This window comes from Heptranchias perlo, unplaced genomic scaffold (genome assembly GCF_035084215.1).
Source record: "Heptranchias perlo isolate sHepPer1 unplaced genomic scaffold, sHepPer1.hap1 HAP1_SCAFFOLD_56, whole genome shotgun sequence".
Classification (NCBI taxonomy): Eukaryota; Metazoa; Chordata; class Chondrichthyes; order Hexanchiformes; family Hexanchidae; genus Heptranchias; species Heptranchias perlo.
In genome coordinates this window covers 4,624,779-4,685,282 of record NW_027139581.1, presented here as the reverse complement: position 1 = coordinate 4,685,282, position 60,504 = coordinate 4,624,779, and the positions used below count along the sequence as shown (strand labels likewise).

Genomic DNA, 60,504 nt, shown 5'->3' with positions numbered 1-60,504 from the left:
CTGAAGTCCATCATCCCTGGTACCATTCTGAGTGGACAAACAAAGCTGATTTATTTGACATTTATCCAGAATATTAAACTCCAGCCCAGACCTCGGGGTTATTAACATCAGAAACAAACCCCAACTGTCAGAATGAACACGGTTCAGTCCTGGATGTGATTAACAGCAGCAATAACAGCAGAATCCAACCCCTGCAGTCAGAGGTGAACTCGCTGGTGTCTCAGAACATTTTAAACAGCCTCTCCAGTGTGAATACGTTGGTGTCTCTGCAGATTCCTTTTGCTTTTAAATCTCTTCTCACAGTCAGAACATTTAAAGGGTCCTTTATCAGTGTGAACAAGTCGGTGTACAGTGAGGTGGGATGAACGAGTGAATCCCTTCCCACGCACGGAGCAGGTGAACGGTCTCTCCCCAATGTGAATGGGCTGATGACTTTCCAGGTGAGACGGAGAATTGAATCCCGTCCCACAGTCCCCACATTTCCACGGTTTCTCCGTGGTCCGGGTGTCCTTGTGTCTCTCCAGGTTGGACGATCAGTTGAAGCCTCGTCCACACACAGAACACGTTGACGGTTTCTCCCCGCTGTGAATGGTGCGATGTTTTTTCAGGCTGTGGAACTGGTTGAAGCTCTTTCAACACTCAGTTCACAGGAACACTCTCACTCGGGTGTGTGTCTCGGTGATTTTCCAGTCACACGGATGTTTGAAATCTTTTCCGACAGACAGAACAGACAAACATTTCTCCTTCCACATTCAAAGGCCGATGATATTCAGGTCCTGATGAATCGAGTGACTGTCAAATTTGATTGGATGTTTGATTTGAGCTTCCCGTCTGCAAATCCTCCCCTTCCAATACCCTGTAAAAGGAGTTTACAAAAGTCATCACTGTAAATACAGGATAGAAATTCAGGACAGAAAATTCTCATTTCTACGGAACATTCTTCCAGCTCATTCCCCCAGACTGTAAATCCCCATCCCACACACTCTCCCTCCTCCCCGTGGTGAAATCCAAACCCATCGCACCATCTCCATCATATTTCCTTCTATCTGAGTTTTCTCTCCATCACCCTGAAGGTGCTGACTCCGATTGGGTAAATTCTACACTCACTGGTTCCCCTCTCTCTCCTCCCCTGAAGGTGCTGACTCTGTCTGGGTTCAGTTCTACACTCACTGGTTCCCCTCTCTCTCCTCCCCTGAATGTGCTGACTCTGACCGGGTTCAGTTCTACACTCACATCGGTTGGTCACGTAACGATTGCCAGTTCTGGGTTCATCGTCCATAAGACGGAGTCAGTAATTTAAGCTGAATCAACGTGAATAATGAGTGAATGTTGAGAATAATTCCAGTTACCGGAGTTGTTACTTTGAGTATCGGAGAATCTAAATATAGTTGATGGAATAAAGTAAGAATTTGCATTGATAAAGCGCCTCAGGACATCCCAACGGGCTTTAGAGACAATTAAAAATTTTGAATTTTGGTCCCTGCTTTCATGTGGGAAATGCGTCAGCCAATTTGCACACAGCAAGATCACAACGTGATAATCTGTTGAATCCCGTTGAAGTACAAGGTAATAATTGAATTACACCTTTAAAGGTTTCATTCCGACTGAATATAGTGCCCTTAAAGATCGGGAGATTTATCGTCCGGCTCAGACTCATTCTGGGCGAATCTGTGATGGTCGGAAAGGTCAAAGGTTATTCGTAGAGCCCAAAACCTTACCAATCTGACAATCACTGTGCTGATTACCTGGCCTGTTCCAACATCCATATTAACAGAGGGGGGAGTCCCTGGAATATCCTCAGCTCGGTATATTGCCCAGTAATATCTGTACATTCTTTTGTCTACGTGACACAGGGCTCGTAAACAATGATTTTCATTATAATATGAGATGAACAAACTGAAATTCAAGGGGAAGGTGTAGAGGGGACTGTATGTCCTGGTGAGAGATTGAGTTGTAGGGGGACTCTATGCCCTGGTGAGGGATGAAGGTGTCGAGGGACTGTATGTCCTTGTGAGAGATGGAAGAGTAGAGGGGCTGTATGTCCTGGTGAGGGATGGAGGTGTCGGGGGACTGTGCCCTGGTGAGAGATGGAGGTGTAGAGGGACTGTATGTCCTGGTGAGGGATGGAGGTGTGGAGGGACTGTATGTCCTGGTGAGAGATGGCGGTGTAGAGGGACTGTATGTCCTGGTGAGGGATGCAGGTGTAGAGGGACTGTATGTCCTGGTGAGAGATGGAGGTGTAGAGGGACTGTATGTCCTGGTGAGGGATGCAGGTGTGGGGGGACTGTATGTCCTGGTGAGGGATGGAGGTGTGGGAGTACTGTATGGCCTGGTGAGAGATGCAGCTTTCGGGGAACTGTATGACCTGGTGAGGGATGGAGGTGTAGGGGAACTGTATGTCCTGGTGAGGGATGGAGGTGTAGGGTGACTGTATGTCCTGGTGAGAGATGGAGATGTCGAGGGACTGTATGTCCTGGTGAGAGATGGAGGTGTAGAGGGACTGTATGTCCTGGTGAGAGATGGAGGTGTAGGGGGACTGTATGTCCTGGTGAGAGATGGAGGTGTAGAGGGACTGTATGTCCTGGTGAGAGATGGAGGTGTAGAGGGACTGTATGTCCTGGTGAGGGATGGAGGTGTAGAGGGACTGTATGTCCTGGAGAGGGAAGGAGGTGTAGAGGGACTGTATGTCCTGTTGAGAGATGGAGGTGTCGAGGGACTGTATGTCGTGGTGAGGGATGGAAGTTTCCAGGGACTGTATGTCCTGGTGAAGGATGGAAGCGTCGAAGGACTGTATGTCGTGGTGAGAGGTGGAGGTGTAGGGGTACTGTATGTCCTGATGAGAGATGGAGGTGGAGAGGGAATATATTTCCTGCGATATCTGCGTTCTTTACCGATGTTCCCTGACCAATCATCATTTCTTCTTCTTTTAAAGTTAATCCCTGGCCCATCAACATTTCTCCTTTATTACAGACGCTCCCTGACAATCATCAATTCTCCTTGAATTATTGATAATACCCTTACTCGTCACAATTTCTCCTTCAATTACAGACCCTCTCTGCCGATCGCCATTTCTCTTTCATTTACAGACACTCCCTGACTATCATCAGTTCTCCTTCATTTCCAGTCGCTCGCTGACCGTCACCATTTCTCCTTCATTTACAGACGCTCCCTGACAATCACCAATTCAATTTTAATTACAGACGCTCCCTGACCATGATCATTTCTCGTTCATTTACAGACGCTCCCTGACAATCACCATTTCACATTTATTTACAGACGCTCCATGGACATCACCGTTTCTCCTTCATTTACAGTCACTCCCCGTTGTCATCATTTCTCCTTTATTTACAGACACTCCCTGACCTGTCATCATGTCTCCTTCATTTACAGACACTCCGTGACCGTCATCTTTGCTCCTTCATTTATAGACGCTCCCTGACCGTCAGCATTTCACCTTCATTTACAGACACTCCCTGACCTGTCACCATTTATCCTTCAATTCCAAATGCTCCCTGACCATCGTCATTTCTCCTTCATTTACAGATGCTCCCTGACAATCTCCATTTTCTCCTTTATTGACAGACGCTCCCTGGACATCACCGTTTCTCCTTTATTTACAGACACTCCCTATTGTCATCATTTCTCCTTTATTTGCAGACACTCCCTGATCTGTCATCATTTCTCCTTTATTTACAGACACTCCCTGATCTGTCATCATGTCTCATTCATTCACAGACACTCCCTGACCGTCATCATTGCTCCTCCATTTACAGATGTTCCCTGACTGTCACCATTTCTCCTTTATTTGCAGATGCTCCCTGACCCAGCACGATTTCTCCATCATTGACAGATGCTTCCTGACCGTCACTGTTGCTCCTTCATTTACAGACGCTCCTTAACTCGCTGAGAATGCCCAGATAGGGAGACTGTGTACCCTGGTGAGAGATGGAGGTGAAGAGGGACTGTATGTCATGGTGCAGCTTGGAGGTGCAGGGGGACTGTATGCCCTGGTCTGAGACGGAGGTGTAGGGGGGCTTTACGTGCTGGTGAGAGATGGACGTGTCGGGGGACTCGATGTCATGGAACAGATGGAGATGTCGGGGGACTGTATGTCCTGCTGAGGGATGGAGGTGTCCGGGGCCTGTACGTCCTGCCATATCTTCGTTTTTTACCGATGGTCCCTGACCAATCACCATTTTTTCTTCTTTTAACGTTAGTCCCTGGCCCATCAACATTTCTCCTTCATTGCAGACGCTCCCTGACTGGTCGCAATTTCTGCTTGAATTATAAATGATCCCTTGCTCGTCACATTTTCTCCATCATTTACAGACACTCCCTGGCCCATCATAATCTGTCCTTCATTTACAGACGCTCCCTGACCGTCACTAATTCTGCTTCATTTACAGACACTCCCTGATCCGTCACATTTTTCCTTTGTTTCCAGACACTCACTGACCCTTACCATTTCTCCTTCATTTACAGACGCTCCCTGACCCGTCACAATTTCTCCTTCATTTATAGACACTCCCTGACAATCACCATTTCTCCTTCATTTGCAGACGCTCCCTGACCATCTCCATTCTTCCTTCATTTACAGACGCTCCCTGACTTGCTGATAATGCCCAGGTTGCACTGCGCGTGCGCCGGGGCCTTTTGTTGAATTTCCGTTCGCAACGAAACAGGAGAAACCGGGAACCGGCGGGGAGTGGAGGGGGGTTAATGGAGGGGGGGTAATGGAGCGGGGATAGTGGAGGGGGATAATGGAGGGGGATAGTGGAGGGGGGATAGTGGAGGGGGGATAATGGAGGGGGGATAGTGGAGGGGGGATAATGGTGGAGGGATAATGGAGGGGGGATAGTGGAGGGGGATAGTGGAGGGGGGATAGTGGAGGGCGGGTAGTGGAGGGGGGATAGTGGAGGGGGGATAGTGGAGGGGGGATAGTGGAGGGCGGGTAGTGGAGGGGGGATAGTGGAGGGCGGGTAGTGGAGGGGGGATAGTGGAGGGGGGATAGTGGAGGGGCGATAATGCCGCCTGTTTTCTCTCGGGTCCTGGGCCCGACACTCGGTGTTTCTGGGCCCTGCGATCCCCGCCCTTTATTAACCCGCTCTCTCCAGCTCTTTTCCTGCCGCCTCTCCCTCAGTCGCCGCCCGCCCGCCGCGCATGCTCAGCTCACATTGAGCGGGTGATTGACGGGAGCTGCGGGCCAATAGGAAGAGCGGGGGCGGGGCTGGAGGACCGAGTGGGCGGCGGGTCCTCCAACCAATGGGAGTGAGTGATGGGCGGGACTTGCGCCACCGAGTGGGCGGGGCTGAGCCCGGATCTCCCTCATTGGCTGAAACTCTGCACCATTTTGAAACCTGATTCATTTCAAACTCCAGGAGAAAACTGGCCCTTTCTGTTGTGGCTTCAAACAGATGGAACCCTGTGGGGCGGAGCAAAGATTTCAACATTAGTTAGTAAAATGGATCAATTCAGGACAGAGAGCTCGGAGTAATGGGGGAATAACACAGTGTGGGGAGAGAGGGAATGCAGTGGGTGTTGTGTAGATGGATTGTCCAAAGGTGTTTGAGAAGTTGCCGCACAGGAGGCTCTTTGATAAAATTAAGGCTCACGGAATTGAAGGGAGTGGGGCAGCGGGGACAGGAAGTTGGGGAAAGGGCAGAAAACAGAGAGTCGTGGATAATGGATATTGTTCAGACTGGAGGGATGGAAACAGTGGTGTCCCCCAGGGTCAGTGTTGGGACCATTGCTCTTCTCAATATAGGGAAATGATCTGGGCTCGGGTATATGGGGCAAAAGATGAAAATCTCCAAATGACGCCAAAGGGACCAGGGCTCAGTGTGAAGAGGACTGTCAGTGCTTTCAGTGTGACATATACAGGTTAGTAAATGGGGCAGGTAGATGTCAGATGAAATTTAACACAGAGAAATGTGAGGTGATAGATTTTGGGAGGAAGAATAAGGAGATGAAATGTACACTCAATGGCAAAACTTTAAAATGATTAAAGGAGCAGAGAGACTTCGGGGTTTAAGACTGTAGCGAACACCTTGTCTTATTAATTAGCAGGTTTGAGAGTTTAGCATCAGCAACTTTAATACTTTATTAAGAAATATGAGATGAACAGATTCTCTGTCCTTTACCCTATCGTATATCCATCCATCAATCAGAGTAAACATGCAAGACCCCCGTATCAACAGTAACTTACACGAGGTCAGCCCGCTGGATGGAACCTCAGGCGCCCTGAGCTCGATCTCCGGTGTCTCCAGTCCCGACTCTCCCCTTCCATCACTATCCCGTCACTTTTATACCCTGCAGTGACACATCTCTGTACTTCACTCTTTGTCATCTCGGCTTGGTTTCGGCGGGAATCGAGGAAAAGACAGCCGGAATTTCTCTAATCTCTGATTTCCAGGAAGACACATTCCTTGTTTCCCAGAAATTACTCTTCTCACTAATTTTCTCATTATCCCTATTATTATTTATTATATTTTCACAAATCTCGGTACAAACATCACACATTCCAACAGGTTAGATACGGAGCAAAGTTATGCTGTACCTGCCCTGGGATTGTTTGATGAGACTATGTGGAGGGAGCTTTACTCTGCATCGAACCAGCGCTGTACCTGCCCCGGGAGTGATTGATAGGACAGTGTAGAAGGTGCTTTGCTCTGTAACTAGCCCGTGCTATACCTGCCTTCGGAGTGTTACACGGGGCGGTGTAGAGGGAGCGTTAATCTTTCTGTAAGCTGCGCTGTCGCTGACATGGGAGTATTGGATGGGACGGTATAGAGAGAGCTTTGTCCTGTATCTAATCCGTGCTGCAGCTGCCCTGGGCGTGTTTGATGGGACAGTGTAGAGGGAGCTTTACTCTCGACCTAACCCATGCTGTACCTGCCCTGGGAGTGTTTGATGGGACCGTGTAGAGGGAGCTTTGCTCTGTATCTAACCCGTGTTGTACCTGCCCTGGGAGTGTTCGATGGGTCAGTGTAAAGAGAGCTTTACTCTGTTTCTAACCAGTGCTGTCGCTGTCCTGGGAGTGTTTGATGGGAGAGTGTAAAGAGAGATTTACTCACATATCCTCTCCATCACCAAGACCGCCGACTTCCACCTCTGTAACATTGTGCATCTCCAGCCCACCTCAGCTCATCTGTTGCTGAAACCCTCATCAATGCATTTGTTACCTCTTGACTTGACTATCCCAATGATCTCCTGGCCGGCCTCTCATCTTCCACCCTCCATAAACTTGAGCTCATCCAAAACTCTGCTGCCCGTATTCTAACTCGCAACAAGTCCTGTTCATCCAACACCCTTGTGCTTGCTTTTGGTCGGTCTGGGAACACCTCGATTTTAAAATTCTCATCCTTGTTTCTAAATTCCTCCATGGCCTCGCCCCTCCCTATTTCTGTAACCTCCCAGATTTCTGCCCTTCTCCTTAATCGCTTCACCTTTGGCGGCCGTGCCTTCAGCTGCCTGGGCACGAAGCTCTGGAATTCCTTCCTGAAACCTCTCCACCTCTCTCTCCCCCTTTAAGACGCTCATTAAATCTTACCTCTTTGACCAAGCTTTTGGTCACCTGTCCTAATATCTCCTTATGTGGCTCAGTGTCAAATTTTGTTTGATAATCGCCCCTATGAAACGCCTTGGGACCTTTTATTATGTTAAAGGCGCTACATAAATGCAAGTTATTTTGTTGCATATGAACTGCTCTGTGCCTGACCTGGGTGTCCCGGATACTGACAAGAGGTGCTCTGACTGATTAAATGTCCCATTTCCAGGCTCTGACATCCATCACCTCGATGAGCACAAAAATCCATCAGATACTGAGGGACAGGGACTGTCCGGGACAGTGACAAGTCTTACTCAATAAGCTATAAATTGATCCTGAACCTCTTAGAATCATAGTATCATAGAAAATTTACGGCACAGAAGGAGGCCATTCGGCCCATCGTGTCCGCGCCGGCTGAGAAACGAGCCACCCAGCCTAATCCCACTTTCCCGCGTTTGGTCCGGAGCCCTGCAGGTCACGGCTCTTCAGGTGCACATCCAGGTATTTTTTTATATGAGTTAAGGGTTTCGGCCTCTACCACCCTCTCAGGCAGCGAGTTCCAGACCCCCACCGCCCTCTGGGTGAAATTATTTTCCTAATTTTTGCTCTAATCCTTCCACCAATCACTTTAAATCTATGCCCCCTGGTTATTGATCCCTCCGCTCAGGGAAATAGGTCCTTCTGATCCACTCTACCAAGGCCCTACATAATTTTGTACACCTCCATCAAATTACCCCTCAGCCTCCTCTGTTCCAAGGAAAACAACCTCAGTCTATCCAATCTGTCATCATAGCTAAAATTCTCCAGTCCTGGCAACATCCTCGTGAATCTCCTCTGCACCCTCTCTGGTTCAATGACATCCTTCCTGAAATGTGGTAACCAGCACTGTGCGCAGCACTCAAACTGTGGCCTAACTCGTGTTTTATACAGTTCCAACATAACATCCCTGCTTTTATATTCTATGCCTTAGCGAATAAAGGAAAGCATTCCATCTGCCTTCTGAAACCACCTTATCCACCTGTGCTGCTACCATGCCGAATGAAGCTAGTTGAATTTTTTGAGAAGCTAATTAATGTGGAAGATAAGGAAGGTCTATGGATGTTATTTATATGAAGTTCCAGAAGGCATTCGACAAGGTTCCATAAAAGTGTCCGTTAACAAAATCGAGAGTGCATGGAATTGGAGACAACCCATTGGCCTGGACAGGGAATTGGTTATGAGGTAGGAGACAGAGAGTGGGGATAAAGGGTATGGAGTCAAATCAGCAGGATGTGACGAGTGTTATCCCCAGAGATCTGTACTGGGGATTCAGCTTTTCACCATGTTGAGAAATGACTTGGATGAAGGAATAGAGAGCCGTGTATCCAAGCTCGCTGACGACAGTAAGTTAGGAAGCACAATAAATATTGTAGCTGGGAGCAGGTAGTTGCAAAGGGACGTTGATAGATTAAATGAATGGGCAAAACTGTGGCAGATGGAGTTCAATGTGGGAAAGTGTGAGGTCATTCTCTTTCGACCGAAGAAAGATAGATCAGATTATCAAAATGGTGAGTTGCTGTGAAATGTGGAAGAGCAGAGATATTGTGGGGTCCAAGTCCAGAAATCACTAAAAGCTGAAGGATAGGTGCAAAAAATAATTGAAAAGACGAATGGAACTTTGAGCCTGATCAAAAAGGGCTGGAACACAAAGGGTGGAAGTTATGTTAAAGCTGTGCTGAGCTCTGGTTGGACCCCAACTGGAGACTGAATTCAGTTCTGGGCAGCGCACCTCAGGAAGGATATATGGGCCTTGGAGGGGGTACAGCACAGATTCACCAGAATGATACGGGGGCTAAAAAGTTTAAATTATGAGGACAGACTGCACAAACCAGGCTTGTATTCCCTTCAGTATAGAAGATTAAGGGCTGATCTAATGCTCGTATTTAAGATGATTAAAGGATTTGATGGGGAAGATAGAGAGAAACTATTTCCTCTGGTGGGGCTTTGCAGAACAAGGGGGCATAACCTTAAAATTAAAGTTAGTCCGTTCAAGGGTGATGTCAGAAAGCATTTCTTCACACAAAGGGCAGTGGAAATCTGGAACCCTCTCCTCCAAAAAGCTGTTGAGGCTGGGGATCAATTGACAATTTCAAAACTGAGATTGATCGATTTTTGTGAGGCGCGGGTATTAAGTGTTCAAATCCAAGGCGGGTAAATGGAGTTAATTTACAGATCGAAATTGATCTAAAAGCATGGGGGAACACGCTCGAGGGTTTAAAAGGCCGACTCCTGTTCCTCTGTTCCGAAGGTGAAGTAAAATGATTCTTAAAATATGATTCTCTGGTCCTCACACCACGGGCTGCATGTGTGCCCCGCCCGCCCGCTTTGTGTAAACACATGAAACAAGAGCCTGGCGGACCGGAGCTACATCCACCCGCCCCAGGCCGCACCAGAGGACATAACGGGGCTAAAAACCAGCAGGAATCAAGCGGGACTGACCTCCGCGGACTTCCCCACCTCCACCGTTCCTGTTAGTCACTAAATCAGGGCGGTGAAAGATGAAAACCGGCCTCACTGTGTTTGTATCACAGAGATGAGGGGATTGGGCAGAACACCAGACCAACACCTTGTGATGATGGAAAGTCTTCTCATTATTTAATGAATTTAACAATTCCAGTAAAGGGATATTTCACCACATTCTTCAACTCCTCTCTGAATTTAGTCTGGGTCACGGCATAAATACACGTGTTGGTGCAGCAACTCAGGAGCTGGAGCATAAATCCCAGTTCTTGTACAAATTTAGGGAGAGAAACAGGAATAAAGTCTAACAGATACAATCGGTTCCACACAGAATACAACAGAAACACCGCCCATAACAGGATAAAATTCGCCGATATAACAAACAGTAAAATGATGGATTTCCTTCTCTTCTCCATCTCTGGGTCACTGGGACTCTCCCCACTGCTGTGGGCCCGGAGTCTCCTGCGGACTCTGCTCGACAATAAAATGTGTCTGACGGTTAAAACATTGAGCAGCAGAATCAGAACAAATGGAACAAATGGGGTTACAATATAATGAAGGAATTCAATTACTGTCCACACCTGAGAGTAAATAACATAAACTGATACATCACAAAACCAGGGATTATTACTAACCCAATATTGATCTCCATACATGAAGTACCAGAAAGTGTTCTTCACACAGAACAGCACACTCACTGTTCCCAGAACCACAGCCGCCGTTTTCTCGGTGCAACATTTTGTTTTCAGCTTCTGGAAACAAATGGCCACAAATCGATCAAAGGTGAAAGTGACTGTGAACCAGACAGAACAGTCTGTGGCTGCGTAAAGCAGGACGGCGTGGATATTACACACTTTAAAGGCCCACATGAACTGAAACTGAGCCGAATAAAGAATGGGAATCTGTCTGAATATCAGATCAATTATAACGACGAGTAGATCCGCCGCTGCCATGGACACCAGGTAACGGGTGACACATTTGGAGAGACCGCACCTTCCTCGAGAGACAATCACAATCGTCACTAAGTTCACTGTAAGGAAGAGAAAAACAGGGAATTCTACTTCACACTGAGAGTAAAAGCAGCAGCCTGGTGGAATTCAGGGTGAAATGTTCAGCGTTATTATTGAATCCAGGGACAGAATCTAATTACTCGTGAAGTTGAGTTCGAAGATCAGCCATGATCTTATTGAATGGCGGAGCAGGCTCGAGGGGCCGGATGGTCTACTCCTGCCCCTATTTCTTATGTTCGTATGTACTTTCCTTGTGACAGAACTTTCTGCTGCGGAGAGGGTTTGTTGTAAATGACCGCCCCGGTGTAGCAGTAAACCAAAACCACCAGCAGGCCCCAGCTCCAATCCAGAGCCTGTCATGGGTCGGCAGTTGGAAGTTACAATGGCCTCAGTGACCTTGGGTTAGGAGATGAAGTAGAACGCCTACTGGTCCGATTTAACCTAAGATCCTGGCCAGGGAGGGGGATGGATTCAGTAACGAGGAACGAAATTTGTGATCGGGGCCGAAGACAATGGCTTCAGTCTTCGCAATGTTTAAATGGACGAAATTTGTGCAGTTCCAGGACTCGACGCCGGACAAGCAGTCTGACAAATCAGAGGCAGTGAAGGGGCCGGGAGAGGCGGTGCTGAGGTACTGCTGAGTGTGAGTGTACACCTGGAATCTGACAGTGTGCTTTCGGAGGATGTCGCCGAGGGGAAGCTTGCATATGTGAAATAGGAGGATTGTTCCTTGGGGGACACCAGCGATAACGGTGCGGGGGTGGGAAGATATGCCGATCCAGGAGATTATCTGAAGAAACCTGGATGGATCGGAATGGAACCAGGCGAGGGCAGTCCCACCCTGTTGGACAACGGACGAGAGGCGTTTGAGGTGGATGGTGTGGTCACCCGTGTCAAAGGATGAAGAGGGATAGTTTACCACGGTCAGTCACATCGGATGTGATCTGTGACTTTGATTCGGCCCGATTGCGCGCTGTTGCAGGGGCGGGAACCTGATTGGAGAGGTTACTGGTGCAGTTTCAGGCAAGAAAGGCATGTGTTCGGGAGGTGACAACAAGTTTCAGGAGAGGAAAGGGAGGTTGGAGACGGGGGCCGGAATTTGCAAGGACAGAGAGGTCATGGATGGTTTTTTTGAGGATGGGGTGATGACGGCAGATTTGAAAGGAAGGTGACAGAATCAGACAAGAGAGAACCGGGAAAAAAAGGGTTAACTTTGCCCCTTTAGATATTACATTTGGACATTGCATGTTTAAATTGCAAAGGCAGCAATGTGCAGAAACTTCGAGAAGCTTCGAACAGGCTTTTGGTTCGCAAAACAACTGATAGGAATCTCAACAAATCGCAACTTGGAAAAACAGTGCTGAGAGAGTTTGAAATCTTTGGGAGAGACAATTCAAGTTACTTACACCTGGTTTCACACGGGGAAAAAGCTGTTGGAGATTTCACACGGTGATTTCACTCGGTGATTTCACACGGTGGTTTCACTCGGTGATTTCACAAGGTGGTTTCACTCGGTGATTTCACACGGTGATTTCACTCGGTGATTTCACACGGTGATTTCACTCGGTGATTTCACACGGTGATTTCACACGGTGATTTCACACGGTGGTTTCACACGGTGATTTCACACGGTGGTTTCACTCGGTGGGTTCACACGGTGATTTCACACGGTGGTTTCACTCGGTGATTTCACACGGTGATTTCACTCGATGATTTCACACGGAGATTTCACTCGGTGATTTCACACGGTGATTTCACACGGTGGTTTCACACGGTGAATTCACACGGTGGTTTCACTCGGTGATTTCACACGGTGTTTTCGCACGGTGGTTTGACTCGGTGATTTCACACGGTGGGTTTCACACGGTGGAAAGGCCGCACCTGGGGTCACATGGTTTTGATTGGCCCAGCCAACAGTCCATTATCAATGCAATAGTGTGTGAGTGGCCAAAATGGGAATTCTCTTCATTATTACTAACACCCCAACTGGCAAAATCATATCAAGATGGGACATCGTGGCAGACTCTTTAATGTCGTTGGAGGAACCTTCAGAAGCTTCACCTGGAGGAAGGACGTCCAACAACAAAAGAAGAAAACTTCAAGAGAGAGAGAGAGAGCTGATCGCTCTTCTGCCTTGGTGCTGAAATCCTTGGTTTTAAGCTTGAATATATTGTTTGATTTGTTACATGCTTGTGAGAATTATGTAAATCATTAAATAATCTCTTTGATTAACGAACCGACAATATACATCTTTGACTGACTATTGTCCAGGCCCTATAATCGTTTATAATATCAGCTAGCATGGGGATCAGGAAGGGAAGTTGGGTGGTCAGCAGTTCAGTGGGAAAAGGGCCGAGGGAGCAGCAGATTGGTTTCATGGTCAAGATGAGCTCGGAGAGGGCATGAGGGGAGATAGAAGAGAAACAAGAGAAAGATGTGGATTCAGGGTTAGGGCTGGGGGGCAGGGAACTTCGGGAAGATTGGCTCGGTGGACTGGAGGAAGGTAGAGAAGCGGCAGAGGCAGCTGAATGAATGGTCTCAATCTTAGTGACAAAGAAGTCCATGAGCTCCTAGCACTTGTTGGAAGTGAGGGTGGAGGGGACAGGGGAGAGGGGTTTAAGAAGACTGTTTGTAGTGAAGAGAAGCCGGGGTCATCTTTGCATTCCAGGGTGATCCTTGAATAGTGAGGAGTTTTCACAGAGGAGAGCAGGTCCCGATAGTGCTTGATGAGGTCCAGCGAGATCTGGCGATTAATGGCTTATCCAGATGTGCGTCATAAGTGTTCAAATCTGCGTCCCTTGCAACTTAAGGAGCAACGATGGGAATCGTACCAAGGAGAACGAACAGGGTGAGCGAGAGTAAGGGGTTTACTGGGGTCAATGATATCAAAGGTGCAGGTGAGGGTGAGATTGAGCGTGTCAGTAGCTGCAGAAGTATCGTGACCAATGGAGGGTCAAAGGTGAAACAGTTGGGAATTTCAAAGTGATTTGAAGGAATGGGATTAAATCAAAACCAAAGGAAATAAACCAATTCAAACATAACTGAATAAACAACAACAATTTGCATTTATATAGCGCCTTTAACATAGTAAAACATCCCAGTGCGCATCAACAGTAGATGTTAGATAGTCCATGTGGACCTCACTGAGATTTCCTGTAATGTGGCCCACGGGAACGGGACTAAATCAAAACAGTAGAAATAAATCAATTCAAACATAACTGAACAAACAATTTGGTGGAACATACATTATAGTTTAAAGCCTGTCCTGACCATCTAACACCAGTGACCATAAGGCAGAGCGGGAGACGTTTGAAAGTAAGACAGCTGCCTGGAGCTGAATCATTATTGGATATTGTCCAATATTTCAGAGTGTATTGGTGATCTGACTGTCAGCGCTGGTTTCCACAGATCAGTGTCATTAACTATAACCAGCAGACCTTAAAACTCTTGTTGCCAATGAACACATATTTCTGATCCGTTGCTCGGGTTCAATGCAGAGAGCAGAGGGCAAACTGTTCAGTAAAGAGAATCCTCCACCAACCTTCCTTGTTTACAGCCAACAGTCAAATTAGCAGTTGATTCCTATAAAAATGACTATCAGTTGAAGAAAGTAATGAAAAGGACATAGTTTCCATTGGACTGGTAGCAGTGAATCGGCAACTGTTCACATGTTACATGAAGGATACAAGGTGCGTTACCAGACACTGAACAAGAGGATTATACTGAAAACAATTAATAACCGGGTCTAAAGGACAAGGGCAGTAAATACAATTAAATATGCTTTACAGAATTATTTGCTGAAATAATGACTTACCAGGAACACCAACAGCAGCGAGGAGCGGATAGTAAATTCTTTGTACATCATAAATTGCCCACAGAATCCGAAGCTCAGTTGGAACATACCAGAACATTCTTTCATTATCTGTGAGATCCAATGATCACTGTTTGCACTGGAGGCAAAGCTGCATCAAACATTCTGATGTGACGCCTTGAAAACAGTCCCTATTTATATCTTGGGGGAACTCTCCAGTGAGACAATTAAACGACACACTGACTGACATTAATTACAGTCACTGAACAAACAGGTTAGATTAATCCCTTAAAACCATCACTCTATATTGTCAATTATAGGTAAACAAGTATTTTACTGACATGAAGTGATGGTACCGATAATTCTAAATATTACTTCAAAAAAAATCGTGAAAGAAGAAAATATGAATCCCGCAGTCTTGCAGTACTGATGTGAAGAGAGAGCAGCTTCACTGACATGGTTCAGATTATTTCTGCAATAAGAATTCAGTCTGCAATATCAGAATTTTTCAAATCAGTTTCTGGGTTGGACTTAACAAAAGTGCGAAAGACAAAAAGGAAGGATAGAAGCAGATCAAGTCATGGTCAGTATGGATAAATGGGGGCTGATAATACCATGGTCAGTAATGATACATTGGGCCTGTTAATACAATGGCCAGTAAGTATAAATCGGGGCTGATAATACAATGGTCAGTAATGATACATGGGGTCGATATTACAATGGTCAGTAAGGGTTCATGGTGTCTGATAAGGTAATGGTCAGTCAGGATAAATGGGGCTGATAAAACAATGGTAGGAACGGATAAATGAGCGATGATAATACAATGGTCATTAACGATACACGGTGTCTGATAATACAATTGTCAGTATGGATACAGGAGAATGATAATACAATGGTCAGCCAGTATACATGGGGCTGTTTATTCAATGGTCAGAAAGGATGCGGGTGGATGATAATGCAATGGTCTTCAAGGATATATGGCTCTGATAATAGAATAGTGAGTAAGGATACAAGAGGATGATAATACAATGGTAACTAAGGATGCCAAAGGATGATAATGCAATGGTCAGTACGGATACATGGGGGCTGATAATACAATGGTCAGTAAGGATATATGGTTGATGATAATAAATTGTCAGTAAGGATATATGGGGGCTGATAATACAATGGTTAGTAAGGGTACATGGGGGCTGATAATACAATGGTCAGAAAGGAAATATGGGGGATGATAATAAAATGGTCAGTAAGGATATATGGGAGTTGATAATACAATGGTCAGTAAGGATACATGGGGATGATATTACAATGGTCAGTAAGGGTTCATGGTGTCTGATAAGGTAATGGTCAGTCAGGATAAATGGGGCTGATAATACAATGGTGGTTACGGATAAATGAGCGATGATAATACAATGGTCATTAATGATACACGGGGTCTGATAATACGATTGTCAGTATGGATACAGGAGAATGATAATACAATGGTCAGTTAGTATACATGGGGCTGATTATACAATGGTTAGAACGGATGCAGGTGGATGATAATACAATGGTCTTCAAGGATACATGGCTCTGATAATACAATGGTGAGTAAGGATACAAGAGGATGAAAATACAATGGTAACTAATGATACCGGAGGTTGATAATACAATGGTCAGTTAGGATACATGGGGGCTCATAATACAATGGCCAGTAAGGATACATGGAGGCTGATAATACAATGGCCAGTAAGGATACATGGGGGCTGATAATCCAATGGCCAGTAAGGATACATGGGTGCTCATAATACAATCGCCAGTAAGGATACATGGGGGCTGATAATACAATGGTCAGTAAGGATACATAAGGGCTGATAATGCAATGGTGATTATGGATATATGGGGTCTGATAATACAATGGTCAGTAAGGATACATGGGGGCTGATAATACAATGGTGATTAAGGATATATGGGGTCGGATAATACAATGGTCAGTAAGGATACATGGGGGATCATAATACAATGGTCAGTAAGGATACATAAGTGCTGATAATACAATGGTCAGAGAGGGTACATGGGGTCTGATAATACAATGGTCAGTCACGATACATCAGTCCTGATAATACAATGGTCAGAGAGGATACATGGGTGCTGATAATACAATGGTCAGTCACGATACATAAGTGCTGATAATACAATGGTCAGTAAGGATACACGGCAGCTGGTAAAACAATGAGTAAAAGGGCAGTCAAAGGAAGCGTGGGACTGATCTGGGACAAAAAGGGAGATCTTCTTGTGGAGGCAGTGGGCATGGCTGAGGTACTAAACGAATGCTTCGCATCAGTCTTCGAGAGAGAAGAGGATGCTGCCACTGTCGCAGTAAAGGAGGAGGTAGTAGCGATATCAGATAGGGCAAAAATAGGTAAAGAGGAGGTACTTGAAAGGTTGGCAGCTCTCAAAATAGAAATATCAACCGATCCAAACTAGATCCATCCTATGTGACTGAGAGAAGTAAGGGTGGAAATTGCAGAGGCTCTGGCCACAATCTTCCAATCCTCCTGAGATACGGGGCAATGCCAGATTATTGGAGGAACGCAATTGCTATACCCATGTTAATAAAGGGGCGAGTGATAAACCCGGCAATTACAGGCCAATCAGCCTAATGTCAGTGGTGGGGAAACTTTAAGAGACAATAATCCTGGACAAAATTAATTTGCACTTGGAAAAGTATGGGCTAATAAGTGAATGTCAGCACGGATTTGTCAACGGAAAATCACGTTTCACTAACTTGATTGAGTAATTTGATGAAGTAATGGAGAGGGTCGATAAGGGCAGTGTGGTAGATTTTGTGTATATGGACTTTCAAAAGGCTTTTCATGAAGTACCACCTAATGGAAAAAAAAAATAGCATATGAGATTAAAGGGACAGTGGCATTGTGGATACAATATTGGCTTAGGGTCAGAAAGCAGAGAGCAGTGGTGAACGGTTGTTTTACAGACAGGAGGGAAGCATACAGTGGTGTTCCCCAGGGGTTGGTGTTGGGACCATTGCTCTATGAGATCCAAATTAAATGGCCTGGACTTCGGTATACAGGGTATAATTTCAAAGCTTGCGCATAATACGTAACTCAGGAATGCAATAAGCAATGTGGAGGATAGTAACAGACTTCAGGAGAACATTGACAGAATGGTAAAATGGGCAGACACATGGCAGATAAAATGTAATGCATAGAATGTGAAGTGATCCATTTTGTTCGGAAGAATGAGGAGAGGTAATATATTCTAAATGGTACAATTTTAAAGTGGGTACCGGAACAGAGAGAACGGGGAGATTATGTACACAAATCTTTGACGATGGCAGGACAAGTTGTGAAGGCTGTTGAAAAAGCATATGGGATCCTGGGTTTTATTAATAGAGGCATAGAGTACAAAAGCAAAGAAGTTAAGCTGAACCTTTATAAAACACTGGTTAGGCCTCAGCTGGACAATTGTGTTCAATTCTGTGCACCACACAGGAGGAAGGAGGTGAAGGCCTGAGAGAGGGTGCAGAAGAGATTTACTAAAATGGTACCAGGGATGAGGGACTTCAGTTATGTGGAAAGACTGAAGAAGCTGGGATTGTTCTCCTTCGAGCCGAGAAGGTTAAGAGGAGATTTGATAGAGGTATTCAAAATCATGAACAATTTTGATAGAATAAACAAGGAGAAACAGTTTCCATTGGCAGATGGGTAGGTAACGAGACGGCACAGATTTAAGGTGATTGGCAAAAGAGCCAGAGGCGACATGAAGAAACATTGTTTCAATGCAGATATTTGTAATGATGTGGAATGCACGGCCTGAAAGGATGGTGAAAGCAGGTTGAATAGTAACTCTCATAAAGGGAATTGGATAAATACTGGAAAAGCAAAAAAATAGAGGCTCGAGAGGCTGAATGGCCTCCTCATGTTCCGATGTTCCGAAGATAACTCCACTTACCCCTGATGCCTGTAATAGCCATATTATCATTGTTTAATGTTAAAACCAATAGAGAACCACAGTTATTTTCCAACAATGGTAACTTATTTTAACCCTGGTGAATGGTTTTCCTCTTGAACGAACGATTGTCTTTGAAATGTGACACACACTGACCGCCCATTATTCTCCCATCATTGGTCACCGCCCACCAGCCGCCCTCCTGTGTCCACGAAGATGAGCCTGACGAACAGATTAATCCCATTTTAAATGACCTTCCTGCACATTTACCAGGAATACAAGTGTCTGCCCCCTTCCACAAAGAGGCGCGAGGCATTGTCTGTGACTCCGTGCAGTGGCCTCGATGAGACGTTTAAACCAAAGGTAAGGAAGTCTGAAACTGCAGATAAGTCCTTGTGACTGTGTTGCCTGGATTTCCGTCGCATTCACCAAACACCTGGGATAGGGTAAAGATACATTGATCACCTGTTCCTCTATTACCCGGAAATTCTTGAGGCTAAGATCCTGCCCAAGTTTGGCTGCTCCCTGGGGTGCTCCTTTGCTCTGTCGCTCTATCCTTGACCATCCGTTGCCATCCTTTGCCCTTTCTCCCCCAATCTCCTCTCTTCCACTGTTTAAGTTCCCCTGGCTCCAATAGTGGGTGCATTTTAGCCCTAACTACAAGTTCAAGCTGCAAGTTTAAAGTTACCTGGGCCCACTGCCCATCCCCCGACCATGCCTGCTCTTTGTTTTCATCACTGAGCGCTCGATCTTTGCTCAAATTTGGATTCCAAATTCCTGGCCTTCTCTGCTGTCAAGACGACGCTTCTCCACTGGACGACACTGCAAGACTCAACTGCTGTGACTCTGATCTGCTATTCAGTTGCTTGAGTTTTGAGGTAACCTTGTCTAGCCCACAGCCCAACCCCCACCACTGCTGTCATCTGCTGAGCTGATGACTGTCCCATTGGTCCGACTGGTTTTTCAGCTTTATTTTACTGAAGTGAGAATTCCTGGCCAGAAATTCACTCTCCTGGGCCGTAGTCCATCTCTCCACCGCTTCTGGATCTTACAATGACCTCCAACTTCGACACCGTTTTTCTGCCCCGCGATCGATTCTGCACACATCCGGGCTCTTCATTCTAACGGAAATAGCTCCAGCAGTGCCTTCTCTGATTCTTTGAATAGCTTCTGGATTCTCTCTCCCTCCACACCTGTCTCCGAACCAGGACATCAGTTCGTTGATGCTCCAAGCTGACTCCACCCTATCTACGTCATCTTTATCCCACCACTGGATCACTGACGATAACCTTGTTCTCCCTCCTATTGTCTTCTCTCTATTTCCTGTTCATTACCAGGACATTTCTATCCCAATCTTGCTCTGTAACCGCGCCTATGTAACTTGAATTTCCCTGTGTCCATTCACGTGTGTGTTTTTGCTGTCGCTCCAGACCCGAGCCCATCGCTTCTATTTCCCCTTTTTTCTTCTTTTCTCTTTACCCCTCCTCGGCCCCTCCCTCCTGTCGTCATGTCTCCTTTCATTTCTCCCCTCTCGGGTACTCTGCCCCCCAATCCCTGCCCCAACCCTTCAGCACTCCTGCACCTTCCTACTCTCCTACCGCCGTCCCAGGCTTGACTCCCTCTTAGATAATACTACAGCTTCTCTCTGTGCCTCTCTATTCATCCTCCGCAAGGCCCATCGAGGCACTCGTCACTGCCTCCTCACGAGCAGCAACCACAACAGCCTCATCCTACTCTCTCACCGATCTTACCGCCCAGTGCGCCCACTGGGGGCTATTCTTACCAATCTCCTTCCTGTCCCACTCACCCCTCCATGACCCTGTGTATTCTGCCAGCGGATCAGCTAAAACCGCCGCTCTCCACATCTCCCTCCAGAATGTCCGTTCACTTGAGTTTATTGCAGATGATTGCATCGACATCATGGCCTTGACAGAAACCTGGTTTATCGGTGATGACACCTTCCCCCTTAATGAAGCCTCCCGCCTGGTTATATCTTCCACCACTTGCCCTGCCCTGACTGTCGCGGTGGCGGTGTGGCCCCCACCACCAAATCACAGCTTCGTCTGACCCCCTCCTCCTCTGGCACCTTCTCCTCCTTTGAGCATCTCAGCCTGTTCCGCTCCTCTCACCTCCTTTAAAATCCTCGTTCTCTACCGCCCACCCAAACACCACGCCTAGTTTCTCACCAAGATATCTTCACTGCTTTCCTCGCTCAACCTCTGCACCGAGCGACTTCTCATTCTTGATGATTTCAATGTCCATCTCAAATCATCATGCTCTCTCTCCTTTGAGTTCACTGCCCTCCTATCCTCCCATAATCTCTCCCTCTGTACATATTCCCCATCCCATATTCACGGCCAGCCCCTCGACCTTACCATCTCATGTGATCTATCCAGTCCCATCGTGTCAATCACGGATAAGGCCATCTCTGAACACTTCCTTCTATCCCTTTCCATCCACATCGCCCTTCCTCCTCCCTACCCCACGTCCTTCGGTGTTCTTCCCTGGAACAAACTTTCCCCCAAATCACTTACAACGGCACTTTCAAATTCCCAACTGTCTGGACTTTGCCGTCCCATTCACCTCGAAATTTCTGTAACTGCATATCTGCTCAATCACACCCTCACCTCCATCTTTGATGTCCTTGTCCCCAATAAAAGCATTATTCTCTCTCACCCGGTTCGCTCCCCCTGGTACGGCCCCTGTCTCCACTCCTTTAAGTCCAGGGGACGCAGACTTGAACGTTTATGGTGGATAACTGGTTTAGCCATTCATCGCCAGGTCTGGCTGGACCACATAAAGCACTATCGGGTCCTGCTCTCCTCTACCAAAACTGCTCACTATTCTAAGCTCATCCTGGAATGCAAAGATAACCCCCGGCTTCTCTTCTCCACTACAAACCGTCTTCTTAAACCCCCCTCCGCCTCCTTCACCCTCACATCTAACAACAAGGGCGAGAACTTTTGACACGGATTTGGTCACTAAGATTGAGACCATCTGTTCAGCTGCCTCTGTCGCTTCCCTCCTTTCCCTTGCCCACCAAGCCAAACTTCCCCTCAGGTTCCTCCTGGACTAGCCCTGAATTCGCATCTTTCTCTTCTTTCTCTCTTATCTCTCCACATGACCTCTCCGAAATCCTCATGTTCATGAGATCCATTTCCTTCTCCCTCGAGCCTATTCCCATGTTAGCTAATATTGTTAATGGTTCCCTCTCATCAGCTTTTGTCCCCACCTTCAAATCTGCCATCATCAAACCCCTCCTCCTAAACCCACCCTTGACCCCTCTGGCCATGAAAACTCCCGCCCCATCTCCAAAGTCCATTTCCTCTCCAAAGTCCTTGAACATGTTGTTGCCTCCCAGTCGGTGAGCGGTGGTAAAGAGCGAGACCAGAGCGGGGATAAAAACAGCGCGGAGAGAGCGAGAGTTCAGTCGGTGAGCGGCGGGAGAGAGCGAGACCAGAGCGGGGATACAAACAGCGCGGAGAGAGCGAGAGTTCAGTCGGTGAGCGGCGGGAGAGATCGAGACCAGAGCGGGGATATAAACAGCGCGGAGAGAGCGAGAGTTCAGTCGGTGAGCGGCGGGAAAGAGCGAGACCAGAGCGGGGATATAAACAGTGCGGAGAGAGCGAGAGTTCAGTCGGTGAGCGGCGGGAAAGAGCGAGACCAGAGCGGGGATATAAACAGCGCGGAGAGAGTGAGAGTTCAGTCGGTGAGCGGCGGGAAAGAGCGAGACCAGAGCGGGGATATAAACAGCGCGGAGAGAGTGAGACCAGAGCGGGGATATAAACAGCGCGGAGAGAGTGAGACCAGAGCGGGGATATAAACAGCGCGGAGAGAGTGAGACCAGAGCGGGGATAGAAACAGCGCGGAGAGAGTGAGACCAGAGCGGGGATAGAAACAGCGCGGAGAGAGTGAGACCAGAGCGGGGATATAAACAGCGCGGAGAGAGTGAGACCAGAGCGGGGATATAAACAGCGCGGAGAGAGTGAGACCAGAGCGGGGATAGAAACAGCGCGGAGAGAGCGAGACCAGAGCGGGGATATAAACAGCGCGTAGAGAGTGAGACCAGAGCGGGTATATAAACAGCCCGTAGAGAGTGAGACCAGAGCGGGGATATAAACAGCGCGGAGAGAGTGAGACCAGAGCGGGGATATAAACAGCGCGGAGAGAGTGAGACCAGAGCGGGGATATAAACAGCGCGGAGAGAGTGAGACCAGAGCGGGGATATAAACAGCGCGGAGAGAGTGAGACCAGAGCGGGGATATAAACAGCGCGGAGAGAGTGAGACCAGAGCGGGGATATAAACAGCGCGGAGAGAGTGAGACCAGAGCGGGGATAGAAACAGCGCGGAGAGAGTGAGACCAGAGCGGGGATAGAAACAGCGCGGAGAGAGTGAGACCAGAGCGGGGATAGAAACAGCGCGGAGAGAGTGAGACCAGAGCGGGGATATAAACAGCGCGGAGAGAGTGAGACCAGAGCGGGGATAGAAACAGCGCGGAGAGAGTGAGACCAGAGCGGGTATATAAACAGCGCGGAGAGAGTGAGACCAGAGCGGTGATATAAACAGCGCGGAGAGAGTGAGACCAGAGCGGGGATATAAACAGCGCGGAGAGAGCGAGACCAGAGCGGGAATATAAACAGCGCGGAGAGAGTGAGACCAGAGCGGGGATATAAACAGCGCGGAGAGAGTGAGACCAGAGCGGGGATATAAACAGCGCGGAGAGAGTGAGACCAGAGCGGGGATATAAACAGCGCGGAGAGAGTGAGACCAGAGCGGGGATATAAACAGCGCGGAGAGAGCGAGACCAGAGCGGGGATATAAACAGCGCGGAGAGAGTGAGACCAGAGCGTAGATATAAACAGCGCGGAGAGAGCGAGACCAGAGCGGGGATATAAACAGCGCTGAGAGAGCGAGACCAGAGCGGGGATATAAACAGCGCGGAGAGAGCGAGACCAGAGCGGAGATATAAACAGCGCGGAGAGAGTGAGACCAGAGCGGGGATATAAACAGCGCGGAGAGAGCGAGACCAGAGCGGGGATATAAACAGCGCGGAGAGAGTGAGACCGGAGCGGGGAAAAAAACAGCGCGGAGAGAGTGAGACCAGAGCGGGGACATAAACAGCGCGGAGAGAGTGAGACCAGAGCGGGGATATAAACAGCGCGGAGAGAGCGAGACCAGAGCGGGGATATAAACAGCGCGGAGAGAGTGAGACCAGAGCGGGGATATAAACAGCGCGGAGAGAGTGAGACCAGAGCGGGGATATAAACAGCGCGGAGAGAGTGAGACCAGAGCGGGGATAGAAACAGCGCGGAGAGAGTGAGACCAGAGCGGGGATAGAAACAGCGCGGAGAGATTGAGACCAGAGCGGGGATATAAACAGCGCGGAGAGAGTGAGACCAGAGCGGGGATAGAAACAGCGCGGAGAGAGTGAGACCAGAGCGGGGATAGAAACAGCGCGGAGAGATTGAGACAAGAGCGGGGATATAAACAGCGCGGAGAGAGTGAGACCAGAGCGGGGATAGAAACAGCGCGGAGAGAGCGAGACCAGAGCGGGGATATAAACAGCGCGTAGAGAGTGAGACCAGAGCGGGGATATAAACAGCGCGTAGAGAGTGAGACCAGAGCGGGGATATAAACAGCGCGGAGAGAGTGAGACCAGAGCGGGGATATAAAAAGCGCGGAGAGAGTGAGACCAGAGCGGGGATATAAACAGCGCGGAGAGAGTGAGACCAGAGCGGGGATATAAACAGCGCGGAGAGAGTGAGACCAGAGCGGGGATATAAACAGCGTGGAGAGAGTGAGACCAGAGCGGGGATATAAACAGCGCGGAGAGAGTGAGACCAGAGCGGGGATAGAAACAGCGCGGAGAGAGTGAGACCAGAGCGGGAATAGAAACAGCGCGGAGAGAGTGAGACCAGAGCGGGGATAGAAACAGCGCGGAGAGAGTGAGACCAGAGCGGGGATATAAACAGCGCGGAGAGAGTGAGACCAGAGCGGGGATAGAAACAGCGCGGAGAGAGCGAGACCAGAGCTGGGATATAAACAGCGCGTAGAGAGTGAGACCAGAGCGGGGATATAAACAGCGCGTAGAGAGTGAGACCAGAGCGGGGATATAAACAGCGCGGAGAGAGTGAGACCAGAGCGGGGATATAAACAGCGCGGAGAGAGTGAGACCAGAGCGGGGATATAAACAGCGCGGAGAGAGTGAGACCAGAGCGGGGATATAAACAGCGCGGAGAGAGTGAGACCAGAGCGGGGATATAAACAGCGCGGAGAGAGTGAGACCAGAGCGGGGATATAAACAGCGCGGAGAGAGCGAGACCAGAGCGGGGATATAAACAGCGCGGAGAGAGTGAGACCAGAGCGGAGATATAAACAGCGCGGAGAGAGTGAGACCAGAGCGGGGATATAAACAGCGCGTAGAGAGCGAGACCAGAGCGGGGATATAAACAGCGCGGAGAGAGTGAGACCAGAGCGGAGATATAAACAGCGCGGAGAGAGTGAGACCAGAGCGGGGATATAAACAGCGCGGAGAGAGCGAGACCAGAGCGGGGATATAAACAGCGCGGAGAGAGTGAGACCGGAGCGGGGAAAAAAACAGCGCGGAGAGAGTGAGACCAGAGCGGGGATATAAACAGCGTGGAGAGAGTGAGACCAGAGCGGGGATATAAACAGCGCGGAGAGAGCGAGACCAGAGCGGGGATATAAACAGCGCGGAGAGAGTGAGACCAGAGCGGGGATATAAACAGTGCGGAGAGAGTGAGACCAGAGCGGGGATAGAAACAGCGCGGAGAGAGTGAGACCAGAGCGGGGATATAAACAGCGCGGAGAGAGTGAGACCAGAGCGGGGATAGAAACAGCGCGGAGAGAGTGAGACCAGAGCGGGGATAGAAACAGCGCGGAGAGAGTGAGACCAGAGCGGGGATATAAACAGCGCGGAGAGAGTGAGACCAGAGCGGGGATATAAACAGCGCGGAGAGAGTGAGACCAGAGCGGGGATATAAACAGCGCGGAGAGAGTGAGACCAGAGCGGGGATATAAACAGCGCGGAGAGAGTGAGACCAGAGCGGAGATATAAACAGCGCGGAGAGAGTGAGACCAGAGTGGGGATATAAACAGCGCGGAGAGAGTGAGACCAGAGCGGGGATATAAACAGCGCAGAGAGAGTGAGACCAGAGCGGGGATATAAACAGCACGGAGAGAGTGAGACCAGAGCGGGGATATAAACAGCGCGGAGAGAGCGAGACCAGAGCGGGGATATAAACAGCGCGGAGAGAGTGAGACCAGAGCGGGGATATAAACAGCGCGGAGAGAGTGAGACCAGAGCGGGGATATAAACAGCACGGAGAGAGTGAGACCAGAGCGGGGATATAAACAGCGCGGAGAGAGTGAGACCAGAGCGGGGATAGAAACAGCGCGGAGAGAGTGAGACCAGAGCGGGGATATAAACAGCGCGGAGATAGTGAGACCAGAGCGGGGATATAAACAGCACGGAGAGAGTGAGACCAGAGCGGGGATATAAACAGCGCGGAGAGAGTGAGACCAGAGCGGGGATATAAACAGCGCGGAGAGAGTGAGACCAGAGCTCACTCTGAGAGCGAGACTCTGAGACCAGCGGCAGTTCGGGGTGACGTCACCAGTCAGAAAGTGACGCGGCACAGGGGAGGCAGCTGATTGGTGAGTAGGTTCAGGTGAGTATTTCTACCATTTTACTGTAAGTAAAGTAATAAGAAAGGGAAGATCTGCAGGTTTTATAGCAGATAGTGTTTTTTTTTAGTGAACCTAGGTCCCTAGTATAGTTAACATTTTCTAATTTCAACGTAATTTAAAAGGGGTAACTCAGCTAAGGCAAGTCATGGCAGCAGACCTCGCACCCGTGATATGCTCCTCCTGCAAGATGTGGGAAGTCATGGACACTACCAGTGTCCCTGCCGACCATGTGTGCGGGAAGTGTGTCCACCTGCAGCTACTGACCGATCGTATCTCGGAGCTGGAGCTGCGGGTGGACTCACTGTGGAGCATCCGCGATGCAGAGAAACTCGTGGATAGCACGTTTTGCGAGTTGGTCACACCGCAGGTAAAGGGTATACAGGCAGGAAGTGAATGGGTGACCACCAGGAAGAGTCAGAGGTGCAGGCAGGTAGTGCAGGGGTCCCCTGTGGCCATCCCCCTCTCAAACAGACATGCCACTTTGGATGCTGTTGGGGGGGATGACTTATCAGGGGAAGGCAGCAGCAGCCAACTTCCTGGCAGCACGGGTAGCTCTGCTGCACAGGCTGGGAGGAAAAAGAGTGAAAGAGCTATAGTGATAGGGGACTCAATTGTAAGGGGAATAGACAGGCGTTTCTGCGGCCGCAACCGAGACTCCAGGATGGTGTGTTGCTTCCCTGGTGCAAGGATCAAGGACGTCTCGGAGCGGCTACAGAACATTTTGGAGGGGGAGGGCGAACAGCCAGCTGTCGTGGTGCACATAGGCACCAACGATATAGGTAAAAAAGGGGATGAGGTCCTAAAAGCAGAATATAGGGAGTTAGGAGGTAAATTAAAAAATAGGACCTCAAAGGTAGTAATCTCAGGATTTCTGCCAGTGCCACGTGCTAGTCAGAGTAGAAATAGGAGGATATTCCAAATGAATACGTGGCTAGAGGAATGGTGCAAGGGGGAGGGATTCAAATTCCTGGGACACTGGAAACGGTTCTGGGGGAGGTGGCACCAGTACAAACTGGACGGTCTGCACCTGGGCAGGGCCGGGACCGCTGTCCTAGGAGGAGTGTTTGCTAGTGCTGTTGGGGAGGGTTTAAACTAAAGTGGCAGGGGGTTGGGAACCTGAGCAGGGAGAGAGAGGAAAGCGTAACAGGAAGGGACAGAAGGTATGGAGTAATAGGTAAAGTGTTAAAAAAGGAAAAAGCAGGAACTAAGCGTCACAAAACAGATTTGAAAGTTCTTTATCTGAATGCACGTAGCATTCGTAACAAAATGGACGAGTTAACGGCACAAATAACTATGTATGGGTATGATCATGTGGCCATTACAGAAACATGGGTGCAGGGTGACAACAACTGGGAATTAAATATGCCAGGGTATTTAACAATCAGGAAGGACAGGCAGGAAGGAAGGGGAGGTGGGGTGGCTATGTTAATAAAGTAAGGAATCACTGTAATACAGATAAATGATATTGGGACAAAGCATCAAGATAATGAAACAGTTTGGGTAGAGATAAGGAATAATAAGGGGAAAAAACATTCGTGGGCGTAGTATATAGGCCTCCTAATAGTTGCAACTCTGCTGGAAGAAGTATTAATCAGGAAATAGTCGGGGCATGTATCAAGGGAACCGTTATAATTATGGGGGATTTTAACTGTCATTTTAACTGGACAAATCAAATTGGGCAGAGCAGCCTTGAGGAAGAGTTCATTGAGTGCATCAGGGATGGATTTCTTGAGCAGCATGTAACTGATCCTACAAGGGGGCAGGCAACCTTGGACCTGGTCCTGTGTAATGAGTCAGGATTAATTAATAATGTCCGAGTTAAGGATCCCCTTGGAACGAGCGACCACAACATGGTTGAATTCCATATCCAATTAGAGGATGAGAAGGTTGATTCTCAAACAAGCGTACTGAGCTTGAATAAAGGAGACTATGATGGTATGAGAGCGGAATTGATTAAAGTGGACTGGGAAAATAGATTAAAGGGTAAGACGGTACATGAGCAGTGGTGTTCATTTAGGGAGTTATTTTACAACTTTCAAAATAAATATATTCCACTGAGGAAAAAAGGGTGTAAAAGAAATGACAGCCATCCGTGGCTAAGTAAAGAAATCAAGGATAGTATCCGACTAAAAACAAGGACATATAAGGTAGCCAAACTTAGTGGGAGGATAGAAGATTGGGAAGTCTTCAAAAGACAGCAAAAAGTAACTAAAGGATTGATTCAGAAAGGGAAGTTAGATTATGAAAAGAAATTAGCAGAAAATATAAAAACAGATAGCAAGAGTTTCTATAGTTATATAAAAAGAAAAAGGGTGGCTAAGGCAAACGTAGGTCCCTTAGAGGATGAGACCGGGAAATTAATGGTGGGAAACATGGAGATGGCAAAAATGCTGAACAAATATTTTGTTTCAGTCTTTACGGTAGAGGACACTAAGAATATCCCAACACTGGACAAACAGGGAGCTCTGGGGGGGAGGAGCTAAATACGATTAAAATCACTCAGGAGATGGTACTCAGTAAAATAATGGGACTCAAAGCGGATAAATCCCCTGGACCTGATGGCTTACATCCTAGGGTCTTGAGGGAAGTGGCAGTAGGGATGGTGGTTGCTTTGGTGATAGTTTTCCAAAATTCCCTGGACTCAGGAGAGGTCCCGGCAGATTGGAAAACTGCGAATGTAACACCTTTATTTAAAAAGGGTAGTAGGCAGAAGGCTGGAAATTATAGGCCAGTTAGCTTAACATCTGTGGTGGGTAAAATTTTGGAGTCTATTATTAAGGAGACAGTAACGAAACATTTAGATCAGCATAATTTAATAGGACAAAGTCAGCATGGCTTTATGAAGGGGAAGTCATGTCTGACAAATTTGCTTGAGTTCTTTGAGGATATAACTTACAGGGTGGATAAAGGGGAACCAGTGGACGTAGTGTATTTAGACTTCCAGAAGGCATTCGACAAGGTGCCACATAAAAGATTATTACTTAAGAAAAAAAATCACGGGATTGGGGGTAATATTCTGGCATGGGTGGAAGATTGGTTATCTAACAGGAAGCAGAGAGTTGGGATAAATGGTTCATTCTCGGACTGGCAACCAGTAACCAGTGGTGTTCCACAGGTGTCGGTGCTGGGTCCCCAACTCTTTACAATCTATATTAACGATTTGGAGGAGGGGACCGAGTACAACATATCACAATTTGCAGATGATACAAAGATGGGAGGGAAAGTAGAGAGTGAGGAGGACATAAAAAACCTGCAAGGGGATATGGACAGGCTGGGTGAGTGGGCGGAGATTTGGCAGATGCAATACAATATTGGAAAATGTGAGGTTATGCACTTTGGCAGGAAAAATCAGAGAGCAAGTTATTTTCTTAATGGCGAGAGACTGGAAAGTACTGCAGTACAAAGGGATCTGGGGGTCCTAGTGCAAGAAAATCAAAAAGTTGGTATGCAGGTGCAGCAGGTGATCAAGAAAGCCAACGGAATGTTGGCTTTTATTGCTAGGTGGATAGAATATAAAAACAGGGAGGTATTGCTGCAGTTAGATAAGGTATTGGTGAGACCGCACCTGGAATACTGCAGACAGTTTTGTGTCCATACTTAAGAAAAGACATACTTGCTCTCGAGGCAGTACAAAGAAGGTTCACTCGGTTAATCCCGGGGATGAGGGGGCGGACATATGAGGAGAGGTTGAGTAGATTGGGACTCTACTCATTGGAGTTCAGAAGAATGAGAGGCGATCTTATTGAAACATATAAGATTGTGAAGGGTCTTGATCGGGTGGATCCAGTAAGGATGTTCCCAAAGATGGGTGAAACGAGAACGAGGGGTCATAATCTTAGAATAACGCCTGCTCTTTCAAAACTGAGATGAGGAGAAACTTCTTCACTCAGAGGGTGGTAGGTCTGTGGAATTTGCTGCCCTAGGAAGCTGTGGAAGCTACATCATTAGATAAATTTAAAACAGAAATAGACAGTTTTCTGGAAGTAAAGGGAATTCGGGGTTATGGGGAGCGGGCAGGAAATTGGACATGAAGCTGAGTTCGGATCAGTCAATGCTCTGCAGGGGGCGGAGCGGGCCTAGGGGCTGAGTGGCCGGGTCCTGCTCCGACTTCTTGTGTTCTTCAGATTTGTGGTTGGGATCAGATCAACCATGATCTTATTGAATGGCGGAGCAGGCTCGAGGGGCCGATTGGCCTACTCCTGCTCGTATTTCTGATGTTCTTATGTTCTTATGAAACAGATTGGAACACATTGAGCCTGTGTCCTGTTTCAAAACCGACTCCCAGGAAAACGGCTCCGGTAGAATTGTTAAATGGTCAAAGTTTTTCCTGCGATTTTGACCTCCTCCCTGAGATGGCGAGACACGGGGACGTGGGGCGATTAAAAGGCTTCGGAGAAATCATTTCCAATTGGATATTGTCCATCGTGGTGATATATCCCCCCTCAGCCAGGGATTCAGTTCCCCGACGGGGAGGGAGCGTTTTTAAGACTACAACTTCAAATTTTACTTCTTTGCCTCGCTTCTTCTTCAAAAACGACAGAGAAAAATAGAACAGAAAAAGAATGAAACAGGTGATTGTCACTTTCAGGATATTATTGAGCGGAGACTGTTTGGGGACTGAATTCTTGGGGCCCGTCTGTTGCAGAGCACAAATGTGTTCCGATCTGTTTCCTTCTTTGACCCTGTGATTCTCAGATCTGCGGGTATTAGAGAGAGGGAGGGCGGGGGGAGACAAACGCACAGAGACAGAGCGACAGAGAGAGAGCCGGAGACAGAGAGAGAGACGGAGACAGAGAGAGAGACACACAAAGACTGATCCTGAGACACACATTGAAACAGAGAGGGAGAGAGAGAGAGATTGAACGATTATGCCTCTTTGTGTAATGTGCCTGAGTGCATGTGTACATATAAATGCCGGTGTGTGTAATGTGCCTGTGTGTATGTTTATTGCTGATGTTCCTTTGAGAGTGAGGTGCGAGCTTGAGGAAGCTTCCCACTCTCCTTTGTGCGCAAAGCTTTCCAATAAACTTGAACTTTCGTCTGGTTTTGCTCCAAAAATTCGAGTCTAAAAATGTTTATATATATATATACATATATATGCCTGTGTGTGTAATGTGTCTCAATGTGTGTGTGTGTGTGTGTGTGTGTGTGTGTCTGTGTGTGTGTGTGTGTGTGTGTATGTGTCTCACTTTTTCTAAGCTTTTCTGAGTGGTTCTCTCTTTCTCTGTCTTTCTCTCTCTGTCACTCCCTCCCGCTCTCCCCACATCACGTTATTCTGAACCTTGACGAACAGAGAGATGGAAATGTGAGAGGTCAGTCTTCTTTCAACAGTGGCCCGTGGAAACCAGGGTTCAATTTCCCCACCGGGAGGTTACATTTTTATTGCCTTTAAAAGCTTCGCTTTCATTCCTCTTGCAATATATCTCCAAGTGGAGGTTTACCAGAAAGATCCCACATACAACAATGAAATGGATGGCCAGTTAATCTGCGTTTTGGTTTTGTTAGTTGAGGGAGGAAGGATAATTTCCTTAATAATGGATTCTAGCATTTTCATTTTAGACACACACATACACAGCCATGTACACACGCAGACACTGATACATAGACAGATACTAACACACACACACACACACACACACACACACACAGGTACACTCACTGACAGACAGACACACGTGTAGATTGAACCGCAGAGATGAAAGGTCATCAAATAAATGGTTAGAATAGATTCACTGAAATTTGAAGCATGTTTAACGCCATCTGTGGTGAGTGTCCTTTACTGACCCACACCAGTTCTTCGTTAGTGTACTGGTGAGTATCACCGCTTATCACGCAAGTGACCGGGGGTTCAATATTCCAACGGGGAGTTTGCACTTTCGCTGCCTTCAAAAGTTTCACGTTGATTTCTCTTGCAATTTATCTCTAATATTTGATGCGGAAAATACACTGAAAGGCTATCACGGACCACGAGGCACCGGACACAACAAAGGCAAACCAAGCCCAGACGACAATGCAAAGTCCTCCTCACAAACATCTTGGGACTTGTAACAAAATTGGGAGAGCTGTCCCAAGCAATAGCCTGACACAGCCATACTCACAGAATCATACCTTGCGGCCAACGTCCCAGACTCTTCCATCATCATCCCTGGTTGTGTCCACTCCCACCGGCAGGACAGACCCACCAGAGGTGGCGGTACAGTGATATGCAGTCAGGAGGGAGCGCTCAACATTGACTCCGGACCCCATGAAATCTCATGGCATCAGGTCAAACATGGGCAAGGAAACCTCCTGCTGATTACCACCTACCGCCCTCCTTCAGCTGATGAATCAGTCCTCCTCCATGTTGAGCAGCACTTAGAGGAATCACTGACGGTAGCAGGGGCACTGTGGGTGGGGAACATCCATGTTCATCACCAAGAGTGGCTCGGGAGCACCACGAAGTTAAACGAATTGTAATGAACTAAATGGTTGAAATAGAGTCACTGAAAAATGGAGCTCATCTTACGCCATCCGTGGTGATGTCCTTCGACTCACGGCAGTTCCTCGTTCGTATAGTCTGTCTGGAGGGAGAACGGGGAGCCCCAACTTTAACTGCTTTTAAAAGACAGAGAAACACTCTGAATTGCGTTGTAAAAGTGAGACACACACAAGCAGACACCCACACACTCGTGCAGATTGAAACGGAGAGATGAAAGGTTTGAAAAGAAAGCTCTGAACCGTAGTCGGCAGGATTCGAACATACGCGGGGAGAATCCAATGGATTTCGGGACGACAACTTGACCTGTTCGAAATGCTGCTCACATTAAAATTACAAAGATCTATCGCTCTGTAACAGACGAGCATTAAGAATCAGGATGCCTGTGTGTGTAATGTACCTGTATTTGTGTGTCTCACTTTTTCGAAGCTTTTCTGAGTGAGTCTACGTTCCTCTGCCTTTCTTCGCTCTGTCACTCTCTCCCGCGCTCCCCACATCACTTTATTCTGGACCTTGATGAACAAAGATATGGAAATGTGAAAGGTAAGTATTCTTTCAACAGTGCCCCGTGGAAAGTTAAGCAAATTGTCATCAAATAAATGGTTAAAATAGATTCACTGAAACCTGAAGCGTGTCTGACGCCATCTGTGGTGAGTGTCCTTAATTAGCCCAAGCCAGTTCCTCGTTAGTATGGTGGTGAATATCCCCGCCTGTTATGCAAGAGACCGGGGCTTAATTCCCCGACGAAATATATCAAATCTTATTGCCTTTAAAAGCTTCACTTTCATTTCTCTTGCAATTTATCTTCAACATTGGATGCGTGAAAAAACACTGATAAACTAACTCGGACAATCCCACTTTCCACAATATAATTTCACTGACATTCCAGTGATTTTAAACCTTCCTCTCTGCGTCACCTTGATGACAGAACCACAATAATGTGAAAGAAATGAAAGAAACAGTCGCGTTCTTTTATTTTATTCGTTCATGGGATGTGAGCGTCGCTGGAGAGACCAGCATTTATTGCCCATCCCTAATTGCACTTGAGAAGGTGTTGGTGAGCCCCCTTCTTGAACCGCTGCAGTCCGTGTGGTGAAGGTTCTCCCACAGTGCTGTTAGGAAGGGAGTTCCAGGATTTTGACCCAGCTATGATGAAGGAACGGCGATATATTTCCAAGTCGGGATGGTGTGTGACTTGGAGGGGAACGTGCAGGTGGTGTTGTTCCCATGCGCCTGATCCCCTTGTCCTTCTGGGTGGTAGAGGTCGCGGGTTTGGGAGGTGCTGTCGAAGATGCCTTGGCGAGTTGCTGCAGTGCATCCTGTGGATGGTACACACTGCAGCCACTGTGCGCCGGTGGTGGAGGGAGTGAATGTTTAGGGTGGTGGATGGACCTGAAGAACTTCTGCAGCAGTGTCCTGGGGCTGAGATGATTGGCCTTTGGCAACCACTAACCATCTTCCTTTGTGCTCGGTATGTCTTCAGCCACTGGAGAGTTTTCACCCTGATTCCCATTGACTTCAATTTTACGAGGGCTCCTTGGTGCTACACTCGGTCAAATGCTGACTTGATGTCAAGGGCAGTCACTCTCACCCCACCTCTGGAATTCAGCTCTTTTGTCCACGTTTGGAAAAAGGCTGTAATGAGGTCTGGAGCCGAGTGGTCCTGGCGTAACCCAAACTGAGCATTGGTGAGCAGGTGCCGCTTGATTGCACTGTCGACGACACCTTCCATCACTTTGTTGATGATTGAGAGTGGACTGATGGGGCGGTAATTGGCCGGATTGGTTGTGTCCTGCTTTTTATGGACAGCACATACCTGGGCAATTTTCCACATTGTCGGGTAGATGCCAGTGTTGTACCTGTGCTGGAACAGTTTGGCTGGAGGCGCCGCTAGTTCTGGAGCACAAGTCTTCAGCACTGGAGCCGGGATGTTGTCGGGGCCCGTAGCTTTTGTTGTATCCACTGCACTCAGCTGTGAGACACACACGCACAGACACATTACACACACGCAGCCATGTACAAACCGACACTGATACACAGATAGATAACCACACGTACAGTTACACACACTGACAGACAGACACACACGTGTAGGTTGAAACGCAAATATGGAAGGTTTGAAAAGAAAGCTGTGAACCGTTGTCGGCAGGATTCGAAGCTGCGGGGAGGCCCCAATAGATTTCTGGTCCATTGCCTTCAGCACAACGACTTAACCTCAACTAAAACCTGCTCACGTAAAATGGCAACGACCCATCGCTCTGCAACACACAGGCACCAAGGTTCACGAGGCCTGTGTGTGTAATGTGTATGTTTGTCTCACTTTTTCTAAGCTTTTCTGAGTGGGACTCCGTTTATCTGCCTTTCTCGCTCTCTGTCACTCTTTCCCGCGCTCTCCACATCACTTTATTCTGGACCTTGACTAACAAAGAGATGGAAATGTGAAAGGTAAGTTTTCTTTCAACAGTGGCCCGTGGAAAGTTTGTGTGCAACGGGTCTGAGGGTCACTTCCACGCTTTTCTGAGTGTCTCACAGTCTTTCTTTCTCCCTGTCATTTTGTCCCCAGCTCCCCACATCATTTTACTCTGCACCTTGATTAACAAAGTGATGGAATTGTGAAATGTAAGACCTCTTTCAACAGAGACCCGTGGAAAGTTAAACAAACTATCATCGAATAAATAGTTTAAAAAGATTCACTGGAACATAAAGCATGTCTCAGACCACCTGTGGTGAGAGGACATTCACTTCGTGCATCAGTTCTCCGTTAGTGGGAGCACGCGGGAGACCAAGGTTCAGTTGTGCCATGAAAAGTTTCATTTTTATTTTTCTATCCATTTATCTACAATATTGGATGCAGAAAATCTACTGAGAAAAGTTTCCCACCTTCCCGAAATTAATTGCACTGATATTCCAGCGAATCTCAGATCTCTCTTCTCTGCTCCACTCTGGCCTTTGCTTCTGAAGATTGTGGGTTCAAGCCCCCCCCCCCCCCTCACCAGAGAACTGAGCAGAGCAGAGGTTCCCAAAGCGGAAACCGGACAAGGTCATCAAGGGGTCTGAGAAGAGGGAGGCCGGTGAAACTCACAAAACAGGAGATGCCTGCAATACCAATCGTCTCCAGTGGCGGCGCTGCAGCTCTCCCCTCGACTCTCTCAGGTTGATTCAATCACTGTTGCCCACAACAAAAATTTGCATTGATCCAGAGACTTTAACGCAACAAAACGCCCCAAGGCGCTTCACAGCAGCGTAATTGGATAAAACATTGACGCAGAGCCGAAAGACTGGTCTAGTTATCAGCCGTCGCTCAGTGGGCGGCACTCACGGGAGACAGCACACAATCTGTTGAAAGAAGGCATGTCTTTCTCATATTCCATCTCTTTGTTAGTCAAAGTCCAGAATGAAAAGATGTGGGGGGCGGGGGAAAAAGTGACAGAGAGACACTCTGAAAAGCGTTGAAGAAGTGAGACACACGCACAGAGACACAATACACACACACTGACACAGCAGACACTGATACACAGACAAATACTCACACACACAGGTACACACACTGACAGACAGACACACACGTGTTGGTTGAAACGCAGACGTGCAAGGTTTGAAAAGAAAGTTCTGAACCATAGTCGGCAAGACTCGAACCTGCCCGGGGAGACCCCAGTGAATTTTTTATCCATCGCTCGAAACAACCCCCGCCACGACTGTTTGAGTTCAGCTAAATGCTGCCCACTTAAAATTGCAACGATCCATCGCTCTGCAACAGACGGGCACAAAGAACGACCATGCCTCTGTGTGTAATGTGTGTGTGTCTCACTTTTTCTAAGCTTTTCAGTGAGAGTGTCCGTTTCTCTGTCTTTCTCACAATAGTTCAACATTCAGTTTGCCTTCTGGATTACCTGCTGCACCTGTGTGTTGACTTTTTGTGTTTCGTGTACGAGGACACCCAGATCCCTCTGCACCGTAGCATTTTGTTGTATTTCTCTATTCAAACAATATTTTGTTTTTTATTTTTCCTCCCAAAGTGGATGAATTCACATTTTCCCACATAATATTCCATCTGCCAAATTTTTGCCCATTCGCTTAACCTGTCAATATCCCTTTGCAGATTCTTTGTGTCACCCTCGCAACTTGTTTTTCCACTTATTTTCGTATCATCAGCAAATTTGGCCACAATACACTCTGAAATATATTGTAAATAGTTGACGCCCCAGCTCTGATCCCTGTGGGACCCCACTAGTTATAGATTGCCATTTTGAAAATGACCCTTTTATCCCGACTCTTTGTTTTCTGTTCGCCAATCCTCAATCCATGAGCTCTTATCTTGTGCTTGTTATTCTCTGCGAGGTTAAGGCCAGAAGCAGTGGCTGCAGCGTGGCAGGAAGCGGCAGAAGGCACGGGTGGGTGCAAGCGTGGAGAATAACAAGCAGCAGGGATATCACCTTTTATGTGGCATCTCATCGAATGCCTTTTGTAAATCCAAATATACTGCATCCATTGGTTCCCCTTCATCCACCCTGCTCGTATTGGTTGAAACGCAGAGATAAAAATCTAAACCGTAGTCGGCAGGATTCGAACCTGCGCGGGAAAACCCCAGTGGATTTCTAGTCCATCGCTTTAACCACTCGGCCACGACTACTTTTTTAAAATCCAATGCTGCTCACTTAAAATCGCAATAATCCAGAGCTCTGCTGCACAGAGCCACAGAACTGGTATCGGGATCAACCGTCGCTCAGGGCGTCGGATGTTCATGCCAGTCACTCGTTTGCATGGTGGTGGGTATCCCTGCCTATTACACGGTCGACCTGGCTTCAAATACACCTGGACGATGAACTTCTCCGACCTTTAAAGTTTTCATTTATCTCCAACATTGGACGTGTGAAAAAACACATATAAAATAACTCAGTCAATCCCACTTTCCACAGAATAATTTCACTGATACTTCAGCGATTTTAATTCTCACTCCCCGCGTCACCTCGATGTCAGAACCACCATAATGAGCAAGAAATGAAAGGCAGAGTCGCGTTGTGAACAGACCCGGGCTAATTCAGCATCCCGACGGGGTGATGGAGGCAGATTCAATCATGACTTTCAAAACGGAACAGGATAAGTACTTAAAAGGAAAAAAATTGCAGCGCTACGGGGATAGGGACTCGCTGGATTGGTCTTGCAAAGAGCCGGCACGGACTCGATGGGCGGAAATACCTCCTTTCGTGGTGTGAACTTTCTGTGATTCTGTGATGCAAATGGAAAGTCAATGAGCTGTATCAAAATTCAACAGAGTAATACATACCAGGAGTGGGGTTCGAACCCACGCGGGTATAAACCCATTGGATCTTAAGTCCAACGCCTTAACCTCTCGGCCATCCTGGTCAATTCGCAAATTTGTTCTATGTGTAATGTACCTGACTGTCACTTCTTCTACGCTTTTCTTTGTCATGAAATGAATGGTTGGAACAGATTCACTGAAATTTGAAGCGTGTCTCACGCCATTTGTGGGGAGTGTCCATCACCCGCTCACGCCAGTTCCTCGTTAGTGCAGTGCTGAGTATCCCCGTCTGTCAAGCGGTTGATCCAGGTTAAATTCTCCTGTGTCGAGGTTCCAGTGCTGATGCCTTTAAAAGCTTCACTTTCATTGATCTTGCAATTTATCTCCACTATTTGATGTGGAAAATACACTGAAAGTCGAACTCGGACCATCCCACTTTCCACAATTTAATTTCACTGATATTCCAGCGATTTTAAAACCTGCTCTCTGCCTCATCCTTCACCTCGTTGTCAGAACCCCAATAATTTGCAAGTAATGAATACGTCGAATCGAGCTGTGAGGAGACCCGGGCTAATCCAGCAACCCGAAACAGAGAGATAGAGAGAGAAATAGAAAGAAAGGGAAACAGAAAGCGAGACACAGGAAGAGAGACGGAGCCTGAGAGAGGCCCTGATCAGGGCGCAGAGGAGGTTTATCAGAAAGATCCCGCATACAACAGTGAAATGAATGGCCAGTTAATTTGCATTTTGGTGGTGTGAGTTGAAGGAGGAAGTTTAGCTCATTGTCATCAAATAAATGTTTAAAATAGATTCACTGAAATTTGAAGGCTGTCTAACGCCATCTATGGTGCGTGTCCATCACCAGACGACACCAGCTCCTCGTTCGTATAGTGGTGAGCATCCTTGCCTGTTATTCGTTGCACCCGCGGTTCAATTTCCCGACCGGTAGTGGAAATTTTGCTGCCTTTAAAAGCTTAATTTTCCGTCCTGTGCCAGTTCCTCGTTAGTGTCGTGGTGAGGGACAGGGAGAGACAGAGAGAGAAAGGCATCGGAAAGGGCGAAGAGGAGGTTCACCAGAAAGATCTCACAAACAGCAATGAAATGGATGGTCAGTTCATCGGCTTTTTGGTGGTGTTGATTATCGTCCAGGTTTCGAAATTTGCGGACAGCAAGTTCCAACAAACAGCAATGACAGAGGAAAAGGTGCAGAAGGCCGATCGAACAGGCGTGTCAATGAGCTGTATCAAAATGCAATGCCAATAACAATTATCAGAAGTGGGGTTTGAAACCACGCGGGTATAAACCCATGGGATGTTGAACCTAATACCTTAAGCACGCGGCCATCCTACTCGCTGCGTTTATACGGTGGTGAGTGTCCCCGAGTGGTTCAGGCGATGGACTAAAAATCTATTTGGATCTCTCCGCGCAGGTTCGGATCCTGCCGACTGGGGATCCCATTATCTGCATTTCAACATGCAGCAAACTTCTTGTGGAATTACTCATTCTTGAGTGAATTAAAAATGCCCGGCTTTTAACACCTCGAGTTTTATGCTCACTGGAATTGATCTGCAAGATTTCACAAAATCTACAACAGAAATAGAACAAAAATGTGCCAAATTATCGATCGTCTGTCTCTCTCTGTCTGTTTGAGTCACTCTCTGTGCGCATGTCCGTGTGTGTGTGGGCCTCACATTTTCTCCGTTTTTCTGAATGGGTCTCTGTCTCTTTCTTTCTCTCCCTCACTCTCTCCCGCGTTCCTCACATAATTTTACTTTGAACATGATCCAACAAAGAGATGGAAAAGTGGTCGCTCAGTTTTCTTTCACCATTGGCCCGTGGAAAGTTAAATAAAGTGTCATGAAGCACCAGGCCGAGTGGTTAAGGACTTAAGATCCAATAGGTTTACACCCGGGTGAACCCCACTCCCGGTAGCTCTTTAATTTAATCCCGTTACACTTTCATACTGCTCGGTTCCACTCGTTTTACATCTGCATTATGTAATTGTTATTTTGTCATTGCTGTTTGTGGGATCTTGCTGTGCGCATTTTGAAAACCTGGACGACAATCCTCCCTCAATCAACACCACCAAAAAAGAGATTAACTGGCCATCCTTCTCATTGCTGTATGTGGGATATTTGTTGTCAGAACCACAATAACAAGCAACAATTGAAACTCTTTACTTTAATCCTGTTACACTTTCATACTGCTCAGTTCCACTCGTTTCCCATCTGTATTATGTACCTGTTACTTTGTAATTGCGGTTTGTGGGACTTTGCTTTGCGCATGGCTGGAAACCTGGACGATAATCTTTCCTCAAACAATACCACCAAAAAACAGATTAATTCTTGGTTTCTGACAACGAGGTGAAGGGTGAGGCAGAGAGCAGCTTTTAAAATCGCTGGAATATCAGTGAAATTAAATTGTGGAAAGTGGGATGGTCCGAGTTTGTTTTTCAGTGTATTTTTCGCATTCAATATTGCAGATAAATTGCAAGAGAAATGAAAGTGAATCTGTTGAAGGCAGCAAAAGCGTAACCGACTCGTCGGGGAATTGAATCCTGGTCTCCAGTGTGGATTTTTCTCTCTGAATGCACAGATTTCAATGATGATAATGTGACAGGAACATTCTCTCCAACTCGAATTAAATATAAGACACTTGGAAATCCATGAACACACATTGATAGCCTTATGGTCGCACTGGGTCTGGATATGGAATGGCCGGTTCAAATCACTGGAGAATGACAAGAATCCCATTGTTTTAATTCTGTTTGGGAATCAAATCACTTTAAATTTCTAAAATAAAGTATCGAGCAATATAAGAACATAAGAACATAAAATAGGAGCAGGAGAAGGCCACTCGGCCCCTCGAGCCTGCACCGCCATTCAATAAGATCATGGCTGATCTTCGACCTCAACTCCACTTCCCTCCCGATCCCAATATCCCTTGATTCCCCGAGAGTCCAAAAAATTATCGATCTCAGTCTTGAATATATTGAATGACTCAGCATCCACAGCCTTCTGGGGTTGAGAATTCCTCATTCACAACCCTCTGCGTGAAGAAATTCCTCCTCATCTCAGTCTTGAATGGCCGACCCCTTACCCTGAGACTATGCCCCCTGGTTCTCGACTGTCCAGCCAGAGAAATCAGCCTCTCGGCATCTACCCTGTCAAGCACCCTCATAATCTTATATGTTCCAATGAAATCACCTCATATTCTTCTAAACTCCAGAAAGTATAGTCCCATTCTACTCAATCTCTCTTCATAGGACAAACCTCTCACCCCAGGAATTAATTTAGTGAACCTTCGTTGCACCGCCTCAAAGGCAAGTATATCCTTCCCGAGATAAGGAGACCAAAACTCTGTGCAGTATTCCAGGTGAGGTCTCACCAATGCCCTATACAACTGTAATAAGACTTCCTTACTGTTGTACTCCAACCCCCTTGCAATAAACGCCAACATGCCGTTTGCCTTCCTCATTGCTTGCTGCACCTGCATAATCACTTTTTTGTGTTTCTTGTACGAGGACACCCAATTCTCCCTGAACACCAAATTTTACTAATTTCTCAACATATAAAAATATTCTGCTTTTCTATTTTTCCTACCGAAGTGAATAACCTCACATTTCCCCACATTTTACTCCACCTGCTGCCTTCTTGCCCATTCACTTAGCCTGTCTATGTCCCTTTGCAGACTCTTTGTGTCCTCCTCTCAGCTTACTTTCCCACCTAGCTTTGTATCAGCAGCAAACTTGGATACATTACACTCGGTCCGTGCATCTAAGTCATTAATATAGATTGTAAATAACTGAGGCCCAAGCTCCGATCCTTGCGGCACCCCACTCGTTACAGCCTGCCAACCTGAAAATGACCCATTTATCCTTATACTCTTTACTGTCCATCAACCAATCCTCTATCCGTGCTAATGGATTACCCAAACTCCATGAACCGAATGTCTTTTGAAAATCCAAATATACGACATCCATTGGTTCCCCTTCAACTATCCTGCTAGTTGCATCCTCAAAAAACTCTAATAAATTTGTCAAACACGATTTCCCTTTCATTAAACCATGTTGACTCTGCCGAATCATATTATGATGTTCCAAGTGCCCTGTTACCACTTCCTTAATAATGGATTCCAGCATTTTCCAGACGGCAGAGGTCAGGCTAATTGACGTGCAGCTCCCTGTTTTCTCTCCCCATCCCTTCTTGAATAGCGGGATAACATTTGCTATCTTCCAATCACTGGGACAATTCCAGAATCTAGAGAATTTGGGAAGATCATAACCGATGCATCCACTATCTCTGCAGCCACCTCTTTTAGAACTCTCGGATGTCGGTCATCAGGTTCAGGGGATTTGTCGGCTTTTAGTCCCATTAGTTTGTCCAGTACTTTTTCTCTAGCGATATGAATTGTATTAAGTTCCTTCCTCTCATTTACCCCTGGTTCCCCATTATTTCTGTTCTGCTTTTTGTGTCTTCCACTGTGAAAACAGAGAAACAAATATTTGATTAACGTATCTGCCACTTCCTGATTACCTATGAAAATTTCTCCTGTCTCAGCCTGTAAGGGACCAACGTTTACTTTTGCTGCTCTCTTCCTTTTTACATCGAAACATAGAAACAAAGAAAATAGGAGCAGGAGTAGACCATTCGGCCCTTCGAGCCTGCTCTCCCATTCAATATGATTGTGGCTGATTCTTTATCTCAATACCATATTCCCGCTCTCTCACCATACCCCTTGACGACTTCTGTGTCGAGAAATCTATCAATGTCCTACTTAAATACACTGGGTCGAGAATTCCATTGGTTCACCATCCTCTGAGTGAAGAAATGTCTACTCATCTCAGTCCTAAATGTCCTGCTCCGTTTCCCAGCCTGTGACCGCTCGTTCTGGACCCCCCCGCAGGGGAAACATCCTCCTTGCATCCAGCCTGTCTCGCCCTGTCAGAGTTTTATACGTTTCAATGAGATCCCCTCTTATTCTTCTAAACTCGAGTGAATACAGGCTTAGTCGACCCAATATCTCCTCATACGACAGTGCTGCTATCCCAAGAATCAGTCTGGTGTAATTTCGCTGCACTCCCTCCATGGCAAGTATATCCTTTCTTAGGTAAGGAGGCCAAAACTGCACACAAACAGGTGTGGTCTCACCAAGGCCCTGTATAACTGCAGTGAGACATCTTTTCTCCTGTACTCAAATCCACTTGCAATGAAGGCCAACATACCATTCGCCTTCCTAACTGCTTGCTGCACCTGCATGCTTGCTTTCAGTGATTGGTGTACAAGGACACCCAGGTCCTTTTGTACATCAACGTTTCCCAATCTATCACAAGTTAAATAATACTCTGCCTTTCTGTTTTTCCATCCGAAGTGGATAACTTCACATTTATCCACGTTATACTGCACCTGCCATGTATTTGCCCACTCCATCAACTTGTCTAAATCGCCTTGAAGCCTCTTTGCATCATCCTCACAACTCACCATCCCACCTAGTTTTGTATCATCAGCAAACTTGGAAATATTACATTTGGTTGCCTCATCCAAATAAGGGGGGCAAAGAACGGATCCCCGCGGTACCCCACTAGTTACCACCTGCAACCCCGAAAAAGACCCATTTATTCCTACTCTCTGTTTCCTATCTGTTAACCAATTTTCAATCCATGCCAGTATGATACCCCCAATCCCTTGTGCTTTAAGTTTGCACACGAACCTCTTATGTGGGAGTTTCTCAAAGGCCTTCTGAAAATCATAATACACCACATCCATTGGTTTCCCCCTTATCTATCCTACCAGTTACACCCTCAAAAACCTCCAGTCGGTTTGTCAAACAAGATTTCCCTTTCGTAAATCTATGTTGACTTTGTCTAATCCCATTGATACTTTCGAAGTGTCCTGTTATCATATCCTTTAGAATAGACTCGAAGTGAGACACACACACAGACACAATACACACACACTGACACAGCAGACACTGATACACATATGGACTCTCACACACACCGATACACACACTGACAAACAGACACACACGTGTAGGTTGAAACGCAAATGTGAGGGGTCTGAAAAGAAAGTTCTGAAACATAGTCGGCAGGAATTCGAATCTGCCCGGGGAGACCCCAGTGAATTTTTTATCCATCGCCCTTAACAACCCCCGCCACGACTGCTTGAGCTAAGCTCAATGTTGCTCACTTAAAATTGCCACGATCCATCGCTCTGCAACAGACGGGCACCAAGAACGACCATGTCTCTGTGTGTAATGTGTGTGTGTCTCACTTTTTCTAAGCTTTTCTGTGTGAGTGTCCGTTTCTCTGTCTTTCTCTCAATAGTCCAATGTTCCGTTTGTCTTCTGGATTACCTGCTGCACCTGTATGTTGACTTTTTTGCGTTTCATGTACGAGGACACCCAGATCGCTCTGTACCGCAGCATTTTTTAGTATTTCTCCATTCAAATAATATTTTGCTTTTATATTTTTCCTTCCAAAGTGGGTGAATTCACATTTTCTAACATTATATTCCATCTGACAAATATTTGCCCATTCGCTTAACCTGTCAATATCCCTTTGCAGATACTTTGTGTCATGCTCGCAACTTGTTTTTCCACCTATCTTCGTATCATCAGCAAATTTGGCCACAATACACTCAGTACCTTCATCCAATTCATTGATATATAATGTAAATAGTTGAGACCCCAGCACTGATCCCTGGGGCACCCACCAGTTACAGATTGCCATTTTGAAAATGTCCCTTTTATCCCGACTCTTTGTTTTCTGTTAGGCAGCCAATCCTCAATCGATGAGCTCTTATCTTGTGCCTGTTATTCTCTGCGAGGTAAAGGCCAGAAGCAGTGGCTGCAGCGTGGCAGGAAGCGGCAGAAGGCACGGGTGGGTGCAAGCATGGAGAATAACAAGCAGCAGGGATACCACCTTTTATGTGGCACCTTATCGAATGCCTTTTGGAAATCCAAATATACTGCATCCATTGGTTCCCCTTTATCCACCCTGCTCGTTACCACCTCAAAAACTTGAATAAAATTGTCAGACACGATTTCCCATTCATAAAACCATGTTGACTATTCTAGATTGTATTATGAGTCCGCGAATGTCCTGCTCCTACTTCTTAATAATGGATTCTTACATTTTCATTTCACACACACTCGGATGGGTTGAAACGCAGAGATGAAAGGTATGAAAAGAAAAATCTGAGCCGTAGTCGGCAGGATTCGAACCTGCGTGGGGGAGACCCCAATGGATTTCTAGTCCATCGCCTTAACCACTCGGCCACGACTACTTGCTCCACTTGCGATGCTGCTCACTTAAAATCGCAATAATCCAGCGCTCTGCAACACAGAGCCACAGAACTTGAACAGGTGTCAGCCGTCGCTCAGGTGGATCGGGTGCTCAGGCGAGTCACTCGTTAGTATCGTGATGAATAACACAACCTATCAGACAATTAAACCTCGATTCAAATCCACGTGGAACAATGAATTTCTACTGCCTTCAAAACCTTCGTTTTCATTTATCTCCAACATTGGATGTGTGAAAAAACACTAATAAACTAACTCGGACAATCCCACTTTCCACAGTATAATTTCACTGATATTTCAGCGATTTTAAATCTTGCTCTCTGCGTCACCTCGATGTCAGAACCACAATAATGAGCAAGAAATGAAAGGCAGAGTTGTGAGCAGACCCGGGCTAATTCAGCACCCCGAGGGGGTGATGGAGGTAGATTCAATCATGGCTTTCAAAACGGAACGGGAGAAGGACTTGAAAGGAAAAAAATGCAGGGCTCCGGGGATACGGAGAGGGAGTGGGACGAGCTGGATTAGTCTTGCATCGAGCCGGCACGGACTTGATGTGCCGAAAGGCCTCCTTCCGTGCTGTGACCTTTCCACGATTCTGTGATGCAAATGGAAGGAGAGTCAATGAGCAGCAAAAAAATGTAACGGAAATAACAACTACCAGGAGTGGGGTTCGAACCCACGCGGGTATAAACCCATTGGATCTTAAGTCCAACGCCTTAACCACTCGGCCATCCTGGTTCGTCCACAGTTGAGTTTTATGTGTAATATACTTGAGTGTCACTTCTACTACGCTTTTCTTTGTCATCAAATAAATGCTGACAACAGATTCACTGAAATTCGAAGAATGTCCAACGCAACCTGTGGTGAATGTTCATCACCAGACGACACCAGCTCCTCGTTAGTATCGTGGTGAGTATCCTCGCCTGTTATTCGGGCACCCGTTAGTGTCGTGTTGAGGGACAGAGAGAGTCAGGCATCGGAAAGGGCGCAGAGGAGGTTTATCAGAAAGATCTCACATGCAGCAATGAAAAGGATGGCCAGTTCATCTGCTTTTTGGTGGTGTTGATTATCGTCCAGGTTTCGAAATTTGAGGAAAGCAGGTTCCCACAAACAGCAATGACAGAGTGACAGGTGCATGAGGCAGATGGAACAAGAGTGTCAATGAGCAGCATCAAAATGTAACAGAAATAGGATTCGAGACATCCCAATGACAGAATCAGATGGATTTTGAATCCAATGCCTTGACCACGCGGCCATTCTAACCGTTGAGTTGACTGAATGGTGAGTGTCGCCGAGGGGTTCAGACGATGGACTGGAAATCCATTGGGATCTCTCCGCGCAGGTTCGGATCTTGCCGACTGCGGATCCCATTATCTGCGTTTCAACATGCAGCAAACTTCTTGTGGAATTACTCATTCTTTCGTGAATTAAAAATGCACGGCTTTTAACACCTCGAGTTGTATGCTCATTGGAATTGATCTGCATGGTTTCACGGAATCTACGATTGAAATAGAACAAAAATGTGCCAAATGACCGATTATCTGTCTCTCTCTGCATGTTTGAGTCACCCGATGTGTACATTTCCGTGTGTGTGTGTGTGCGCACGCACCTCACACTTTCTCCGTTTTTCTGAATGGGTTTCTGTCTCTTTCTTTCTCTCCCACACTCTCTCCCGCGTTCCTCACATAATTCGACTCTGGACATGATCCAACAAAGAGATGGAAAAGTGGTCGCTCAGTCTTCTTTCACCAGTGGCCCTGGAAAGTTAAATAAAGTGTCATTAAGCACCAGACCGAGTGGTTAAGGACTTAGATCCAATTATGTGACACCAGGTTGAACCCCACTCCCGGTAGCTCTTTAATGTAATCCCGTTACACTTTCATACTGCTCAGGTCCACTCGTTTTCCATCGGCATTATGAACCTGTTACTTTGTCATTGCGGTTTGTGGGACCTTGTTGTGCGCATGCTTCGAAACCTGGATGATAATCCTCCCTCAATCAAGACCACCAAAAAACAGATTAACTGTTGGTTCTGACATCGAGGTGAAGGGTGAGGCAGAGAGCAGCTTTTAAAATCGCTGAAATATCAGTGAAATTAAATTGTGGAAAGTGGGATGGTCCGAGTTTGTCTTTCAGTGTATTTTCCGCATCCAATATTGCAGATAAATTACAGGAGAAATGAAAGTGAATCTGTTAAAGACAACAAAAGTGTAACCCTCCCAGCCGGGGAATTGAATGCTGGTGTCCCGCGTGGATTTTTCTCTCTCTGAGTACACAGATTTCAATGTTGAAAACGTGACAGGAACATTCTCTCCAACACGAATTAAATATAAGACACTTGGAAATCCATGAACAGACATTGATAGCCTCATGGTAGCACTGGGTCTGGATATGGAATGGCCGGTTCAAATCACTGGAGAATGACAAGAATCCCATTGTTTTAATTCTGTTTGGGAATCAAATCACTTCTTTAAATTTTTTAAATATAGCATCGAGCATTATAGGAACGTAAGAACATAAAATAGGAGCAGGAGTAGGCCATACGGCCCCTCGATCCTGCACCACCATTCAATAAGATCATGGCTGATCTTCGATCACAACTCCACTTCCGAGCCCCATATCCCTTGATTCCCCGAGAGTCCAAAAAATTATCGATCTCAGCCTTGAATATATTGAATGACTCAGCATCCACAGCCCTCTGCGATAGAGAATTCCAAAGATTGACAACCCTCTGCGTGAAGAAATTCCTCCTCATCTCAGTCTTAAATGGCCGACCCCTTACCCTGAGACTATGCCCCCGAGTTCTCGACTCTCCAGCCAGAGAAATCAGCCTCTCGGCATCTACCCTGTCAAGCACCCTCATAATCTTATATGTTCCAATGAAATCACCTCTCATTCTTCTAAACTCCAGGAAGTATAGTCACATTCTATTCAACCTCTCTTCACAGGACAAACCTCTCACCCCAGGAATTAATCTAGTGAACCTTCGTTACACCGCCTCTGAGGCAAGTATATCCTTCCTTAGATAAGGAGACCAGAACTCTGCGCAATACTCCAGGTGAGGTCTCACCAATGCCATATACAACTGTGGTAAGACTTCCTTACTGTTGTACTCCAACCCCCTTGCAATAAACGCCAACATGCCATTTGCCTTCCTCATTGCTTGCTGCACCTGCATAATCACTTTTTGTGTTTCTTGTGCGAGGACACCCAATTCTCCCTGAACACCAAATTTTACTAATTTCTCACCACATAAAAATATTCTGCTTTTCTATTCTTCATACCGAATTGTAAAACCTCACAATTCCCCACATTATACTCCACCTGGCACCTTCTTACCCATTCACTTAGCCTGTCTATATCCCTTTGCAGACTCTTTGTGTCCTCCTCACAGCTTACTTTCACACCTAGCTTTGTATCATCAGCAAACTTGGATACATTACACTCGGTCCGTTCATCTAAGTCATTGATATAGATTGTAAATAGCTGAGGCCCAAGCACCGATCCTTGCGGTACCCCATTCCTTACAGCCTGCCAACCTGAAAATGACCCATTTATCCGTACTCTATTTTCTGTCCGTTAACCAATCCTCTATCCGTGCTGATGGATTATCCCAACTCCATGAACGCTTACATTGTGCAACAAATTTTGATGTGGCATCTTATCGAATGTCTTTTGAAAATCCAAATATAGGACATCCATTGGTTCCCCGTTATCGATCCTGCGAGTTGCATCCTCAAAAAACTCTAATAAATTTGTCAAACACGATTCCCCTTTCATAAAACCATGTTGACTCTGCCTAATCATATTATGATGTTCTAAGTGCCCTGTTACCACTTCCTTAATAATGGATTCCAGCATTTTCCCAACGGCAGAGGTCAGGCTAATTGCTGTGCGGTTCCTTGTTTTCTCTCCCCTCCCTTCTTGAATAGCGGGATAATATATGCTATCTTCCAATCCACTGGGACCATTCCAGAATCTAGAGAATTTGGGAAGATCATAACCGATGCATCCACCATCTCTGCAGCCACCTCTTTGAGAACCCACGGATGTTGGCCATCGGGTTCAGGGGATTTGTCGGCTTTTAGTCCCATGAGTTTGTCCAGTACTTTTTATCCAGTGATATTAATTGTATTAAGTTCCTTCCTCTCATTTACCCACTGGTTCCCCATTATTCCTGTTGTGCTTTTTGTGTCTTCCGCTCTGAAAACAGAGAAAAAAATATTTGTTTAACGGATCTGCCACTTTCTGATTACCTATTTTAATTTCTCCTGTCTCAGCCTATAAGGGACCAACGTTTACTTTTGCTACTCTCTTCCTTTTTACATCGAAACATGGAAACAAAGAAAATAGGAGGAGAAGTAGACCATTCGGCCCTTCGAGCCTGCTCTCCCATTCAATATGATTGTGGCTGATTCTTTATCTCAATACCATATTCCCGCTCTCTCCCCATACCCCTTGATGCCTTCTGTGTCTAGAAATCTATCAATGTCCTTCTTAAATATACTCAGTGACATGGTCTCCACAGCCTTCTGGGTCGAGAATTCCATTGGTTCACCGCCCTTTGAGTGAAGAAATTTCTCCTCATCTCAGTCCGAAATGTCCTGCTCCGTTTCCGAGCCTGTGACCCCTCGTTCTGGACTCCCCAGCCAGGGCAAACATCCTCCTTGCATCCAGCCTGTCTAGCCCTGTCAGAGTTTTATACGTTTCAATGAGATCCCCTCTTATTCTTCTAAACTCTAGTGAATACAGGCTTAGTCGACGCAATATCTCCTCATACGACAACGCTGCTGGACCAAGAATCAATCTGGTGAAACTTCGCTGCACTCCCTCCATGCCAAGTATATCCTTTCTTAGGTACGGAGGCCAAAACTGCACACAAACAGGTGTGGTCTCACCAAGGCCCTGAAAACTGCAGTGAGACATCTTTTCTCCTGTACTCAAATCCACTTTTAATGAAGCCCAACATACCATTCGCCTTCCGAACTGCTTGCTGCACCTGCATGCTTGCTTTCAGTGATTGGTGTCCAAGGACACCCAGGTCCTTATTTATATCAACGTTTCCCAATCTATCACAAATTAAATAATACTCTGCCTTTCTGTTTTTCCATCCGAAGTGGATAACTTCACATTTATCCACGTTATACTGCATCTGCCATGTATTTGCCCACTCCATCAACTTGTCCAAATCGCCTTGAAGCCTCTTTGCATCATCCTCACAACTCACCACCCCACCCAGTTTGGTATCATCATCAAACTTGGAAATATTACATTTGGTTGCCTCATCCACATAAGGGGGGCAAAGAACGGACCCCCGCGGTACCCCACTAGATACCACCTGCAACCCCGAAAAAGACCCATTTATTCCTACTCTCTGTTTCCTATCTGTTAACCAATTTTCAATCCATGCCAGTATGTTACCCCCAATCCCTTGTGCTTTAAGTTTGCACACGAACCTCTTATGTGGGAGTTTCTCAAAGGCCTTCTGAAAATCATAATGCACCACATCCATTGGTTTCCCCCTTATCTATCCGACCAGTTATACCCTCAAAAACCTCCAGTAGTTTTGTCAAACAAGATTTCCCTTTCATAAATCCATGTTGACTTTGTCTAATCCCATTGATACTTTCGAAGTGTCCTGTTATCATATACTTAAAAATAGACTCGAGCATTTTCCCTACTACTGATGTTAGGCTAACCGGTCTGTTCTTCCCTGTTTTCTCTCTCCCCCCGCCCCCACTCTTCTAAATAGTGTGATTACCTTTGCCACCCTCCAATCTGCAGGGATTTCTCCAAAATCTATGCAATTTATGAAGATGACAACCAATGCATCCACTATTTCCATAGCTAACTATTTTAATACTCTGGGATGCAGATTATCAGGCCGTGGGGATTTATCGGCTTTCATCCCATTAATTTCTCCAGCACTATTCTTTTACAAACACTAATTTCCTTTAACACCTCCTTTTCACTAGACCCTTGGTTCCCGAGCATATCTGGGAAGATGTTTGTGTCCTCTTCCGTGAAGACAGAACCAAAGTATTTGTTTAATTGCTCTGCCATTTCCTTGTTCCCCATTATAAATTCTCCCGTTTCTGACTGTAAGGCACCTGCATTTGTCTTCACTAATCTTTTTCATTTAACATACTTGTCGAAGCTTTAACAGTCTGCTTTTTTGTTCCTTGCAAGTTTGCTCTCATGCTCTATTTTCCCCTTTTAATCTTTTTTGCTGAATTATAAACTGATCCCAATCCTCAGTCTTGCTACATTTTCTGGCAACTTTATATGACTCCACTTTGGATCTAAAATTATGCTTAATTTCTTTTGTTAGCCATGGTTGGGCCGCTTTTCCTTTTGTGTTTTTGCGCCAGAAAAGAATGTATAATTGATGCAGTTCATGCATTCATTCCTTAAATGTTAACCATTGCCTATCCACCATCATGGTAATCCCCAATCTATCACAGCCAACTCACTCCTCATTCTTCGTAGTTTCCTTTGTTTAGATTTGTGACCCTAGTTTCGATTGGACAATTTCACTTTCCATCTTAATGAAGAATTCTATCATGTTATGGCCATCCTTTCCAAAAGGACCACGCAAACAAGATCATTAATTAAACCCTTCTCATTGCACAATATCCAATTCGGGATAGCCTGTTCCCGAGTTGTCTCCTCAACGTACTGGTCTAAAAAAACATCTCAGACTCACTCCAGGAATTCATCCTCCACAGTATTATTGCTAATTTGGTTTGGCCAAGTCAAGATGTAGATTAAAGTCACCCATGATTACTGCAGTACCCTTGTTACATGCATCTCTAATTTCCTGTTTGATGCCGTTCCCGACATGACCACTACTGGTATTGATTCATGTTATCATGAAGAATCTTTTTTGTTTTTATTTTATTCCGTTTACCTTATTTTATGGAAACTGTACAGTTGGCGGATGAAAATAAAATCAGCAATCATTTTGAGAGAATTGTTGTAACCTGGAGTTCAGGGTACATGAGCTGATGCCTGATTGCTGGACGCTTAACTTTAATATTTTGATTGGTAAAAAATGGTCCTTGCCTGGGCACAGTTTACACTCCAGAGATTTGAGCAGAAAATCTAGGCTGACACTCCAGTGCAGTACTGAGGGAGCGCTGCACTGTTGGAGATGCCGTCTTTCGGATGATGCATTAAACTGAGGACCTCACAGGTGGATGTAAAAGATCCCATGGTACTATTCGAAGAAGAGCAGTGGAGTTCTCCCCGATGTCCTGGCCAATATTTATCACTCAACCAACATATAAACAGATTATCTCATCATGTTCTTCATTACTGTTTGTGGGAGCTTGCTGTGCTCAAATTGGCTGCCTGCATTACAACCGTGAGTACAGTTAAAAGTATTTCATTGATTGCAAAGCGCTTTGGGACAACGTGACAATGTAAAAGGCGCTATAGACATGCAAGACTTTCTATCTTTCTCATTCTGCATGGGGTCATTTGACTGAGATAATCTGATACACCCCACTACCCATGATTCCTCTCTTACTTTGTGCTTTTTGCATACATAAATATTGATTTTTAAAATTTATATATAAGTGTATATATCCCACGTCTATTTTTCTGATTGGATGAATTTTGATGAAGAAGATTCTCCACGCCCGAAACGATAACATTTGTTCTTTCAGATTTAGAGCATTTTGCTTTTTGTTACAGTGCTGTGGGACTCTGTCCAGTTTACTGACACAGGAGAAGGGGTAAGAGTACAGGCTGATTTAATACAGAATACAGCAGGTCAGTGGGAAAGTTACACACTGTACAGAGCAGCTGATAAAACTCCTGCTGTAAATAAAGGGCAGGGTCAGTTACACAAGACTGAGTGACTTTATTGTGCAGCCTCCAGGCATCATCTTTACAACTGTCAAAATTAAACCCAAAATCTGTTCCCCAGAACAGACATGAACTGGCTCGCCTGCTTCATCTGCTGCTGTTCTGCTTCTGCACTCACCCACTCCAAGCTGATTACAATGAGTTGTTTTATGATTATTTCGTGCTCTCTGTGTGTTAATCACATTCCTGTCTCTACCTTGCTGGTTTTTTTTCATCTGTCTGTCTTTCACTGGTTCTGTCTCTCTGTCAATATATTTATCTTTCTCAGTCGTCTTTCTGGCATTTTTCTGTCTTGTTACTTCATCCTCTTTTAATTTCTGTCTCTGTATCACTGTTCCATTTCTATATGTTTTCTCTGTCACCCTTTGCTTCTCTCGTTATATCTCTAGGTTTCTGTCTTCCATCTTTATCTCTTCTTTCCATTTGCCTCGCTGTCCCTCTCGCTCGTTCTCTCCCCACTCTCTCTGTCTATCTCTGTCTTTTTTGCCTTCTCACACCCTTTTCAAATCTTTCTCTCTCTTTCGCTCTGCCTTTCACTCTCTCTGTTCTGTCTCTCCTTTTCTTTATTTCTCTCTTCACTTTCTCCATCTCTTTCTTTTTTATGAATTCACAATCAACTTTAATTTCGTTGTAGGCAGACTACGTAAATGCATCATTAATTCTTGCACATTAGTCCAACATTATCTTTTATGCAAATGAAGAAAAAATAACAGTACAATTGGATGTTTGGATATCAACATAAAAGCACCCATTTCTTCTGTTCAGATACATGTATAGGAATTCATTTACACATATGTCTACATAGCTGTCTCCGCTGTTCAGAAGTAATTCATTGTGTAAAGTGTTTTGAGATGTGTTAATTTAAAGGGCACTGTACAAATTCCGTTTTAATGAATTACATTGTCCATTTGTAGACCAGAAAATATCCGCCTCTTGCTTTTGTTGTCTCACTTTGTCTCTTTTGCTGTCTGTCTCTCTCCTGCACTGATTCTTTCTGTTTCTCCAGTTCTCCTTGCTTCACTTCTTTTGTCTCTATCGCCCTGTTTCAATCTCTCTTTGTAATTTTCCCTGTGTGCCTCTCACTTTCTGTCCACTTTCCTTCTGCACCTCTGAGTTTCTTTCACCATTTGTCGACCTGTTTCTCTCAACTTTCTCTCGCTGGTAAACTCCCTCTCTTTCCCTTAATCTGTGTTAATCATTTCCTGTCTCTGTTTTCTGATGGAAAGATGCTCCTTTCCTGTTTGTGCTTTTTCTCCCTGGATTTCTTTCTGATTATATTTTTCTCCTTCCATGTTTTTTCCATCTCTCTTGTCTTTTCTATTTATCTTCCTGTTCCCTCTCTGTTTCTGCCCTTTATTCTTTCTCCCTCGCTCCCTCTTTTCTGTTTATTTCTTTTTCTTTCTGATTGTCTCGAGCTGTTTCTCCATCTAAATCTCTTACTGTGTTTCTTTCCGTCTTTCTCTAACTTGTTAACTGTCCTTTTCTCTCTGCCCCTTTCTGCTCTTCAATCACTTTCAATTTATTTTTCTCTACGTCTTCCTTTCTTTCACTTTCTTCACGATTTCATTCTCAATTATCTGCTTTTCTCTCTGTTTATGGCTCTAACGGTCTCTCATTTCCCCTTTCTATCTGCCTCTATCTGAAAGGTTATCTCTATGTGTAACCCTGTCTCTTCCTCTCCATGTATCTATCTATCTATCTATCTATCTATCTATCTATCTATCTATCTATCTATCTATCTATCTATCTATCTATCTATCTATCTATCCATCCATCTGTTTGTTGGTTTGTCTGTCTGTCTATCTCTGTCATTTTATCTCTCCATTTATATGGAGTGCAGCTATTCCGATCAGGCCCACAGCACCTACTTTCATTGACAGGTTTGCCCATTTTGCAGGGCGGCCATTTAGTTGAAGTCCAGCTGAGCTCTTTAGTGCCGCCTGTTTGAGCAACAATTCATGTGTTGTCTGCAGAGCGAATCACGCCTCAATAGGTCAGATTATCAATATGATGTAATATCAGAATCAGATTTCAGATTATGTCAGCTAATATAAAATCTACTTTCCATCCGGTGGGTAGTGCAGGGGGTGGAGTATGAAATGGCTAGAAATAGTTCTAGTGCTTGAAACCCTTCAGCTCTTTCTATGATTTCACTAATTTAACAATTAGATTGAGTGGGTATTTCACCGCGTTCTTCAGCTCCTCTCTGAATTTAGCCTGGGTCAGGACATAAATACACGTGTTTGTGCAGGAACTGAGAAGCTGCAGCATTCCTGATGTGGCTTCTGTGATATAACGAGGGTCAGTGAATGAATTAAAATACCGAATGTCTGTAATTCGCCGATAAATGTTATTTGCAACCTGGGTCACCCATAATAGGATAAAACTGCCCGATATACTGAAGAGTAAAATGATGGATTTCTTTCGGTTCTCCATCTCTGGATCCTTGTGATTCTCTCCATTACTGCGGCCCCGGAGTCCCCTGCGGACTCGACTGGCTGCTAAAATACGTCTGACCGTCAGAACATTGAGCAGCAAAATCAATAAGAAGGGGGCACAAGGGGTTAAAATGAGGTGAACGAACTCAAATGCGGCCCACACTGGGGAAGTGCGGAAGTTCAGTTTAAAGACACAATACCGGGGAACATTATCAATTATAAGGTAAGTTTCATTTCTAAAGTACCAGGGAACACTCTCGAAACAGCCCAACACACTCACTGTTCCTATAACTACAGCCGCCATTTTCTCGGTGCAATATTTTGTTTTAAGATTCTCACAAGAAATGACCACAAATCGATCAAAGGTGAAAGCGACTGTGAACCAGACAGAAACAACCGTGGCTGCAGAACCCAAGAACATAATGGGACGACACACGGGAGTAATGAACAAGAATGAATTGGGAAAATAACTTAGACCAACCCGTGTCAATATCAGATCAGTGATAACGACCAGGAGATCGGCCACTGCCATTCCCAACAGGTAGCGACTGATACATTTGGAGAGACCGCAGTTTCCTCGGGACAGGATCACAATCGCCACCAAGTTAACTGTAAGAGAGAGAAAAGGAAGCAGAGAAATTACTGATCAGACCTGGAGCCAAAACAGTAATATGACAGGATCTGGGGTTAAATTTCCAGCTTTGTTGCTGCATCGAACGGTGGAAACTGAGTCATTCACCTGGACAGCGCTTTCGGGCAGAGAAATGTTTATAAACTCAATTATCAATAATGAATTGTGAAATCGATAAAGAAAGTGAATAAATGAGCATTGGATCCACTGGAAGGGCCGAGTGAGAGCGCAGTGCCGGTGGGGAAGGGAGAAGGAGTTTTACCGAGCAGGAATCCAACGGGTTAAAGCCGAATTTGGGCTCCAGACTGACGGGAAAGAGAGCGAAGGCCGGAAAGGTGAGGGGACAGGGGGAGGTGCAGCTGGTTTGTTTCCCTGGGTTAAGAGAACCGACAGAGGCTGACACAAAACGGGGAAAGGCCGAAAGCGGTGGCCGTGAGTTTGAGGCTTCGGATCGGATTGGAAGAGGCAGCTGGAGACCGAGGCAATGAGTGAGATTGGGAGGGAGACAAGGAAAAGGACATGTCGGAGCAGGAGGGGAGTTAGGAACAGATTGTTTGGGAAAGCGGATAAACTGAAGCAATGGATGAGGAGACAGAGGATTCAATGTGGTGGTTGGAGAGGCTGGGATTCACAGGGAGAGACTGCAGCAGAGTGTGAGAGGAAATCTAATCTATCGGTCCCACTAACACAATCCAACTAATAAATTGAACGGTTCACTTCAGTGGTTATTGTTGTCAGGGAACAGCTCTTTGGGTATAAAATGTGTTCATTAAATTTACTTTGCACATTCAATTAAAACTAAATTAAAATATATGAATTAAATCAACCTCGTTCTTCAGTGAATTCTGCTGATTCTGAGTTTTTGAATACAGTATCCTAATAATTCATTAGGATCAAGAAATCACTAATTCTATTCTTTAAATACATTTGAATCATGTTTATTTATTCAGTCAGTGAATAAGGAAAAGTAACAATCACCAAAACAGACTGAGGACCTGAAAACGATAAACACACCCAGCGAGAGTGCAATAAAACTCTCACAATCTGACAACTTCCTATTAACATCTTCAAGTCACATTTCCTCTTCCTAATTGTACTGGAAGTTTCAACAGTTCATTCCGATGAATGATTCACCGCATGGCCGCTTTATCTCTGTCTCTCTCCCATTCTCTCTCCCATTATCTCTCTTTCTCTCTCTCTTCTCACGTTCTTTCTCTCCCTGCCTCTCGTTTTCCGTCTCCGTCATTGTCTCTATCGCTTCTCTATCTATTATTCTGCCATCTCTACTCTTTCTCAATGCCCCTTTTCACATCCGATTCAATCCTGACATCCTGTCCCTTTATTCTGTTAACCAGTCCCGTGTTCCACCGATCCTATTCTCAGTGTCAGTTTGTTAAATTGTGAATCATCTGTGGAATATTTTCATGTTACTACAGATCATCTAAGTCTCCACCTGTTCGCCTGCACTGTTTGCTTCATCTGCAAATCATGGAAGAAACAGAATCAAATGTCTCTTCCAGACAGACCTCACAATAATTGAAATTCCTTCTCCTGTAATTATAAAGTACACCATTAGATGGAGCTGTTGTTCAATTCACAAAACGCCAACATCACAGCTGCTGCAAAGAATCGACAGATAAATAGAAGGGCTCAGGATTCCAATGGATACAGTGCAAACTGATTTATCATACCCTCAAAACATTACATTTTACAATGAACTCATCCACCGTGACACAGAGAAGGAGATGTGAAAGATTCAGCAGCAAACTCAGTTCAATAGCCAGAACTTTGGAGCTGCGCCAGACACACACAAATGTTTCATAAGAGTGAGAAACAATAAATACATTGAAATCCCAGTTAAACTGAAGCATGTTATTGGGGAGGGAGGACATTGCGCTGCCACCTTGTAACACTGAGACCGTGAGCTGTCTCATTATCAATCACTGAAAACACATTTTTGAAAAAAATCTGCAGGACACGTTCGTTCCACAACATGAAACTGTTCCGAGCTCCTGATGGTCTGATACCAGCTCTTAGCCCAGACACCTGATTCCAATACATTTAGTACAGAGAATAATTCAGTGACAATGCCAGGGTTGGACATAAAAAGTTCATTACAGATATAATGGAATTGCTACAAGACCGAATGTTTGCTATTGAGGAGATGCCATTATTGAACAGTGACAAGGTCAGGGTTGGATACACAAAAATCATTCCTGCTCAGTCCTGTAACTGAAAGAGCAGAGACTCCATCAGTCAACTGGTGGAACAGAACAGGCGACTGTGTGAGACATTCAGGGAGCAAACATATTTTGCCAAGTACAGCAGCACAGTTAACACCGATTTACACCATTAACAGCTGAGATAACAGGTTACCCGGCACTCCAATTACTGCAAGGGCAGGATAGTAAATATCTTCTATCTGATAAATTATTGGATATTCCATTTCTGTGAGAAGCAGTCACTTCCGTTGTTCTGGAAACCAGAAGTCCGGCAGGTGCTCTGAGCTGATACATTCCAATGAACCCTGATTTATACAGGGGATAAGACTCCACTGACACGGTTATACTCGTGATCATTGCTATTAGTTACAGTCACTTAAAAAAACACATTATATCTGCAGCTTTGACTCCGATATAAATAATGCGGTGGATTTAACACAAACATCTCAAAGTCCAGGACATTATCTTAATGAGACCTCTCTCAGGAATAAAGTTAAAATCTGTGCTCATACAGGACTGATCCAACAATAATGAGCGGCTTCTTTGACAGTTTTCATATAATTGTATTGTCCATGTTCACTCTTAGCGATTCATTTATAATTTATACCGATTTATCCGCAGTGCACATTAAATCCAGGGTCTCAACCAGACCCGTTTCACTCTTTTCCTGCAGTTTCCCAGTTATAATATGAATTCTGAGTCTCTAACACGAGGAGATTTAAAGGGCAGGTTGAGGATTGCAGCCTAGAAATGGCCGCGGGTGATATTAGGGGACGGAGACTGAAAGTGCCCCATTGAGATTCCTCACTTATCGTAACTTTGACGTCGTATTCGACCCCGTGCTGAGCTTCTGACCCCATATCCTCTTAATCACAAAGACCGCCTACTTCCGGGTCCGGAATAACTCCCGTTCCACTCGCCCTGCCAATCTGCTACTAAAACCCTTACCATGCCTATCTACCCTCTCTGGCCTTTGTTCTCCTCTCCGGCATCTCCAAAAATTTAACTCATCCAAAACTCTGCTGTCTGTAACCTTTCCCTCACTAACTCCTTCACCAATCATCCAAGCCCTTACTGAGCTGCATTGGCTTCCAGTCTCCGAAGTATTTATTTTTTTCTTTCTTAGAAACTTAAATACATAAGAGCCTCACCCCTCCGTATCTCTGCAACCGCCCCCAGCTTTCCAGCCCCTCTCTCTTCTCCTCCACCCCTGGCTGCTTGTGTATCCACAGTCTCTTTGGCCTACTATTGGCAGCTTATTCTTAAGCCACAGCCACGCCCCAGAATGTGCTCCCTCACTCCCCCCATCTCCATTACTCCCTTTCAGGTGTCAGCTGTGATTCAGTGGTTGGCACTCTTGCCTCTGAGTTAGAAGTTGAGAAGGTTGTGGGTTCATAGACCCACTCCAGAGACTTAAACACAATATCTTCATTTCAGTGCTGTACTGAGGTAATGCTGCACTGTCAGAGGTGCTGTCCTTCAGATGAGACGTTAAACCGAGGGCCAGTCTGTCACCTCAAGTCGATGTACAAAATCCCATGGCACTATTCGAAGAAGAGCAGAGAAGTTCTCCCCGCTGGCCTGGCCAATATTTATGCCTCAACCAACATCACTAAAACCAGATGATCTATTCAATTTCACATTGCTCTTTGTGGGATCTTGCTGTGTGCAGTATGTCGGCTGTGTTTCTCACATTGAAGCAGTATTTCTTTGGTTGCAAAGCACTTTGGGACATACTGAGATTGTGAAATGCGCTGTATAAATGCAACTTTCTTGAATT

At 45.9% G+C, this 60,504-nt stretch overlaps 4 non-coding genes across 4 annotated transcripts; all 4 read right to left on the bottom strand.

Annotated features, from left to right (window-relative positions):
* Positions 1-37,548: 37,548 nt before the first annotated feature.
* On the bottom strand, positions 37,549-37,630 carry trnas-aga (transfer RNA serine (anticodon AGA)). Its single transcript has one exon. It is a non-coding gene; the product is annotated as a tRNA-Ser (tRNA).
* Positions 37,631-38,281: 651 nt separating this feature from the next.
* Positions 38,282-38,364, bottom strand: trnal-uaa (transfer RNA leucine (anticodon UAA)). Its single transcript has one exon. It is a non-coding gene; the product is annotated as a tRNA-Leu (tRNA).
* Positions 38,365-45,462: 7,098 nt separating this feature from the next.
* On the bottom strand, positions 45,463-45,545 carry trnas-aga (transfer RNA serine (anticodon AGA)). The gene has a single exon. It is a non-coding gene; the product is annotated as a tRNA-Ser (tRNA).
* Positions 45,546-46,216: 671 nt separating this feature from the next.
* trnal-uaa (transfer RNA leucine (anticodon UAA)) lies at positions 46,217-46,299 on the bottom strand. Its single transcript has one exon. It is a non-coding gene; the product is annotated as a tRNA-Leu (tRNA).
* Between the last annotated feature and the right edge of the window lie 14,205 nt (positions 46,300-60,504).